This window comes from Parasteatoda tepidariorum, chromosome 3, assembly GCF_982258835.1.
Source record: "Parasteatoda tepidariorum strain Cologne lab strain chromosome 3, Ptep-v5.0, whole genome shotgun sequence".
NCBI lineage: Eukaryota > Metazoa > Arthropoda > Arachnida > Araneae > Theridiidae > Parasteatoda > Parasteatoda tepidariorum.
Genome location: NC_141757.1, coordinates 67,179,360 through 67,251,448, shown reverse-complemented (window position 1 = coordinate 67,251,448; position 72,089 = coordinate 67,179,360). Strand labels below are relative to the sequence as shown.

The following is a 72,089-nucleotide window of genomic DNA, read 5'->3' as shown; positions in this document are numbered from 1 at the left end:
AGAAAAAGTAAAAAATAAAAAATAAAAGCATTACATATTTCACATTCTACAGTCAGATGATGAAATATTTTAGAAATAGGTAAACGACCCAACTTTTTTCCTTAAATATGGTACTTTTTATATTCTAAACAATGGACTTTTTTCCAACTATCAAAGAAAAGAAAAACTAAATAAGATTTGTTCCACAATAGTGCTATCAAAGTTTATTTCCAAAACAAAATTATTCCAGAACATTTCCAAGAAAAATGACTTAAACAGCTCTTCATACACTCCATCGATTCAAATCTGAATTATTGTTATTATTATTATTTTATTTCTTTTTTCGCAACGCGGAAGACAAACGTCACTTCACAACACAGAATAAAGATTTTTCTTAAAACGAGAAGAAAAATATAAGACAATGCCTGCATTCAGACGTCGCGGTCTGAGAACTACGAAATGTCACTTTTCTTCTGATGACTCTAAGAATGGCAACCATTGTCCTAGAATGTCGAACATAAAGACAACATTGACCTTTCAATCATTCGATTGGGTTTAACTGTGACTGTGGTTGTGAATAAACTGTAACACGAGCTTTTATGTTACCCGGACATAGGAAGTCATTCATGCTGTGGATTGGGTTTTGTCTACATTGTGGTAATCAAATCAATTTATGGAAAAAACGAGTTAAATAATTTGTCAACCATGCAAACATATTATGTAATTACTTATTCAATAAGATAATTTACTTACATAACCTCATAAATTTTGTCGTTGTTTTAAATAGTGTTTTGGTCTCCTCTCCACCTACCCTTGAGCCGGCAATTACATGCTTCTTTATGGGGAAAATGTAAGCAACAACAAGGCAAGTTAATTAAGGATAGCAATTATCTCTATCCATGGAAATAACGGGTGAACTTTGTGCTTTACATGATTAAAGCTGAAAATCTGTAAACAAGGCAAAAACATTGCCACATAAATAAACATATGATCTTGACAGTTGAGACTTTTTTCACGTTGTTTTAGCTTCATTCAATTATCACTATGTTTATTTAGTATTAACATTTAGATACGTCTTTTTTTTCTAGAGAGAAGATAGTATTTTTTTACAATAATACAAGATAATAATTTTTTTCGTTTGAAATATAATCCAAAATAGGGAAAAAGTTCTAAATTAAACTTCATTAACAAATATTATTTTTAAGAAAAGACGGATGTAAGATGTTACAGCATTATAAATTAAGCTTATGTCATCGTACAGTTACAAGAATGAAAATGCAATAAAATGTAATACGCAAGTTAAAAACATATTAAATATTTAAGATTTCAATTGGAAAAAAATCATACGAGAGAACTTGAAAAGCGTTATCAGATATTATTTAAAGAAAAAGTAAAATATTTAGAACAGAAATTACTCTAAATCATTCCAACTGTAGTAGTCATCATAAGCATAAGGTGCAGAAGGTTTCTGGACCACTTAAGGGTCATCCTTAATTTTAAATTCCATGTGCAAGCTCTTTTTGTTCTCCTGAATGATTTATTCACATCGTGGTGGAAATGAATGCACTACACAACGTATGAAAATAAAAATTTTCTTAAAGTATGAAGTATAAAATCACCCTTTAAATCAAATAGTTGAGAATTTTTTTTTAAATTTCCTAAACATTTTAAACGTTGCGTGTAATATAGCGTTTAAAAAAGATTAATGTAAAAAATAAAACGCTTTCCGATAGATAATTTTGCATGAATAGGGGAGATAGAATTTGCAGTTGTAAGAAATATAAGACACTACACTTTTAAGTTATTATTCTTTAATTCAATGATATAAATGTTTTAGAAAAGAAATTGCTGAAACAGAAATAACGAACTTAGAAAAACAACTGTTTTGGTATTATTACAAATACCATCATCAATGGCAAGACACAGAATAAAGAAAATGTTTAAAAAGAATCTTACAACATCAAATTGAAGCAAGGACTTGTCGCAGGAAAAATCAGTCAATCCAAAAATTGGACAAAAAAAAAATTTTTCCACTGATATATCTTTTAAATTTTGAATCATAAATAGGGTGACCAGACGTCCCCGATTTCCGGGGATTGTCCCCGGCGAGGACCTCGTGTCCCCGGTCTGTTTCCGTCCCCGGTTTTGTCCCCGGTTATAAAATTGAAAAAATTTTGTGTAAAATATTTGATAAAAATATGTTATATGTAATTTTTATTTTCTCAAAAATTTTCATACAAATTAATGTAAGCATTGAAAATTAAATGTAAACTAGTTTTTAAGAATGCACTATAACTTATACTACAGAAATTTTGGAACACATAACTTTAATATCTAGTTATGTTTACATTTTTACTAGGCTGTACGACATGTTTATATAAGAAAAGAAGTTTAAAACAAGACGTAACATGAATATTAGTTGCTGCTTTTAAAACAATTAATATCTTGGGTTACATAAACTGCCAATATTAGCTAATTTCCACTAAAAACAACAATTACTACATTTCCGTTTTATTTTAGAAAAATAACTAAAACATTTTATAATCAGGTAAACATTTATATCTAACCAATATCTAACCAATAAAGTATAAAACCATTTTTTATGAAATTGTTATTATTATCACTTACGACTAATTAATTTTTATAAATTCTAATTATTCTACATTTTGTTGTTGTTGTTGTTCATTTACGTCGCACTAGATCTGCACAATGGGCTATTGGCGACGGTCTGGGAAACATCCCTGAGGATGATCCGAAGATATGCCATCACAATTTTGATCCTCTGCAGAGGGGATGGCACCCCTCGCTTCGGTAGCCCGACGACCTGCACGCGAAGTCGAATCTACATTTTGAAAACCTCATAATTTGTTATCGTAATAGATATTTAGAAAAATATTTTTATTTCTATTAAAATAGATGTCAATATAGCAACAGAAACAAAAAAAAAAAGAAAATGCCATTATTTGGATGATTGGAAAAACGAGTTTCCATTTATTGAACCGAATCCTGATAATTCTTCCAAAGTAAAATGTACAGTGTGTGGAGCAACGTTTTCAGTTGGAAGTGGAGGACGAACAGCTATAGCAGATCACATTCTTACAATTAAACACAAAGAAGCTTTGGCAGCAAAAACAAAAACGAAATCCGTCAAACAGTTATTTCGTAAGCTGGAACCATCCAAAGAAGAGTTTGACTTAGCAACATATGAAGGAACGCTTGCATTTCACACCATTCGTCACAACCAATCGTTTCGCAGCATGGACTGTACTTCAAATTTACAGAAGAAATTTGTAGACAAGAAATTTTCATGTGCCCGAACAAAATGCGAAGCTATCTCTGTCAATGTTTTTTCTCCTTGGGCATTTCTTGAATTGAGGAAAGATTTACAGTCTGTTCAATTTGTAACAATATCTTACGATACTTCCAATCACAATCATGTAAAATTACTTCCTATTTTAGTGCGGTATTTTCAGTGGGACTGTGCTAAAGATCCAATTAATAATAAACTTGTATCACTAAACGAAATTAAAGGAGAAACTGCAAAGATTTTATCTTCAGAAATATTAAACGCACTATTCGAGTTCCAATTGAAGGATAAAATGGCTGGTTTGTCTGCGGATAATACTAACACTAATTTTGGAGGATTGTTAAGAAGAGGAACAGAAAATGTTCATACTAAACTTCAAACTGAGTTAGGAAGAGATATTTTTGGTTTTGGGTGTAATGCGCATATTATACATAATGGCGCTAAAACTGATTTTGATTGTTTGCCTGTAGATATTGAAGTTATGGTATCTAAACTTTTTAGTTATTTTAAAATTTACACAGTCCGAATTGAAAGACTGAAAGAATTTTGTGAGTATGCTGACCAAGAATATCATCAAATTTTAGGACACATTCATGTTAGGTGGTTAACATTACTTCCTGCTGTAGAAAGAATTCTTAAAATTTATTCATCTCTTAAAGAATTTATGTTGTCTGAAAAAAAGTGCCCAAAAATCTTGAAGAATTATTTTGAGAGTGAAACAACCGAGTTATGGTTGTTTTTTGCGCATTCGCATGCAGCAATTTTTAATCAAAGCATCTTGAAAATTGAAAGCGATGACAAATGTGCTATTGAATCTGGAGCGGTTGTCAAGGATTTGATATTTAAATTGAAAGCACAAAGGAATGCCAAATTTGTTCCACTTGTTGTAAAACCTGAATTGACTAAATTGATTGCTGAGAATATCATTACTGAAGATTCTTATTTAGAAGCTTCGAAAGAATTCTATGAAGCTGCGATTTCATATTTAGAAGCTTGGAACGATAACAACGATGATATGTCTGATTTGAAGTGCCTTCTTTTAGATTGTAAGCCTTCACGGTCTGAATTCGACGAGGCAGTTCTGTCTCTCTCTTCAAAATGTGCAATTTTGAATGTTAATTCCGACGATTTATTTGACGAGTTTACTTATCCTGAAGGTTATTTGGATTCAAAAGACGATAAATGATACCAATCCGTACACATAACAGACAAATGGCGCGAAATAAACAATTATTTTCAAAAAAACAATATACCATTTACAAATATCAAACGAATTGTTGAGCTTGCAATGTGCTGGCCAAGCAGCAATGCGCCTGTAGAACGGGTATTTTCGCGCATAAATAACTATTGAACTAAAGAAAAATCTCGAATGGATGTGAATACAGTGAAAGCGGTTTTATCTGTACTGATTAATTTTGATTTTTCATGTGACATATTTTCTCAATTACTCAAAAAAAATCCTGAAATTTTAAAGAAGATTCATTTTTCAAAAAAATACGGTGTTTAGAAATAGTATAATTTTAAAAGCAATACAATTGTTTTGTTAACAGATTTTAAAATTGTGTAAAAATGTTATGATCACGATTTTAACGATATAATTTATATACTAAATTATAAAAAAAATGTAAACGAAAAAAATAAATATTTTTTAAGATAAATGATCAAATTTTTTTTCCAATTTTTTCTGTCGATAAAATTGGGGGGGAGGGGTAGAGATGAGTGTCCCCGGAATTGCCCGAAAAAATCTGGTCACCCTAATCATAAACATTTCTGTAGCTATAAAAAATTTTAAGACTTTTTAAAGTGTTTTTAACTATAACAAAAGACACAATAAAATTTTTATTAGAAGTACAAAAACTAGAAACTTTTAATAAAAATAAACTTTTGTTATTCAAGAGTCTGAAAAATCATCGAAAAAACGTTGTTTTTCTAAGATTTGGAAAAATTCCAGTGTTTTACATTTGTTCCCCAGCATTAAAATATTTCATATTAAATTCAGGTACTCACTAAAATTAATTAAGAATCATCTGTATCTATCTTTCATAAGGATGTTTTTCGAATCTCTCAACTACAAGAAAAATAAAAAGCCACATTTTGAGATCCTTAAACTCGAAGTAAAGCTATAATTTTAAACTTGGCGATTGTAGTTGGAGTGGCAGATGACGATACGGAAATATCCCCAATAAAATTGCGAAGGAATGACATTGGCGAAACTTCATTGGTTATTATTAATAATAACGGTTAAAGTGATAAATTCGCTTATATTACTCACTTTAATCGGATCATTTGGTTCTTATTAATATTGACCTGTTAGTATTAATATTAAACAACTATTCACATTGACCGTAACAGTATATATGCTATTATTCTGTAAGATGGATGCCAACGAAGCTCTTACTGGGAAGAATATAAAAAAATAAAAGCCACATTTTGTGATCCTTAAACTCAAAGAAAAGCTAAAATTTTAAACCATTCAAAACGGACAGAAATTAGAAATTTCAAGAATTATTACTGTTATTATAATTGCTTACATGGAAAAATTTTCTCCCTCAATAAAAAAAAAAGAAATACATAAATAATTTCCAATATTTGTATATTTCTAGAAGCCCAAACAATGCAGCGTTAGAGTGATTAGCTTAAAAATGCAACGGCAGGCTACAAATATTACAAAATTTGATTCAAAAATAATTGTTACAAAACTGTGGTCTACATTTTGGCATTTTGCACTATATTCATTGATCACAGAAAGAGCGCTGTTTAAAGATGAGTAAAACGTAACCTAACAGTCTTAATAACTGTTGAAAACCATCAATAGATATACTACAAGTAATTCGCTAAAAAGCTGTATCGGATATGACAACTGAGCCTTCGATGAGCAGTCTTAGTAATAGTACTAAAGCTACAAAACCAAAATCAAAGTTATCCTTAATTTAAAAATCCATATAATATTCTTCTAAAGAAAATAATTTTTCAATCTTGGATTAGATATCAAAGAATTTAATTTCATGACACCGAAAAAATATTTACTTATTTTATTTATTTATTAAGAGATTTTAGTGACTACGGTTATAAATTCAGCTGTCAAAGCTAGAGTTAAGTTCGGAGGAAACATCACAGGAAATAATTGATTTGGTGTAGGAAAAAGTTTGAACTTCCGAGTTTTTTTTAAACGTGAACATTATGTTCAGATCCCTGTCAAGTTGAAGGTCAAATGCGAGCAATCAAATAAGATATGATCCTCATTGCATAATGAATCTTTGGATAGGCATGCTTCGGTTTTTCATTGTGTCTGCATCTTTGTCTTAACAAACCTTCAGTATATTTGTATAAAGAGTGTGGGGGCGGACAAGAGCATGCTGGGTTTTAATTTTTGACAAATAGCTACATTGTGCTGCGATTATTTCTGCTGAAATCCGCACAAAAAGATAAATATATTAGAAACTGAAATTAATGGATGATGATTTTCCTATATGTAATCCTATGTTTCCAGTAATAGGTTGCAAACATTAAGGATATAGAATATAAATTTATTAAATGATGTATTTATAAAATAATTAGATAATAGATTTGTCGTTTTTTATTTGATCTCTTTCTTGCCTACCGAACTAATTTATGATCAAAGGGGGGGGGAAAGGAAGAAGGGAAATTTTAAGTTCTATTTTTAACTTTGAGGAATTTAAATCGATGATGATTCATTAATGTTTTCTGTATTTGTCTGAATTGTTGAGGGGGACATATACACCCCCCCCCCCCATCTATGACGCCCGTGCTTTTAAGCAACTTTATTTCATTTTCAAACATAAATTGATGATGAATACTAACTCCATTTATGAGTATCTTTCGGAAAACGTAAAATAGAAAGTCTCCGTTCAATTAAAATAAGAAATAATACTGATGTTTTCCAGTATTTTAACTGGGTTTTTTTTTCTGACAAATTACACCAATACAATTCTGCAATCACCCTGTTTTTGAACTTAGTTCAGTATTAAACATTAACTTATGTTTGGTTTTATGAAAAACCTCCTTTTTTTTTTTTAGTCATTTATGTTACGAGGATTTTTCAACAGAATCCAAATCAGCTTTCATCAGTTTATACAATAATAAGAGTGAATTAAAAGAAAACTAAAAACAGAAAAGTGGTGTCAAGTATTATTTCTTCTAATCTAATAAAGTGACACATTTTTCTCCTTTATTTGAATGTATAGCGCTATTAGATGATACTATATCATCAAAAGTTTGTTTAGAATAAAACGTTGAGAAAATGACAACTAAAACTTTCACCTGGATTCCAACATTGTAAGAGAAAAAGCCTCTTAAAATTTAGAAGTCGTCGAGACTCGAAAACAAGGTTTTTAAAATTGGCGATTGTTATTAATTGTTAAAAAAATGTATGAGATGCTTAATTCATATCAAATTATACCTTCTAGTTTCTAATCCGAAGAAATTTTAATATCTAATTAAGATTTAAAATGCATATTTTAAATTCAAGCGTTTTATTATCATAGGAATATCTATTAAATTAATGGAGGGATATTATTAGTATTATTAGTGTTCGAAAATTCTTAAATTTTTACGCAGGTATAGAATTTGAATGAGATAGATATAAGAAAAATTAATCAAGTTGATTTAATAAACACCTGGAAAAATTATAAATGTTTTTTTATATTGTTATTTTAACTTATTTTACTTATATTGTTATTTTAATTTTGTTTAACTTTTTCATGTAATATATTTTTATATAATATATTTTATATAATTTTTTATATAATAACTAGTTTTTTTGCATTAAAAGTATTGCATAGCCTTTTTAAATGCATAAAATTACCCTTTCCTCAATTTTTTAACTGCCAAGTGTTACTACATTTTTTTATAAGTTTAATTTTTAGGATTTTGTATCAGTGTAAAAAAAAATTACAACTCATTTAAGGTAAAGCTTTAAGATTAAATATGTTGCAACTTAATTTTCTTTTTCTTTTATTCAGCCAGAAGTGTAACTAACAGTACTTTTTTGGTACTCGTAAGTAAATGGATAATTCAATTTAATATGTATTCTGTAGAATAATGAGCAGTGAATAAAAAGTACTTTTATTCACTAAATTTACTAACAGTACTTTTTTGGTTTTCATAAGTAAATAGATCATTAAATTTAATATTTATTCTGTAGAATCATGAGCAGTGAACAAAAAAGTATCTTGATTTTTCTGTGATATTAAAAAGGAAAGATTTAAAATATAAAAACGAAAATGATTCTAAAGCTTCATTTTTTATAAAATCGTTTACTCGAAATAGGGTGTTTTTTTGTTTGCTAATAACATTCCGTTAAGCTTACAATTCTTTTTTTTTATTTCATTTTTATTTTAAAAGATTTAAAGCATTGAATCTTCCAACGACTAAAACACATACCTTTCGTGCATTTTATAGCAATTTTTTTTAGATACCATAATCTTATTTTTTTATTAATATTTTTGAGTAATTTACGATGTTGTACTTAATACTCCGTCATTTTTATTGCAAAATCTCACTAAACTCAACATAATATATTTAAAACCATTTTTAATGCTTTTTTAAGATAAAATTATTTTTTTTTAAAAGTCAGCTCATCAGAAAAAGTATTCAAGTTATTTTTCGAACAACTTGGGCTTCTGAATACTTTTATCTATAAACATCAATTTATATACCGGTTTTCAAATCATTATATAAGCATTTCAAAATACCAATGATAATAACTTATATTTAGTCTATGATTTGATTGCTGACTATTCCATTTTTTTTCAAAAATAAAATGAAATAACCTTGAATAAGGTTTTAAAAAATAAAAAACGATGTGACCTTTTCATTTCCATGCTCAAGATGGTTTTAACCCTATCATTCCAGAATAGTATTTTTTTTTCTTCTTCAAATGTCATATAGAATCATGCAGTTTTTTTCCCCCTTGCAGCAGGGTAGGGTTGTTTTTTTCCCAAAACATCTGGGCAGGGAAGTTCGCCCCTTAGTACATTCTGAAATAGAATAAAGGTCGTATAGAGGGCAAAAAGATGTTTTCACTTTTTCTTGTCTCAAAGAAAAAGCAGGATGCGGGTTTGCAGACAAAACCTTCATCTGATTTTAGGCTTATTTTAAATTATTTTTAAAGAGCTTTAACATAAAATAAAGAACATAAAACAAACTTTAGTTCAGGTTTTGTCGCTATCTTCTGAATTGTTTTAGCGATTTTAAAGTTTTATATTTATATATCAGAAGTTTATCAAAACTATTTGCAAAGAATTTGAATTAAGTTAACTACACTGTAAGAAATTTCGGATCAAATTACGGTACAAAGTACGGACACTTCATCCGTGAAATCCATTTTTACCATAAAATATTACACCGCAGTTCTTATAGAGATATTTACTTTAGTAGAGTGATTCGATTATTTTTTCTGTAATTATGACTGTCAAAGTTACGATGTATCTAATCTTTTGTTCCGTAGTACAGCCATTGATGGGATTCGAACCTGGGTCACCTCAATGGAAGGCGGACGCTCTATCCCCTGAGCCATCACGGTTCCAATCAACTATGTATAAAATTTCAGTAAATCTTCAATTTAATTGTAAGAGCAGAACGATGTGGAACAACATCCTTTAACAAGCCAAGTTTCACTATGGGCTGTAGCGCTATATAAGAATGAAGCAAAATAAATGTTTTAAAACTAAAGACAAGCGGGGTCGTAAACGTGGCTCAATATATTGAATATATAAAGAATTAGAAATACAACATTCCTGTTTAACTAAAAATTTCAACAACAAAAAAATATTAATGAAAATATAACAACTTTTGAACAGCATGCAAATTATATTCGTTTTTAAAGACGCAACCCTTTTACTCCAACTAAGCCTTGTATATGTTATCTTCAGTAGACTATCTTTATTATAGTTGACCCGAAAAGCAGGTGCTTATTTTATTGGAGATTAATCCAGTATGCGTGTAATATACATGTACTCCATTTTGTAATTATTTGAATATGGGATATACAACTACAGCTAGCAATGGTAATATAAATGTTTTTCGATTACTTTAATCTTTTTCTGGTGTTTAATTTTGAAGTCTAATAGTCAGATAGTTTCTTACTTAATTAGTTATTTAGTTAATTTGAAATCTGGATGGGCAAATTTAAAGAGATAATATATTTAATTCACAGTTTGAATTTACTATCATACTATTAATTATTCGAGGTTTTATCATGTTAACGATTATAAATTTTTTTGTCACAAGACTAATGTTGTATAACGTTGTTTTAATAAAAAAAAACTCCAACTCATATATTAAAATATAAAAAAATTAGTTTTATTCATTTATTTTTTCAAGTAAGAGATTTGAAAAAAGAAAACTAAGTGCAGTACAATATAGGATTAATAAGAGTTCAAAACATGGACACAAAATTCACATTTTTAGTTGCTCATCCCATTTAAGAAAAATATTATTTTTACTGCTTTTGAAATTTCATATTCAAAATTATTTTTATATTTAGGCAACAATCGAGATTCTGAAAAACAAATATATAGTGAGGTTATCACGTGTATTTCATCGAATGAAACGAAAATTAATACAAAAACGAAATTGATACAACGAAAATTGATTCAAAAAGGTATATTACAAATAGAATAAATTCTGATGAAATTGAACTTGAAACGCCTTAAACCCCTAAATACTCTAAGGTATTATATGATATTCTGTATGGTAATGATATTTCTTGTAAAAAAAAAAAAAACTGTTAAATAAATCAAAATATACGGTATTTAAACCATTCATTTGACGATTTTTCCGTTCATATGGTAATGGTTCACCGGAAATTCTTGTTTTCAAAATTATATTTCTTAATACTACACATTTAGTAAAAAATACAAAATTGTAAAGCAAATTTCACCGAATAAATTTTTTTTATGCCACGCTCTAAGGTATAATGATAAATTTGAAATTTAATAACTTTCACCAAATTTTTATCACACATTATAAAACCCTATTTTATTGTTAATTTTACCGAAATCATTACAACAAATCAATTCCTCTGGGGGTACTGATCCAGGAGTTTCCTTGTCCTCTGGATTGGTTCAAAAATTACAAGGCTACGGAGTTGAACATTAGTAGTCGTAAACCCAAAAATTGGGTCGACTGTTCAATGACGTATACATATAATAACCACTTTCATGCTTTTATTGATACATGATTGATACTTAACTTTATCAACTCCCAAATCTCAAATCTATTAAGCATTTGTTGGGTGAAATTAGAAATCTAACATGAAATTCTAGTCATCCAGTTCACACTATTGGAAAGTGCTTTTCTTAAAGTATGGTCTCACACATGCCATAAGCGATCTATCATCACATCGAGTTCGTCAAGAGAAATCAAGTCTGTGTTAAAGGCATATGAAATAGCTAAACCAGATATTGAAAAGGATACGTAATAAAGTAAAGGTTCACTATAAGTTCCTGTAAAAGACTGATATATCAGGAGTATGTCGATATTTATTGATGAATGACAGCATTCACAGTCGCTCAGCGTTTGTTTCAATTGCTTGTTAAATATCATTTTTTTTTCTCTCATTTGCATCATCGCCAAATGTCACTCTAAAATCCGCCAACATTCATCATATATTGATGGTGAATGTGAATGAATTTAGTAATCATTAAAGCAAAATACAGCATGAATAAACCATAAATAAAGTATTGAAACGGACATACTATAGCTCTCAAAACAAGTATATTCCTCATTTGGTGTTAAGACACTGAAGAAGGTGCCTGTTTAGAGAAAATGTACATTTCTGTTCTGTATTTGTGCTTTATTTGTATTTGTGCTTTATTATATGTTTTTCGCTTTAGTCTATGTAACACAAAGTGTAGCACAAAGATATCCTCTTTTTTGGGTAAGTAATTGCTGACCGAAGTCTGAACCATATTTTTTTTAAAAATATGTCTCATAATATGTCATGAAAATTTATTTATTAATTTGTTAAAGGTCAGGTGCATTAAGTTTATAAAGATGACATAATTTGCATTATATTTGAAATGAAGGCCACAAAAACATGGTTATGTGATTTGATCAACTCTGTCTCTTAGCAGATTTTATAAATTTTTGTCAAATCATTACAACACGTATTGGATAAAAACTCTCATTTACTTTCCGTAAGTAATTTTTATTTCTCAAAAATGAAACATAGCTTCTGTTTGATTCTAAAAATGTTTCTTTTTTGTAATTTTGTAAAATATAACTTTTTAGTGTGACGAAAACATTTCTGCCATGTTTATTTTAAACTGTTTTAAATTACATATTATTTCTTTTGCTAAAAGATCGCTGCCCAAAAATTTAAAATATATACATACATAATAGCATTTTCTACGTCGTAGAATGGTGTTTTAAAAAATTTCGTTTACAATTAAATTAAATTCTTTTTTGTCTTCAATGCTTTTTATTTTGTTCTTGCTATTTGATAGACTAAATAATTAATTCATAAATAGGCAGAATCATATTGATATTTTGTTAACAATAGTATTTTAAACCATTTCATTAGAAAATATAAACAAAATTTTGCTTCAATAAAGGCATTTTCGACATTGCAGAAGGATAAATGAAAGGTTCTTTCTTAACTTTCATAGATTATAAATGTTTGATAGACATTTAAAAAATATTTATGGTATATTTTTAGTATTATTTTTGTATATTGAAAACATTATTTTTATACTTTTTTTAGAATTATTTTCACTGTGCACTGTAAAACACACCGACACCCTAAATGCCGGTACTTTTTACCGTAAAATTTAACAGAATAAAAAATTTTATATACCGAAACATTTACAGTAATATTTGCTGTACAGTCACTTTTAATAAAATATTACGGTATAAAATTTTACGGTGAAATTACATTTTTTGGTAAAATGGATTTTAAGGATGATACAACCAGGGTGCTAGCATTTTTTACCCAATTTGATCCAGAATTTTTTACCGCAATTAGATTTTGTAAGTTTTTCAAATTCTTCCATTTTATTCTTTCTCTAAAAGCAATTCATTTTTTATAAATGTGTTTAAAATTTTTATGTTCTCCTATACAGTTTTAATACAATGCTTTATAAATCAGAGAAAGCCTAAAGAACTTATGTATGTAAACACACGCAAAACATACAAACGAGAGTAGAGAATATTAAGCATATCTGAAATAAAAAAAGGTAATGTAGTTTCTAGATTTATTTTCAAAAGAGTTACTCCCGTCTGTCAGAAAACTTAAGCGTACAACAAAGATAAACGAAAAAAAATATTGTTTGAGAAAAGAATAGTTATAGTGTTAAAAAAAATTTACGATAATTATTTGCATAAGTATTTCGTGAATCGGTATATAAAAGGCAAAATATTATCACGCTTGGGAAATTTTCGTGATTTTTTTCAACACTTTCCTTTATTTTATTTTGGTGGTAAATTTCTAGGAAATATCATAAATTTCATCATTTCAAGTTACGTCAAATGATGGTTACGTCAAAACCTTACTCCTTGGATATGTTAGGACTGATAACAAGGCCTATGACAAAATAAATAAATAAATATCACAGGTATTGTGATTTGTACACGGAAAAAAATTCTGGTAAAATTACCGTTCTGTATGGTAATGATGTTTCTAATAACAACAATAATAAAAAACACATTATTCTAGTTAACAAAACCAAAATATATGCTATTCAAACTATTCATTTGGTTGATGTGAGTTTCTATTTTCTGATGATTTTGTTTGAGTTTCTTTTCTGAATTGATTCGATGTATTTCATGTTTCTTTTCCTGGACTTCTATGCAAAAGCTTCGGGATACTGAGGGAGTTAATTTAGGCATTTGCCCTCTCTCTCAATAGAGAAGGTTTTGTTTTATGGCTACCGGGCCGGTACGCCTTGAAGACGTCGGATTCGGTGATCATATTTTTATTTTTATTTCCTTCGTTTCCTTTATTGCTACATTTATTCTTTCTTTTTTTGAAATTTCTGCTGCTTTTAAGAGCGTTTTTTTTTTCAAAGAAGTTTTGTTAATTTAGAATTAGAATTTTTTGTATTCTTTTAGTATTGGTAATTTTTTCTTACATATGAAAACGGTGTGCCGTAAACACTGGTTTTCGAAATTATAGTTATTATTATCACACATTTAGTAAAACATGCAAAACTGAAAAGTATAATTCAGCCTAATAAAGGATTTTCGAACCATGCTCTAAGATATCATGATAAAATTACCAGATTTTACCACTTTTACCAAATTTTGACTCATAAAAACATATTTTATTGTTAGTTTTATAAAAATCCTTATCAAAGCGCCTCGATCGAAATTACCGAGTTTTTTGGTCCCTCCCTTAGAGCCAGAAGTACGGTAAATTTTACCATATTCTTATAGTTCTCACCATGCTTTTTTCCTCAGTGTAGGTTTGCAAAAAAATAAAAGTTTTAATCTGGTACTGCATGGTATAACAGTATAGTTTATTATCTTTTTTAAAATGTTCAAATTCATTTTAATTTTAAAACGCATCTATTTTATGAGTGATGTCGAATGCACAGATCTATTAAGAAAGTCGAATGCACATATCTATCAAGAATGATGTCGAATACAAAATCTATTAAGCTACAATAATTATTTTTTTCTAAATAAACTTAATTCGGATTGAAAAACTATAGTAAAATAAGATTCTCTTTTTTCTATTTAAATCTGTATATCAATAACACCTAAAATAAATGAAATAATTTAATTCCTATACTTGCAGAAAATAGTATAATTTAGGCTTAGTTTTTTTTTTTCCTTTAAAAAAAACTTTTTTTAAAAAAACCTTTTTCCTTTTCGAATGAAAAACATTTAAAATGAGCAAACATTGCAATTGAACAACAAAATGGTAACACTTAAAAAATTGTAAGTCATTTAACTGAATTCTGTGCATAAAAATTAGCTTGATCTAGCAAGTAGCGTCCTCTAATTGCCTTCAAAACTTGACAGAACTCATCAAATCCGAGAATTTCAACTGTGTTTCGTCTCTTTACAGGTTTGCAAGTTCATTAAAATAAAAAACATTGTAAGTTCATTGACCGAAGTAGCTGAAATTCGCAAGCAGTTAAACACGCAATCGTATATATTGTACAATTAAGAAATTGAATTTTAAAAGTTATTATTTAAAAGTTACAACGATTATTCATTGCCCTCTTAGTGCTCCATTAGCGTCCCAAGAAGAATTTCGTCCATATAATTTTACTGAATTCTATGCATAAAAATTAACTTGGTTTCGCGAGCGTATTGTGCAACTGCTTCTAACAATTGACTTGACAGAACTCATCAAATCCGAGAATTGCAACTGTGTTTCGTCTCTTTACAGGTTTGTAAAGTTCATTAAAATGAGTAAAAAAGTACATAAAAATGAAGTTGCAAATTTATCACCCGAATGCAGAAATTTGCAAGCAATTAAATTCTCAAGCTTATATATTGTACAACTAAAAAAAATAAATAAATAAATTTAAGACTTTTTGATGCGCAAAAATAAATAAAATCTGTTGGCAAAGCTTACTATCTTCTTTTATTTATGTATTTATGTGCCTCGAAACTAGAAATATAATTCTTATTCGACCCCTGCATAAAAAAAGAAGTATATTTCACTTGAGAAGTTTTCTAGAATGGTGTCAGAAGCTCACGCCCTATTAATAAAAAGAAGTAATTTACATTCAGCAAGTATAACGTTTATGTTTAACAAACAGTGTGTTGCTACTAGAAATTATTTTCATATAAGAAGGCCAACACAGTTATTCATTGTGTAAAACATTTCATTTAACAAATGTTCTTCGATAATCTATTACTTAATTTAATTTCACTATAAATATCTTATTTATTCCTGCGCAGAATATATCTAAGGCGCATGCTAAAATAAATCTGAGCAAGAACCATAAAAACGACGACCCTGGAATGACTGTGGATGGAGCAGCCATGGTTAAAGGTGAATTAATGCGGCAATAAAAATTTATTTATGCTTCTAACCGAAAGGAATAAAAAAAAAAATGTTGCAGCACATAATGAATGAAGATGACTTAAGTTGTTTTCATGCGTTTTATTTATCCAAACGAAACTCAGTTTTTATATATTTAGTTTTAATGAGCTTATTCTATCGCATCTATTTAAAATAGAACAACATTTCTATGTATGAAAGTTATTTATGTATTTGTCTCATTATTCGACAAAATATAGGTTTTCATAAAATATAGCTTGGAACTCAAAGAAATCGGTTTGGCTCATATCGCCGATAATCACGTCGCCAACTGTTCATATCACCGAAACCACTTCGAGAACTAGTTCACTTCACAAATCACAGACTGACTGCCTTTCTACCGTACATTAAATTTGTCGGATCACAAAGTCCTCCATGTCCCATAACAAATTATACCTCTGGGGGTACTAAATTGGAGATTGATCGTTCTCTGGTTTAGGTCATTATAAAAAAAAAACCATTAGATACTTTCTGGTTAACTTATTGTTTAACAGCTACAATTTGTAAGTTATAAAAAATTTTAAAGCAAATTTAATGCCTGAATTTTTATATGCTTTTTGTTTTTAAAAATATTAAAGCTAGAAAACGAGCACAAAATTTTAACATAATGATTTTAAAAATGGAATAGTTCCAGAATCACTTTCTCTGAAACAATCAGTTTTTCTTTTTATCGGTTTCTCAAACAATAATAAAAGTTATAAACTTTTTACTATTGATTAAAGTAGCCGAAATAAGACACTTTTTCGGTTTACATATTGTTTAAGCATTCTTCTATACTTTTGTATTCGGAGACAACAGCTTCGAATTGGAAAAAAAAATATATACATGGTGATAACTTTTTCGTGATTTGAACGACTTAACTTTTTTCTTTCCATCGGATGTGTCATACAGTTATTGATGACTGACGCTTTTTGAAACAGCTGAAACTATGAAATCATAATTATATGGAAATCGTATTCATACTTCATTCACACCTGGCATATGGATGCTTATAGCGACATATCTTTTAGTGTCATTCCGTTTATGCGTAAATGAACAAACAGAAGATACTTGGAAGACAGATTTATTTCATATATCTTGCTGCAATCCGCACTTACATAATCGAGAATATTTAAGAGTTACTCGTGTAAGTGAAATAAAGTAGCAAGAAGCTTATCTGCTCGGCAAAAAACTAAATAAATAAATAAAGTTAAACAAACACACTACTGTTACAAGGCGTTAGTCAATTTTTTTCTAAGAAGGTTTTTTTTTTTTCAATATAAAATGCCCCTTTGAGCTATTTAAAACTTAATCTACACCAATATTTCTGCTTAAGAAAACGTGTTTTGCATAAATTATCTTTCAATAACCTTGTATCAATTATCTTTCAATAACTTTGCATCACTTATCTTTCAATAACTTTGCAACACTTATCTTTCAACAACTTTGCATGAATTATCCTACAATTAATTTACAACAAATTATATTATCAATTACATCCACCATTTATCAAATAATTCATCGAAAGTCAAACATTCGCATCTTCTCAACATAAAATCAGTATAATTATCTCCAGTAGAGATTTGAATTCCGCCCTGCTTCACATCGATAAATAGTAATTTGTCTGGGAAGTAAAAGAGGTTTTAACGGAATGCTGAAGACATTGTTGCAATTATACCGTACGTCATAAAATTGTGGAGACTTAATTTCCACTACTCCCCTAATCCAAAACGGGTTGCTGCAGAAATGCATTTTTTATTAGCATAATAATTCTTATGACCATGCTCTTAAAACAATTAGTTCCAATCAATTGTTATAGTTTATATAATAATTCAATTTTTATTTGCTTAGTGATTTATTCAGCTGTTGTAAGTATTATTCCATTTAAGAGACTGCAGGTGTTTCTTAGAAAAATTCTTAACAAAATACCAAGTACCATCCTAAAATATATGCTAATTCCATCACAAGCAGACACATAAATATAGTCTTAGTAAGAATATTATTTTACACAATGGCAAAATTAATCTCGAAATTTATTTGCTGGTGAAATCATATTCAAAATATATGTTCCATTTTAAACCAAAAATCTCTAATATATTAGCTGCAGACTATTATGGGTTAGTCTAACAATGAGAATTCAGATTTTGATTCCAAAGGAAAATATGCAGAAAATGTCATGAATCTTCATTCTATATACAGATGTGAACTCACAAACAATGGATTGTAAATAAGGACATTGCCTTGAATATGAAATTATTCAAATGGTATTTCACTGTAGAGCATTTGTATTAGATTTCTCTTATCTATTAAATCTGATACTGAAGCAGAAAAAAGAATTTATTTGTATGAATTAAACTTTGTCCTGTTAAAACCAGTGTCATTACTTATATTTTAAAAATTGTTGAAGATCATAGTTTTGCTAATTGTCAAGCAGCTCTTGCTTATAACTTATTTCCTGTGGACAAAAATTGGTTTTTCTCAGAGTCTTTATAATTGGATGACAACGCAAGGACTTTTGTGTAGTTCATTTATAGCAGACTTTTAATTAATTTCGCCCCATAGTTCTCTTTACAATAAATTTTATTATAGGGTCATTTTTAAATTAATAGAAACCTTTAGAAATATTATTTTTGAAGTTAAACTTTTACCTTGAAAACTCATGCTCACCTTACAATCAAAATAAAAAATGAATATCATTAATAAAAGTTGACAAGAAAAATAAAGTCATATACGTTAAATGAGCATTAATTTTCGTCTAAAATTTCAAGATATAAATTGAGGAGCGTAGTAGTTTTTCGCTAATGCGCTTTTTTAGGCATTCAAATAATTAAAATATCAATCGATATCGTATTCTCTTTCTTGATCAGTATTTCAATTGGGTACATGCAAATGACGTCACGCTAGGGTGTCGAACCTGATTGGATCTGATCCGAAAATTTATTAATAGTGCGAACAGACCAAGCTTAATATCTATAAAGATAACACGCTCTCTTGTTTATATACAGCCAACTGATTTCAGCGGTCTTCGCCTTTTTCTCGAATTGTAGGTGCCCAATTAGTTACAACAGTAAGAAAGGAAGCTTAAAAAGCAGGTAAGAGCCGCATAAACCAGCTTTAAAATGGGTTTATGAATATAATGGTTTTAAAACTTAAAGAACAATAATTTTAAAAATTTTATGAGCAATATTTTTTTTAAAAATAGAATAACATTCTTAAATGATATAAATTGGTTTTTAACACGAATAACAATGATCTTAAACATTTATGAACAATAATTTTAAAAATAAAAGAATAATGATATTAAAAATTTCGGAGCAATTGATTTGAAAATAGAAGAACAATGATCTTAAAAGAATCAATGTTCTGAACAATTTCTGGGTAATGCAATGGGCCTTCTTAAGTGAAGGAAAATTATCTTAAAAATTGATGAATAATGAAGTGAAAATAAATGAGCAACGATTTTTAATAATAATGAGCTATGTTTTTAAAGATAAAAGAACAATAATTTTAAAAATTGCTGAATTGGCATTTAAAATAGATTAACAAGGATTTTAAAAATCAATTAATGGTTTTTAAAATAAAAGAACTAAGATTTTTAAAATTGGCGAACAAAAATTTCTAAAAACCTATTATGAAAATTGAAAACCAATGATTATAAAAATAATTAAATAACAATTTTATTTGAAATAATATGTATAGCTATTAATCTGCATTTGAATGCTATAAATTATACAATAAAAGTACTTTTTAACAATGGAATTTCTTTTAAATAAATTAATGAATTTGTTTCAAATAAATAAATACATATTTATAAAATGTATATAAAAAGTTTTAAAAAAAATATCAGTTTGAGCACATAGGTAATTTACTTAACTATATTTAAATTGCATACTTCTTCTGTTTCTGTATTGTAAAAAAATTTTACAGCAAAATCTATTTTTACCGTAATATCCATTTTTTCCGTAAAATATTATAACCGTAATTATGACAGTAACATTTTAGTTTCAGTGAGTCCGTGATTTTATGGTAACTATTACTGTAAAAATTACAGTATATCAGATTTTTTGTTTCGTAATATGTTTCGGGTAAAAATGGATTTTACGGTAAAAAGTCCTTGCACCCAGCACCCTGAGTGCCAGTACTTCTTATAGTAATTTGATTCAGATTACAACGTAGACTGTTTGAAAAATGCATTGTAGATGCCTTGTTATACATCTATTCTCTTGGCTAATAAAATCCAGTTTATTGTTTCATTGCCTCCGGATGTAGAAAAACATCTGAAAAAATAACAAAACAAAAATAACTATAAAATTTAAGAATGAAAATTCTATATATGTCTCTGTTTCAAGAATTGATTTTTTTTTATAAATGCATTTCTTGATGTTTAAAATAAGAAAGGGCTTTGTTTAGTTGTTAGTTAAGTGAAAGTTCTTTGAATGAGTCATCAAATTTTATAGTTTGTTTAAACGATGCTCTAATAATCTGCCCATAAGGAATTGCTCTATTCTTTATTGCATCTATAATTCATAAATCAGTATTTATTTAAAAAGTTATGCGTTGCATGTAAATAACTTTTTTTTAATAACAATTGTTACTTATTTTGTATCGAAAATAAAATAAATGTTAATTAATGTTAATAAAATAAGTGGTAATAAATGGTAATTAATTTTTGTTTTTGAAAATATGAGACAATTTATTGTTTTTTAGCGAGTAGACACAATAAAATTTAAATTATTTTCACAATTTGGAGTTAAACCTTTTTACGATGAGATTTAGGGAAAAAAAATATTTTTAAAATTCTTAAGCAATAGTCTAATGCAAGGGTTTCCAACTTACATGAGGCTGGGGGCCGCAATTAAACATCAGTCAAATGGCGGGCCGCAGTTATCAAGCTGTACAAAACAAACGTATTGAATTACAAATTAAAATAAGAAGTAGATTTTTAGCAACATACTGGATTAATTTTGTATTTGAATAAATATTTTCTTGGATGCAAAGCCTGAGAAATAAATTTTTTTGCTCCATTGGTATGTTAAATTTCACAGAAACGAAGAAATTAGTTTTTTTTTTTTTTTTTTTTTTTTTTTTGTAACGAAATAAAAGTGTTTTAAACCCATATAGATTTTTTAAGAAAATTGTCCGTAAAAAAGGACAACTAATATATTTTAGTTTGCGGGCCACAAAAAAGGCTTCGCGGGCCGCCAGTTGGTAACCACTGGTCTAATGACTCGGTGTAATTTCTATCTCTGAAATTTTTTCATTTCAACATATTGCATCGAAATGGTATCAATTAGTTGTCAGATGCAGAAATTCGTAACAATCTTTGTTTTAAATTTTATTTTACAAGTCAGAAAACTTTATTTAAATGTACAGATTGCGTCGAAATTACAGAATTTATAGTAACTTTATAGCAGACAATAACAATTTTTTTAGGGTCAGAAAACAAATCAAACTTAGTTGTTTAAAACTCGAGAACTTCATATTTAAAAGTAAAAGCAGATTCGAATTTTAGCAGTGGCTGGTTCTGAATTTTGCTCCCGGCTCGCACCGACCACAGTGTTGGTGTAAAATATCCTCATAGTCAGACGGTTCAAGGGCTAGAGACTCATTGCCGTTCGGCTAATCATAGGAAGTTTTCATGATTTTCCTCTTCATGTTACGCAAATGCTGGTTAATTCTATCAAAAAGTTCTCTTCCAAGAGTTTCCTTGTCTTCTGAATTGAGCTCAAAATCACAAGGTTACGGAGTTAAGCATTGATTGTTGTAAATTCAGAATTGGGTCAGCTGTTCAACGCCGGTTATAAAATAAAATAAAATATTAGTTGGTTGTCATCTTCAAACGAATAATAAAAATAAATAAATAAATAAAAAAAATTGGAGCCGGAAACCTTGTTGTTTAAAAGTTGTAAACTTGTTATATAAAAGTAATCCGTTTTAACATGTCACGTCAAAACTATAGTAGCAGTTGTTTATCATCTTGAAAGTAAATAATAATAATTTTTTAGGGGCAAAAAGCGTGTTAGAAACCTTCTTATTTAAAACTTGAAAGCTCGTAATTTAAAAGTACACTGTAAAAAACTCCAGATCACATTACGGTGCTTTTACCTTAAAATCCAATTTTACTACAATGTGTTAGGGCAGTGTTTCCCAAACTTATGACTTTTGTGCACCCTTTCCAAATTTTTCGTAACGCTGTGTACCACTAATAAAAAATGAATGCATTTTTTACTATAAAAAATTGCATAAAAGTTAAGAATCACAACTGGCTGTTGGCCCCACTAATTATTAACTGTTAACTCTGCAAAAAATAGCCAATAGAAAAACACGTAATCGTAAATTTTAATGACTAGCTTTGTTTTTAAATACATTTTTTTGAAATTTTCGTTTGTTGCAAGATATTTCGCATAAGACCGCGTACCCCCACTTAACTGTTCCCGTACCCCTGGGGGTACGCGTACCACACTGTGTTAGGGATCAAAAAATCTGATTAACCGTAATTTTTACTGTAATAATTACAGTAAGATCTGTGCCAACAATACAAAATCACTCTAATTGAATAAGTACTATTGTAAAAATTACGGTATAATATTTTACAGAAAAAACGGATTTTACTGATAAAGCACGCAAAGCGCCGGTACTAATACCGTAATTTTTTGACATTTTATTCTGTTTTACCATACTACATCGAAGCTATCGTATCATGTAGTTATCATCTTTAAAATTATAATCTTGCAATTTTTTCGAGTCAAAAATGAATCGGAATTTTTTTTATTTAAAACGTGATATGTTTTTTTTTTTTTTACTCTATTTGAAGTAGATATTAATAAAAAAAAATTTTAGGACCAGAAAACGAGTTATTTAACTGTCACTTTCCATCTCGAATTTTTAAACAGTTGACAATCAATTTCCTTTAAATTTAAATATTTTTAAAGGATAAAAAAACAAAATTCTAAAATATTTTATCTAAAAACAAGATGGGAAAAAACAACAACAAAAGTTTAACATTGAATCTCCACTGATCAATAATAATACGTATCTCTCCAGACTAATACAATATGAGTATCATCTTATAAGACCATTAACATTCACAAACGACAGGTGCCACTTCTGATTTTCAAGGACTCACGCAATGTATTTAACGTATAATTAATATAATTCGTTTCATAGTTTTTTTAAGCAATGTTATAGAAGGAATGATACTTACTTACCATAGATTTATTATTTTATTTTTCTTATTATAAGGTAATAAAAATTCTCATAGCTAAAATACCATTAACTCTTCTATATTTTTCCCCCTGAGTGATAAAGAAAAATGCTCTTTGAAACCATGAAATTGACTGCAGTCGGGTTTTCATTCAACAAAGAATTAGAGTTAGAACTTTTAAGAATTATTTTTCCTAGTGAAAATCGAATGCATATTTTATAAATATATGTACTTGTATTTTAAACCAACAATGATGTTACTAAATAATGAGATCCTCTTGGTTTTCCTGTTATAAAAAATTTTGGAAACTAGAATTAATTAGATTAAAAATAACGCTTGGTAATATTAATGCTGCTGTGGAATTTTTCTCAAAAATGTAAAGCAAAGAAAAAATACGTGAGGTTATTTTGAAAGAATAATTTGATACTGCAGATTGTTTTTTTTTTTTCTTCTTCTTCTTTTCCTTCAATTTACTTTTATTTCTGTTTATACTGAAGAAAACCAGTTTGGTTGATGCTGAGAAACACTTTAACGCAAACTACATAAAAGCGAATATATTTTTATCAACCTTAAATACAGATAAGTGTATAATACACTTAAAAAGTATGGTAGAAATTGCAGAACATGGTAAAATTTACCGTGTTTCTGTCTCTATGGGAACACCAAAAAGCTCGGTAATTTTTATCGAATCGCTTTGGTAATGATTTTGGTAAGTTTAACAAAAAAATATGGATTTATAATCTGTGATAAAATTGAGTAAAATATGATATTTTATCATGATAACATAGAGCACTGCAGAAAAACCATTTATTCGTTTTAATTTACTTACAGTTCTGCATTTTTTGCTAAAAGTCTGGTAATAGGAACAAAAATTTTCAAAACTAGAATTTCCAGTAAACCCTTATCATATGATCAGAACAGTTACTAAATGAATAGTTTAAATATCGTGTACTTTAATTTTATTTACCAGAATTTTACTTTTTTTTTAACCAGAAATGTTATTATTTTAAAATAAAGAAAAAAAAATTTCTCCGTGTACTTACTATGCTTTCAATAATGCTCAGTGCAGAATTGCATAGATTTTAGATTTGTCAGAAATAACCAATTAACATTTTAGAACAATATCCGTAATATTTTTACTATTATTATTGTGAAACTATTATTATATTGTTTTTATTATTGTGTATTTATCATGTTTCGAAAGATAATGACAATTGGAGTAAATATCAGTTTATTTGCGAAACTTAAACAAAAATGATCAAAAGCATATTTCGAATTTTTTCTTTACGCCTATTCCTCTTGATTCTTATGTTCAGTCGGGAAGAAAAATACCTTTTAAGATTAGAATAACTGCTGAATGTGAGCCAAATTACAAACTTACCACTTTGTTCTATAATTCTAATAATGTTCCTAATACTCCATTTCTGATTGAAGTGAAACTTTTTATAGAATGGTAAGATAGCAAGGTTGTTAAACTTTTCCAGCACCGAAAGTTTTTACTTTATTTTATACCCGGCGTTGAACAGCTGACCAAATTCTGAGCCTAGACTACGACTGTCAATGTTCAACTCCGTTGTCTAGTAATTTTGAACCCTACGCAGAAGGCAAGGGAATTCCTGGATCAAGCAGTGGAACAAACTAGCCTCATGGAACGTCCCCGATGGAACTAACCCGAATTTAAGCTGCATGGAGAGAACCACGAAAACCTTCAAAGGTATGCCCCACTGCAAGGAGATTCTAATCCATGATCCGTCTACCACTGAGAATATTTAACGTCAGCACTGTGGTTGGTGCAAACCTTGAACAGAATTCGTATCAACCAGTCACAGCTAGAATTCGAACCTCACCTCTTTGGGAGGAGAACGCTCCATCCCCTGAGCCACCGCGGCTCAGTACACAAGGTTGCGAGTATAAGTCACCTCAAAGCACCCATATTAACTTTTAATTTACATAAGCCCATTCCATACGTTCCCAACGTAGACGCTATCGCCTTCTAGCAGGCGGTAACAAACTTTTACTTACAAAAATTTATCATGATGCATTTTTAGAACCATTTCTAAAAATTTAATGTGGTACTTTCTAAATGAATGCATTATTGACAACTACCGTGATGAAATACATATATTATCCATTGTAAAAGTGTATTATGTCTTGTCATAAAATGTTATTCTTTTTAAAATTTATGTGATGTTGATCGAATAAAAAAGACATTTTGAATTGAAATATTATTATTTACAAATTAGTTATTTTAAATATTTCATCATATATAAATATATAATTATTTGATGCATAAATATACATTTTATAATATACATTAAAAATAAATATTTCCTCCAATTTTAAAATTACAAATTTGAAAATTTGGTTTAAATTAACGTTAAAATTATAATAATTGTGGAACTTACTTGGCGCAGAATTAACAAAGCAGCATTATGTTTGAAATATGACTAATCACTTTATGAAATAATTTTTATACTTCCTTTTAAAAATTTAATTAAACTTAGTCATAAATATATAATTTAAAACGCAATTAATTTCCTCTCATTTATTGCGTGTAATAATACTTTTAAACTAATTTACTGTCAAATAAAAAATGAATAAACATAAAAGCCTCATGGCGTGGCTGTAACAAAACTGAGAATTTAGTCGCGTTAAATATAAATCTTACTTGACAAGTGTCCTAGTTTAATGTTTTCTTGATTTATTTGCGTATATATTTAACCATTATGTATTATAAATAAATAACCGCCATTAATATCATGACACATAAACGCGTCATTGATTTATTCGCGAGAATATTAAATTTATCCATTTTTAATGCATGGAAGAGTTCTCGCAAGAAGTTGTCACAAGATTTAACTGTCAGATTAACCATTTCACGCTATAAGTTGGGAGAATTCTAAATTTTATCGGTAATTTGTATTGTTTACAAAATTAATGTATATGAGAAATGTATTTAATGTATTGTATATGAGAAATATATTAGTAACGTTTTGGATCCCAAACCCAGTTTTTTTTTCCCCACTGACGATCAGGTTTATGTTAGATCATATTATTTTAGATCTGATGAGTTGTTATAAATACTTCATTATCAGCAAAATATATCTCAAAACGAAAATTTAATTCGAAAAATTCTGTGCGTATGCACCTTAATTATTATCTTTATAATTATTAGAACTTAAAAATTAATTTTGTATTTTTATATGTGCTGAAATGAACTATATTAAATATTATATATGAACTATATAAAATATTATGTATTAAATTTCAATAAAATAGATTTTTGAAAATGAAATTGACAATAGAGGTTAATTTTCCATCTTTTTGTTTTAATAATGGTAAGGAAAAAAATGTTATAAGTTTTAAAATTAAAACAAAACAAAAAATTCTTGTCCTATAAAGTAATTTTTTTTTCTTAAAGAAAGGATTTGTTTTGTTTATTTAATGTACACTGAATACTCTTAACAAATTTTTATTTTCTCGATTATAAATAAAGAGTATACATTGAGCATATTTATCGACATCATTATAAATAAGTTTTCTAAATACGATTTCTTAACAACCTGTTTCAGTTTTTTACACAATAACGTATAATTTACTTTCTCTATTGTTTAATTCCAGAATAATGGCTGTTTTTATAATAATTCATTCTATTTATAGGGAATGATTCCTTCTGAAAATAAATATTATAATGCTGTACAAAATAAATAAACGTTGTTTTCAATACAATAAATAATTCTAAAGAAATGCTGTTCTCTTTTAAACTCACCGAATTAGTTTTCAAAAGAGATTTTAGTTTTTCCATTAAATTTGCGTTTTTCCAACTTAGTCAAAAAAATCTCGTTCAACTCAAATAGGCTTCTTTTGAATTCTTTTTTTAATTTTTTTTTTACTAAATTAAAGTAATAATAATGTTCAAAATTCTGTTATTATAATTTTACAAGAAAAATTTCCTATTTTCCTTTTTTGGAATAGCAAGATTCGAAAGAAATATATAATTTGAATAGAAGATTTGTTGTTGTTAGAGACCGCAAATATATTTCGAATTATTATTTCAATTTATTTCAGAAAGTTCTTACTTAAAACAGGTTTTTTAAGAATAGAGTAAATGTTTTTATTCTAATAGAGGTTAAAATTTAGAACAAGAAAAAAGAAAGAATGAAATAATCCCTCAACCCAAATTCACAAGAGCTTCTATTATAGCCTTACATTTCCGAAGTTACAGAAATTTTCCGTAGCAGCGAAGAGGAATTTTCGTCGTATATTAAAATGCAAAATTCATTAATATTTTATGATAGGTATTTATGTAAACAATTAAATAAACTTCAATGTGTGTTCAAGGAACCGCGATGGCTCAGGGGATAGAGCGTTCGCCTTCCAATCAGGTGAACCGGGGTTCGATCCCGGCGATGGCTGTCTGATACGAATTCCGCATCCGGCTTGCACTGACCACAGTACTGACGTGAAATATCTTCAGTGGTAGACGGATCATGGGTTAGAGTCCCCTTGCCGCCAGACTAACCGTGGGAGGTTCTCGTGGTCTTCCCCTCCATGTAACGCAAATGCGGGTTAGATCCAACAAAAAGTCTCCTAATGTTCCAAATGTCTCCCATTACTTGATCTAGGAGTTCCCTTGTCTTCTGGATTGGGTTCAAAATTACAAGGCTACAGAGTTGAACATTAGTAGTCGTAAACCCAAAAATTGGGTCGGCTGTTCAACGACGGTTATAAAATAAAATAAAATGTGTGTTCAATACATATGAAGATTAACAATCAGAATTTATAAAGGTGGCTAAGTTTCAATTTCCGGACAACTAAATAAGTTACTAATGAACGATAAAAAGAAATGTCCTCTAATTATATAAATTTGTAAAGTTAAAAGAGACCTTCACAAATTTTAAAAAACTTCCAGAAAAGACTTAATTTAAAAAAAGAAATGAAAATAGGGAAGTTTTAATTTTCCATAGTTCTCAAAAACTTTCCTCTGTAGAGTTTAAGTTTGCAAAAATTATCAAAAAACCATAACATTAGGCACTAGACAGGCGTGTTATCTACAATACGCATGTAACTTTCAAGTCTCAAAATTTTATAATAACTTTAGATACCAAATTAACTGTACTTTTAACTTCTACAGAAAGTTATTAACTTCAAAGATGCGTTTTAATTAGAATAGAGACTGGTCTTTACATTTTCATTGAAAAATGAGGCGATGCACAGTAAAAATTCAAGATCAAATTACGGTAAAAATTACCGGCACTCTGGGTGCCGGTATTTCTTACCGTAAAATCCATCTTTACTGGCACATGTTACGGAACAAAAATCTTATACACCATAGTTTTTACAGTAGTAATTACAGTAAAATCACTGAATCACGCTAATTATATAAATATTACTGTAAAAATTACGGTATAATATTTTACGGATGATATACCCAAAGTGCCTATTCATTATTTACCGTAATTTGATCCGGAATTTTTTACAGTGTAGTAAAAAATAAACACACAAATTCAGAGGCACTTGGTTTGCGAATTTTGTCAGAAATTTTAAAAGCTGCTGCATTTACACATATAAGAGTATGAGTAACTATTTTAAATAATGACTTTCTTTAATTTCAAAATTATAGGACGGTTAAAACAAGATAGTAATTTACTTATTTCCATAAATATTTTTTAACAGAAATCTAATTAATTGAAAAATTCTGGCAACTTCGCTAGTTCTTTTAATGTAGTATCATTCAATTTAAGACATTTAAACGTCGTTCTGCTTAAATTAATTCATAAAAAAAGAAGAGATTGTCTCCGTATGTTTAAACTTGAAGAGCAAAAAATAAAACTATTTTTTTTATGTCTGCTTCATTTTAATAATACTCAATTATGTAGTTTATCATGAATATTATTAAGCATGAATTTGACCATGACTTTTGACACGTCAATTGTAACCAGCAAAGGAAGTTTTCTTTTTTTATTTGAAAACATATTTAATAGACTTCTTTTTCAGGCATTAGTATAAAGTTAGTATTAGAGAAAGCATATTACTCTTAAAGAAGAAAATGACATGGGGCGAACATTTAACACCAAAGCAAAGACGTGTATTTAAAGACACATTTTCAAAACGGAATTCATAATTTGAGCCACTAACATATCCAGTAAATGTCAAAATTTTCGGTCAGTCATCATTCGATCTTTGGTTGACTAAATAAAAAAATTCTTTCTCTAGTCTCCTATGTAATAATATTCAAAAACAATGAAAAACAAAGTTTTTTTAAAGCAATTTAAAAACCAATCTAAACGTAAACAAGGAAACCCTAACGTGTTTGCGCCTGTATCGAGTCCAGGTTCTGCGGGCTGAGCTCAAGGGTTATGACTGAGCCTATCCTAACTCTAATCTACCCTCGTGATTCGAGATAAGAAAGGTAAACTTTTCTGATCAAACTGTCGTGAGGAAAGAACGTTCTCAATCGCTTATACAAATACTATTAGCTACTCATAAAACCTCCAATTACGAAAAAAAAACGAGATTAAATATTAATTTAATCATGTTGCTTGTTTTATGAAACAACATATTAAATTGATTTGAACTCTATCTTAATTTGAATGCATGATATTTGTTTTATGAAATATCAAATATTCTTTCATATCATCACACCGCGATTAAGTTGAAACAGTATGGAAGTATTTTTAATTTAAATGAGCTTCCATGCAGTATTGCGCAATTTGTCTACAAAAACTGAAAGCTATCTCCAAACATTTTCCTTTGCTAAGCTTTATACACTCCCTTATTGTAAAACAATAATCAAATAAACTATAAGTCAACAACTTACCGTGATTTAATGAACGGCGTTAATTTTAATAGTTCTTCCTCACACTGTGGCTGCATCAGGAAAAATGTGTGAAAATATATTCATAATTAAAATGACTTTTGAAAATCGTAAAAGCAATGTAAAAATTTGCTAAGTAATTCCAATTTTTTTTATTAATCTATATTATAATGTGCACCAATAAAAAAAACATTATTTACTTAGTTGCTTTTAATATCCTAACTACACCGAAAATTCGTGTAATCTTTATTCATTTAGTCAAACTCAATTCACAATGAAAGCAAAATTATATATTATTGATAGAACCAAAAGACAATATTTCTTTTTTAAAGAAAAGAAATAAAAATGAGTATTAATCCTTAGTCTTATAATAATTTTAATTCAATTAAGCTGTAATTTTAGCATTAATTATGAAAGGTTTCTTGTTTACAAACTACATACAAAATGTAATTATCATAAACAATTATGGATTAGACTTTATCATGAAAAAACTAATAAAAATTATTAATAAATGCGATTAAATATTTATTAATAATTTTTATCAGTTTAGATTTATAAAATAACTTAGAAGAAAAAAAACACAGGAAACTTAATTTAAAAAAACATTTTTCATTTTAAATAAGGTTAGTGTACACCTGAAAAAACTTAAAAAGTGATATAAATTTTATTATTAAGAAATTGAACGTATCTTAGTATTAGCTTTCTCTTTAGAATTAAAAATTCATTTCCAATTTTAAGATTAATATAAACTTGTTTAGATTTATAATTAATTTCTAGAAGTTATAAATGTAATAATAATAATAATACAATTATAATAAATATAACAATAATAATACAATTATAATAAATGTAATAATAATAATAATACAATTATAATAAATATAACAATAATAATACAATTATAATAAATATAACAATAATAATACAATTATAATAAATATAATAATTATTCAATTATAATTCATATAATAATACGATTATGAAGAAAAAAAATTCATCTTGATAACTACTACCACTTATGAGCCCTGTTAATTGCATATTTATCGAAAATTGGACAAAGGATCTTAGAAATTTATGTTTCATATAATTTTGTTTTTCTTATTGCTATTTCTATGCAATTTTCTCATTTGCTACTTGGTATGAATTCCTACTTGTGCACCCTTTTCCAATTTCCAAACTTAACAATAGTATTTTAATTAAAATAATTTACTAATTCCAATGCATAGAACTTTCTTAAATTAAACTATGTATTTTGTACGAGAAAAATAGAAATAATTCAAAATAAAGTGTAATTAACTTAACAAAAATTAACTTTTTAAGTTCCCTAGAGCAGCTATTGATTCGTTAGCTGGCCACATTTTGACTGCCAGTCTCGTGTAACATGCCTGATTTGCTGCACTTTGAAAAAGTTAATCTTATATACAATAATAAAAAACTAAACGCATGAATAAAAAGAAGGAAAGGATCCATTTTGGTTAATCCATAAAGCAAAAACCAAAGACTACCAGACTTTAATTTTAATATAAATAACCTTTTATTCACGTTTACGTCTGTCTGGTCCGAAACTAATTCGAATTCGGAACAGTTTTGCCGACAACAGAGACGACCGAAAAACTTAACAAAGAAATACTATGCCATCACAGAGGATTTCTATGAATGCAAAAAGGTTCATTGGAAGAGAGAAAAAAATGGATAAATTATCTTAGAGCAACTATTCTTGCATAATGAATTTAATTCATCCAGATGTATTACTCATTGTTTTAAGGGGAAAAAAAAGAAAGGTTTTCATTAAAACACATACTAATAAGAGGCGGTTTGCTTTTGTGACCGCTTTCGCAAGGCCAGGAAAAGCATCTAAATACTATCGGTATCCTGGTGCAAAAGCTTGTTTATTTATTTTTTTAAATCTTATGGAGCGATAAACAATAATTAAATAACAATAACTCCCTAAATTCAAGAATTTGTAATATCCGGTTTTGGAACATAATACCCATAATTAAAGGCCGGGAACGTAATTTCAAGTTTCGAGATACCATTGTACGTATAATTTAAAACTTGAAATTTAAATTCATAAAAAATACTAAAGGCGTGTTAAAAGATTAGAAATTGGTGTCCTTGATATACGTTAGAGATACCAATTTCTCCACTTGTCTCTCCAGATTTCTATTGCTTTACAGATCTCATCACCAGCTGTAATAACCAGAACAAAATAAAAATAATTAACTTCAAAATTTTTATCTATTCGTGTTTTTTTCTTTCTTTCTTTTCTAAACATTTCAGGAAAGTTATTTTCAATGGGAAAAAAAATTCTGTAAACAGGTTTCTCCTCATGTCCCTATATATTCTAAAATCAAAATTCGCAAAAATGTCTATTAACGCGTTCTTTTACTATCTCATCCATTCTTTCTGTAAGCAGTTGTAAGTTTATAATGTATGGGTTTTGAATAAATAATTCAGCTATTTTATAAATAATTAAAAAATTCAGTTATTTAATAATTAATTAAAAAGTTCCGCTATTCAAAACTACTCCTATGTAATAATTAAATAAAAAATTCAGCTTTCAAAACTACAGTTATTTCATAATTAATTAAAAAATTCAGCTATTCAAAACTACAGTTATTTCATAATTAATTAAAAAATTCAGTTATTCAAAACTACAGTTATTTAATAATTAATTAAAAAATTCAGTCATTTAAAACTACAGATATTTAATAATTAATTAAAAAATTCAGTTATTCAAAACTACAGTTATTTAATAATTTATTAGAAATTAATTAAATATTCAATTATTCAGAAATACTAATTAATTACATTACTTATTTGATTTAATTCTGAACAAAATCATATATAAAAAAAGTTGTATCATGATAAATTCCCTTATTAATTTTGATAGAAAAGTCTTTTTTTTTTTTAAATTTTGCTTCAGTTAATTTTGTGAAAATGCGTTTCAGTCAAAATTTCGCAGTTGAAATAAATTACACCATGGTATTTATAAATTTCAATTAAAGGTAAAAGTATTTTAAAAATAAATGATATATTATGATAATTTTCTTAATTGTGTTCTAAATTTTTATATACTAAGTATAACAGTTTAATTAGGTGATTGAATTACTATATTATTAAATTTTAGCAAAATACCAGGGTATTTTTTTAATGTATAGTTAATGTAACTTGCAAGGCAATGTTCACAACGTTCATCCACCGTTCAAAAATTCCTTTGTTATTGCTTTAATTACCTTAGTAACAGCAACTTATGTTTAAAAATAAAAATATGTTAAGTTCCTTAACGTCCTCCATTTTTAAATTCCAATTTCTGGCTCGTAATAAATAATACAAAACAAGGGAATAAAGAATAATTCAGTAACTTTCAATAAGGTAATGATTCAGTAACTTTCTTAATTCCCCGATCTTGAACTATCAGAAGAGTTTTTGAACATTGCAGAACCTATTGTTCATACACCTTATATGAGCCACTATTTTTGAAAGTGAAAAAGTCCATTTGGAGCGAAACGAACATCTTATTCATTTTTACTATTTTATTAAATCATTTCAAGTTTAATCAAATTATACTGTTGAAAACAAACTCCCAAACTGATTAAATTTTACCAAAATTTTTAAATTCATTCAAACGCTAATCATAAAATAACTTGGTAAAAAAAATTTGGACTTATAGGAACTACTTCGAAGAAGAACGACTTATTTCTGTTAAAATGAAATACCTTAATCATTGTGTCGTCATCAATACTTACGATCACACCGTGTTTATTTTTCAAATCTACTTTTCTTTCTTATTTAGAAATTTTTGCAAGAAAAAAAAAAGAAACTTTTGTAAAAAAAATTTATGAAAACAGATGTCAATTTACAAGTATAATGAATTGAAAAATTTATGAGGAACTTTTCATAAGCAGCAAACTTTTTAAACGACAATGTATTAAGTGATAGTGTCTGTTCGTAAATAATAAGATAAATCAACTCTTTAAAAGGACAAATGTAAAAGGCCAAAATAACAAGCATAAATCTCGTCACTTGTCCCATTACAGGTCTTTCCCAACTTATTTAATGCTTATTCATGCAACGTCTATTATTTATGCAACGTCTTTGCAATTTCTTTTTTAAATCCTTCTCACGCTAATGACGAATACAGCTGCTCGCATTTAAAATTATTGCGAGCTTGACCATCAAGGAGGCTAAGAAAAGAAAAATACTGGTGAGCCACTGACAGTGTGATAAGTTGAGTGACGACAAAACTTTTGGTCGTGGGAGACAAAATTTATCTTTGACATTGTCTGGTCCGTCTTAATATCTCAGAGGAAATATAAGAGAAATGGTTCTTAAAATGTGAGAATTAGATTTGATGAAGTCGTAATTTTTTTCTTTGTATTGTTTCACTCAAATAAATTTTCTAAAACATAATTTATAAATTTTTTTATAAATTTAAATAAAAATTAATTTATTGCATTTAGTAAAAAAAAAGTGTACGCAAATGAAATATTCAATTTTGCGTATGATTTTAAAGTTTCAATGAATCCGCGAAACATATGACGCAATTGAACCTTTGAGGTTTTGAGTCAATAAGATTCAGATTGATTGATATGATGCGAGAATTATATAAAAGATTATGTATAATACGCAGTTTAAAAAAAGTTACAGTTATTGTGCTTTATGAAATAAAAGTCAAACGTTTTTAAAAAAAATAAGCTTATCAAAAACTACTAAGTTTCATGAAAACTTCTGCATATTTTAAATAATTTACAACAGATTTACAAATATTGATTTATTACACTATTACAGGTTATTTTCACTGGCCATGATGTGAGGCAGACGAAATTTTTTACATTTCATTAGAACAGTATGTATAAATGTACTTTTTTTTGCACATTTTATTTTTAAACAACAATCTGATTGGTGATACAACATTAGGGTATGATTATGCTTTGTATCATATTAATTCAGTGGTGTGCAAAAAGTAAAGGGAAGAAACGGTCCTACACTAAGCACACTAAAACTATAAATCTGCTACTATTTGACTTAAATGAAATATTTTCTGAAAAATAAATCATGACTGGATTCTCTAACAATTTTAATAATGAAGGTAAGTTTCGGATTAAATTTTAATTATGAAGGTAAATTTTAATAAGGAATGTGAATCTTTAGGTAAATTTTTAATAAAGTATGTAAATTTTTAGTCAAATTTCAAATATAAATTTAAATTTTTAGGAAAATTTTAGTTATGAAGATTAATCTTTAGGTAAATTTTAATAAGAAAGTTAAATTTTAATTATGAAGGTAAATCTTTAGATAAATTTTAAAAAGGAAGGTAAAATTTTAGTTAAACTTTAATAATGTAGTTACATTTTCAGCTGAATTTTAAATATGAAGGTAAATTTTTAGTTAAATGTCAAATATGAAGATAAATTTTAATTATGAAAATAAATTCCTAGGTAAGTTTTTAATTAAACTTTAATTATGAAGGTAAATTTTTAGAGGAATTTTGATAAGAAAGGCAAATTATTTTTAAATATTTTTACAAAAAAGAATATTTTGTTGGAAATTGCAAAAAACATTTAAGATTTTTTGTTGGATCTTTACAAAAAAATAAATTTTGCATACATTAACATAAAATTGAATTTAAAATATGAATTTAAATTTTTCTGTATATATGTCGTTCTAATGTTTTTTTTTCTTTTGATTTTTTTGCCCCTGATTTTAGAGTTTGTATTAATACACTCCTCTTTTCCGGGGCATATAATCCAGAAATTTGCCCAGGACATCCACTCCTTGCCACTGTATTAATAATACAGGGTGTTTATAAAGTCCCGGACCCATTTTGATGTTTAATAACTCGTAAAATAATAAATATAGATTAAAATTAATAACATAAATGGTTAGATAGACTCAAAGAGTTTCATAACCCTTGTCAATGAACTTCCACGTGTGCCCCCTTCGTCGCACGGAGAATATCAAGTCGATAGTCAATTTCACGCCAGGTAGCGGCAAGCATGTCAGCATCCACAGAGGCTATTGCGGTTGTAATTCTGGTTTTTAGGTCATCAATGTTCGACGCGATCCTCCTGTAAACATTGTCCTTTATAAATCCCCAAAGAAAAAAGTCCAGCGGTGTTATATCAGGTGATCTGGGTGGCCAAGGAATTGGACCTCCTTGCCCAATCCATCTTCCTGGAAAATGGTCATTCAAAGAACTACGAACGATGATACCTCAATGAGGTGGTGCACCATCTTGTTGCAAAAAGACATGTGGCTGAAGCTGTTCTAGTTGTGGAAATACGAAGTTTTCCAACATGTCTAAGTATACGACTGATGAGACCGTCTTTTCTGTAAAAAAGAAAGGCCCAATGACTCGGTCGTGCATTAGTCCACACCATACATTAACCTTTGGGGAATCCCTTTGTGTCTCACGGTATTCATGGGGGTTTTCAGATCTCCATATGCGCACATTATGGCGATTAATAATGCCAGAAACATGAAAGGAAGCGCATAATGTTCTCGTCGGAGAACATAATGCGCTTCAGAAAATCAGCAGCATCTTCTATCCTTCCTACCATATCTGTTTTAAACCTCTGAAAAAGAAGAGGGCACACGTGGAAGTTCATTGACAAGGGTCATGAAACTTTTTGAGTCTATCTAACCATTTATGTTATTAATTTTAATCCATTTTTATTATTTTATGAGTTATTAAACATCAAAATGAATCCGGGACTTTATAAATACCCTGTATAATAAAACACCGAATTAGCTTAAATGAAGAAGAACCCATTGCCCAGGAATATATTTTCCTTCTTGAAGAACATTATATAATTCACGCAACGTGTTCTCTTTAGTTTCTTCGAGATGCTTCTATCAAATCAATGAAATAGCTTGAGTCGTTGAGATCTTCCGCTTCCGCTGATATTACAAAAGCCCGCTTCCTTTACATTTATAAAAATAAACGTTACGGTCCTTACACTTAAGATCTAATGTTTCTGAGGAGGCAGAAGATATTGAAGGACACGCAATATCTATTTACTAAGTATAAGAAATGTGCGAGACTATTCTAATTTGGAGAAGCATTACACGTGTGTTATAATAAAAACTAAAACTTTATAAACAAAACGTTTATTAAATATTTTTGAAATCTTTATTACCCATGAAGTAAAAGAAAAATATGCACTTAAGCGATCGCAAATGATTATTTAAGAGAGGAAAAAACAAAATGGTTATAATAATTTGACGAATTATAACGTTTGTTTGCCGGATAAGCTTTAAATGTGTTCATAAGGATGAACATACCATACACCTATTCTCAAATTCCTCAGGTAATGTTGCAGACATAGGGGCTTGGAGGATTAAAATCCCTCATAGAAATCAACTTTAAGAATTAAATCAATTGTCAATCAGAAAATAGATCTGATTTCTTTATTAAAAAAAAGCAATTATACGTTGTAAATAAAAGAATTAAAATGACAATATTTTTCTTAGGAGCTGCAAGACTATGATTAAAAAAAAAAATTCTAATTATCCGAAAGCACAACGAGCTTTCGCAAGAAAAGAAAAAAAAGGAAGGATAGAACCCATTCTAGAAATCATAAATTCAATACAAAAAAATTCAAAATATATATCATCCAAACGTTAATTTTAAAAATATATATGCCTGACAATTACACAAAAATATATTAGATAAATTTATAAATATTGTAAACACTAGCTCCCTCGTTCTTACTTATTAACTTACAGATATTATTCAGGAATTACACTAATCAACGATCTTAGATATCAAATATTGTGTTTACCTTTTCTAATGCAGTTTGTTGTGTTGATTTTAGGCGTAGCGTGAGGGAGGAACTCTTTTTATTTTTAGAAAACTGCTCGCTTATTTTAAATTTTATAAATATATGGATATTTATTTTTTCTATGTATGTTTATTTATATATAAAAGAATGTATAAAAGTTAAACTAAAAGAATAGTTTCTTAAAAACAAATACCGTATAGCACGGTAATTTTACCAGAATTATTTTCGTCGTGCGTGGACGTGAAGCAAATGTGGGCCACTAGAATAATTCTATTATTAGCGAAGAAAATTTCTGTATAAATTTAGACATAGTGGAAAAATCATTTTACTCTTTCAAATGCAGATGTATCACAAAAGACTTCATTGTTTAAAGACAAATCATAAAGAAATGTTTTCAAAGTGGAGAAGCTAAATTCCTAATTTGCTTCTTAATTGTGACTAGACACAGACTATTAATATTCGTTTCAAAATTATAAAAGATTTTTTGTTGTAAAATAATATATTTATTAAATATTTTAATTTTTCCCTTCATAGTTTGTATTTTTTTGAACTATATAATAATAGGCTTAAACCTACAAATAATTCCACGGGAGATGTTCAAATATTACGTTAGCACATAACGGTGGAAAGGACGATGCTAACGTCAGACATTAAAATCAAATTTTAAGTTGAATTTTTTTAATTGCAAAAATAAATAAATAAATAAATAATTAAATTAAAATAAAATAAAAAATTCCCTTTTAAAAATTTTATATTTGAAATAAAAGTTAAGTTTGGAGAAGGAGAAAATTAGTTTAAAGAGTTGTTTAAACAGAGTTTAAAAAAGAATTTCGACTCATTTCGAAATTTGAAGAAGATATTAATTTAAAGAGTCGAATTTAAGAAGAAAAGAATTCAAAATTTAAAAAAGAATTTCGAAAATTAGTTTGAGGAGTTGAAAGAGTTTAAAAAAGAATTTCGACTCAATTCGAAATTTAAAGAAGATATTAATTTAAAGAATCGAATTTAAAGAGAAAAGAATTCGAAATTTAAAGAAGAATTTAAAAAAGAATTTTGAAATTTAGTTAAAAGAGTCGAAAAAGGAATTCGAAAAAGAATTTGAGTTTAAAGAGTTAAAAAAAGAATTTCTTCTAGGAGTTGGAGTTTCAGAGGTCAAGATTCTCCTCATTGATTACAAAAGATGCCTGAGGGATATTTTACTCAAAATTTTCTAAAATGAACGTGAGTATAAATTTTGTTTTACGCAAAGTTACATCGTTTATTTTACTAATAAAATTAAATTACGTCAGTAAAAGTTAAGGTAGAAACCTTGGGGGTTTCAAAACCAACTAATTTTCTTGCGTTAAGCATTGGATGATGTTTGCGATTTTCTTAGTTTTGCTGACAAGGCCCAAAATTGACCAAAACGTGTTTACGTAATATTTGAAGAACCTCATGGCGCTCGCTAGAGTGGAAAGATAGTTCTATAAATACTATGAGCACATGACTCCACTTACTAAATTATTAGTATTTAGTAAACAGTATTTTCCCAAATCAAAAAATCTCTTAAAGGATTCATTTTTTATTATTTTTACTTGATTGAAGTTCTGAAGTAAACACTAAGACACTTTGGATTTCTTATAAGAATTGCTAACTAATTATATCAGCAAGTTCTTAAACATCATTGAAAGCTTTAAAAAAAAAACTTAAGAGACTGCCTCGTGTACTTTCATTGTTCTCAGTTAAAACTTGATTGACATATCCTCCTTAAGGAGTTGGGGAAAAAAAAAGTTTTTTTAATGAAGAATATGAGCTGTAAAAAGAGTTAGTTGTTGTAGGCTATAAAAACATCATTGATGTGCAACACCTCCTTTATTCTGTTTTCCATTTGAGAAATCATTTTTAAGCGTGTTCTGTTTCTCCCTATAGATGTAAATATTATTGCAATATTCTGCACACTTCTTCTCTTAGACTGACTGTTCCATCCGTATAAAGACTCAGTCGTTGTCGTAAATCAAATAGTATAGAAATAGCAATAATGTTGTATTTTACATAATAAAAAGTTTAAAAAATGAACAAACAACAAAACAATGAAAGAAACAATATAAAACAATAGAAATAGCAAAAAGCGATTGAAAAAAAGTACTGATAAAAATAATTATGACAAAAGAAGAAAAAAAGACCAACTGTTTTCTATTTGTAATTTCACCGGATTTCCAATTGGAAATGCCTTCTGAATATATTTTAGAAGGGAAGAATGAAAAATATGCAGAAAAACATAAGGAAGAGAGTGCAAAAATGGTAATAATAATAATAATTTTAAAATACTAAACAAAAATTGAAATACATAACTTTATACGTAATTTATTTTATTTTATTTTTTGCATTAACAATATTTTAACAATTCTAAGCTGCTTTTGGAAGTTTCAAATAAAAATTCTCAAAATCATAGCTGAAAAACATAAATGATGAGTATAAAATAATTAAGTTTCTTGGTTGTTTTCTGTTTCAATGTTTCTTTATTCCTCGTTTGCCTTTAATTAGCAGCTGATTGTACCATATAAAAAAATTTCATACAAATTTATTTCTTTTCGTATTACGAAATTTTTTCAGATAAAAAAATACTATGCATTAAAGAACACACTAATGTTCTTTAGATTCACAAAAAAAAATTAGAGTTATTGGAATAAAAATAAGGAAGTTATGATTATCTGATGATTCGTTTGTTATTTATTTCCTGAACTTAAATTAAAAACAACAATAGATTGGAACTCAACTACTTAACTATAAATTGCAATTTAGGATGCATTTTTATTCCTGATAAATTATTAGCTAGATCCAAATAATTTTCAAAGCATGCCCACGTATCACACATTCAGACATTTAAGAAAATTATCTAATAAGAACAAAAAGTTATCAAATAAGCAGAACAAAGTATAAAACGAATCATAGAAAAAAAAAGCACCGGAAATAAAGCACAGAAAAAAAATACCTGGGGAAAAAAAGCACTAGAAAAAAAAACGCACTGGAAAAAACGCACCGGAAAGAAAAGCTCTCGAAAATAACCTACTGGGGGTAAAAAATTTCAATTCATAAATTTAGTGTGCGATTCGATTATGTCAGTTAAACCTAAACTTAACATAAATAAAATATTATTCGAAGGTACTTAGATATTTTTTAAATAATTAATTAAAATTCGCAGATTAATTTGATGTTAGCTGTTGTCTAAAAGAAACTTTCAATACTTTATATATTTTTAATGCAATTCATTATTACATAATATTATTATATAATAGCATTATTGTATAATAATATTATTATAAATAAGGTATCAATTAAGTCTATTATAAATAGTCTCTGACGATTTTAACGTTTGAATATAAGTTAAAAATATAAACAAAAATGATAAATTATGTCAATTTAATACAGTTTTTTTTAGAAAAATAAATAGTTGAAAAAGTATCATTTGTATATTATCATTATATAGCAATACAATATATGTACTTATTGACATTTGGAACTGATTATGAGTCCTAAACATTTTGTTAAATGGCACACTGTAAAAATTGTGGTGTAATATCTCTCCGAATATATATCATAATATATTCGGATATATATATACAGAATATATATAATATAATATATATATATTCGGATGTTGAACAACTCTAAAAATTGTACGAAGGAGTGCTTTATTTCAGGTTTACACCAAATAAAGCGTTTATACGCAATTTAAAGGGTGCAATTTAAATATAAACACTTAGAATTGAATAAGTTTGCACCAATCTTTCACGCTTTCACACAATGCGAAAATTATTTCCGATTCCGGAAACACCAATGTTGGAGCGCTTTGAATATCGCCAGAAGTTTGTTTGCAATCCAGAATAAGCTAGCGAGAATTTGTTGATGTCTTCTACTCTGGTATTCATCCACAGAAACAAAAGTTCGTTAAAACATGTATGTATGCTTTTAGTTGTGTAATAAAGATAATTATATTTTAATTTTTAAATCTCTGTAAACTGTATTAAATGATTTCATGATGTATAATTTCTATCCATTTCTATTCTGTTAAGCGTCGCTCAATTTCGTCTAAATATTCTCTCCGTACCACGCCTATGTTTGATTCATAAATTAATTTTATTTTAAAAATTAGTGTATAGATGCATTCCAAATCAATGTTTCTTATCTTATATTATATTGTGAAAATAGTTTTACTATCTCTTGGGTGAAATATATCTTACTGTAATTATACAGTTTTGTTTTGCTTAATAACAAAAATAGTGGCGGCTCCTTTACACTAAGAACGTGTGTAGAACGAAGTAGTGTAAAAGAACATGCGTAGAACTAAGTAGTGTAAAAGAACATGTACGGCGTTTCACTACGCCATTTTGGTGTTAAGTAGTTGTTGTCCCCAGTTTTAGTGTTGAATGACTCTAAAAAATTTTACAGCGTATGAAGTGGAAAAAGTTCTTTTTCGTAAACTGTTAATTAATTCTTCTATATTATTTTTTTTTAAATATTCTCTATTAAATCGTAAATTGGTCTCACTCGAATAACCCCTAAACAACTCTTAATAAAAAAAAACCTGCACCCGAATGTTCTCATTGTGGGGAAAAATTCACTATTAGAATATTTTAACCAAGTGTAACAAAACCCAGAGACAACGCCATTTTGGTAGCTTTAATCTAATATTAGGGTGACCAGATTTTTTCGGGCAATTCCGGGGACACTCATCTCTACCCCTCCCCCCCAATTTTATCGACAGAAAAAATTGGAAAAAAAATTTGATCATTTATCTTAAAAAATATTTATTTTTTTCGTTTACATTTTTTTTATAATTTAGTATATAAATTATATCGTTAAAATCGTGATCATAACATTTTTACACAATTTTAAAATCTGTTAACAAAACAATTGTATTGCTTTTAAAATTATACTATTTCTAAACACCGTATTTTTTTGAAAAATGAATCTTCTTTAAAATTTCAGGATTTTTTTTGAGTAATTGAGAAAATATGTCACATGAAAAATCAAAATTAATCAGTACAGATAAAACCGCTTTCACTGTATTCACATCCATTCGAGATTTTTCTTTAGTTCAATAGTTATTTATGCGCGAAAATACCCGTTCTACAGGCGCATTGCTGCTTGGCCAGCACATTGCAAGCTCAACAATTCGTTTGATATTTGTAAATGGTATATTGTTTTTTTGAAAATAATTGTTTATTTCGCGCCATTTGTCTGTTATGTGTACGGATTGGTATCATTTATCGTCTTTTGAATCCAAATAACCTTCAGGATAAGTAAACTCGTCAAATAAATCGTCGGAATTAACATTCAAAATTGCACATTTTGAAGAGAGAGACAGAACTGCCTCGTCGAATTCAGACCGTGAAGGCTTACAATCTAAAAGAAGGCACTTCAAATCAGACATATCATCGTTGTTATCGTTCCAAGCTTCTAAATATGAAATCGCAGCTTCATAGAATTCTTTCGAAGCTTCTAAATAAGAATCTTCAGTAATGATATTCTCAGCAATCAATTTAGTCAATTCAGGTTTTACAACAAGTGGAACAAATTTGGCATTCCTTTGTGCTTTCAATTTAAATATCAAATCCTTGACAACCGCTCCAGATTCAATAGCACATTTGTCATCGCTTTCAATTTTCAAGATGCTTTGATTAAAAATTGCTGCATGCGAATGCGCAAAAAACAACCATAACTCGGTTGTTTCACTCTCAAAATAATTCTTCAAGATTTTTGGGCACTTTTTTTCAGACAACATAAATTCTTTAAGAGATGAATAAATTTTAAGAATTCTTTCTACAGCAGGAAGTAATGTTAACCACCTAACATGAATGTGTCCTAAAATTTGATGATATTCTTGGTCAGCATACTCACAAAATTCTTTCAGTCTTTCAATTCGGACTGTGTAAATTTTAAAATAACTAAAAAGTTTAGATACCATAACTTCAATATCTACAGGCAAACAATCAAAATCAGTTTTAGCGCCATTATGTATAATATGCGCATTACACCCAAAACCAAAAATATCTCTTCCTAACTCAGTTTGAAGTTTAGTATGAACATTTTCTGTTCCTCTTCTTAACAATCCTCCAAAATTAGTGTTAGTATTATCCGCAGACAAACCAGCCATTTTATCCTTCAATTGGAACTCGAATAGTGCGTTTAATATTTCTGAAGATAAAATCTTTGCAGTTTCTCCTTTAATTTCGTTTAGTGATACAAGTTTATTATTAATTGGATCTTTAGCACAGTCCCACTGAAAATACCGCACTAAAATAGGAAGTAATTTTACATGATTGTGATTGGAAGTATCGTAAGATATTGTTACAAATTGAACAGACTGTAAATCTTTCCTCAATTCAAGAAATGCCCAAGGAGAAAAAACATTGACAGAGATAGCTTCGCATTTTGTTCGGGCACAAGAAAATTTCTTGTCTACAAATTTCTTCTGTAAATTTGAAGTACAGTCCATGCTGCGAAACGATTGGTTGTGACGAATGGTGTGAAATGCAAGCGTTCCTTCATATGTTGCTAAGTCAAACTCTTCTTTGGATGGTTCCAGCTTACGAAATAACTGTTTGACGGATTTCGTTTTTGTTTTTGCTGCCAAAGCTTCTTTGTGTTTAATTGTAAGAATGTGATCTGCTATAGCTGTTCGTCCTCCACTTCCAACTGAAAACGTTGCTCCACACACTGTACATTTTACTTTGGAAGAATTATCAGGATTCGGTTCAATAAATGGAAACTCGTTTTTCCAATCATCCAAATAATGGCATTTTCTTTTTTTTTTGTTTCTGTTGCTATATTGACATCTATTTTAATAGAAATAAAAATATTTTTCTAAATATCTATTACGATAACAAATTATGAGGTTTTCAAAATGTAGATTCGACTTCGCGTGCAGGTCGTCGGGCTACCGAAGCGAGGGGTGCCATCCCCTCTGCAGAGGATCAAAATTGTGATGGCATATCTTCGGATCATCCTCAGGGATGTTTCCCAGACCGTCGCCAATAGCCCATTGTGCAGATCTAGTGCGACGTAAATGAACAACAACAACAACAAAATGTAGAATAATTAGAATTTATAAAAATTAATTAGTCGTAAGTGATAATAATAACAATTTCATAAAAAATGGTTTTATACTTTATTGGTTAGATATTGGTTAGATATAAATGTTTACCTGATTATAAAATGTTTTAGTTATTTTTCTAAAATAAAACGGAAATGTAGTAATTGTTGTTTTTAGTGGAAATTAGCTAATATTGGCAGTTTATGTAACCCAAGATATTAATTGTTTTAAAAGCAGCAACTAATATTCATGTTACGTCTTGTTTTAAACTTCTTTTCTTATATAAACATGTCGTACAGCCTAGTAAAAATGTAAACATAACTAGATATTAAAGTTATGTGTTCCAAAATTTCTGTAGTATAAGTTATAGTGCATTCTTAAAAACTAGTTTACATTTAATTTTCAATGCTTACATTAATTTGTATGAAAATTTTTGAGAAAATAAAAATTACATATAACATATTTTTATCAAATATTTTACACAAAATTTTTTCAATTTTATAACCGGGGACAAAACCGGGGACGGAAACAGACCGGGGACACGAGGTCCTCGCCGGGAACAATCCCCGGAAATCGGGGACGTCTGGTCACCCTATCTAATATGGACTTTATTAATTGTCTTCTGGATCGGGTATAAAATTACAAGGCTACAGTGTTGAACATTGGTAATCGTAAACCCAAAATTGGGTCGGCTGTTCAACGACTGTTGTATATAAAAAATAATAATGATAAAAAAAAAAATCTGGCTTAAAGTCCTGAATTTCAATCAGTTATTAAATTCTTTTAATTACTAATGATGGGCTTTTAATACAGTGCTTTTTTTTACGCTTAACGTATAAAACAACAAGAGTTGCCTTAACCTATTTAAATAAGCACTTGCCTTTATTTCAATTTTTTTAATTAAATCCTTTTTTAACAAGAAAAAAAAGTTAGTGACCCCAATTTTTAGTAAAATTGGGCTACGGCAAAAGAAAAAGTAATAAATAACAAAACATTTTGGGGGAAATTAATATATTATGTTTGAATGTATTGAAGCGATTGTCTTTTCTAAAATGGTTATAATATTTCAGCTTTTAAATAAAAAGATTTTATGATAGTTAACGTTAAAACTTTTTTCGAATTGTTTTCAAATAATGAGTAAACGGAAAAATGAACAGTTGTTCATTTTTTCCATTTACTCATTATTTGAAAAGAGTGTCGCAACACAGTGTTAACCGCAATGCATAAAACACTGATCAAATTGCGGAATAAAGTACCAGCCCTTTGGATGAATCATCCATAAAATCCATTTTTACTGTAAAATATTATACCGTAATTTTTACGGCATTCATTTAATTATAGTAATTCAGTGATTTTAAAGTAATTATTTCAGTAAAAATTACGGAATATCAAATTTTTTGTTCCGTGGATTTTACGATAAAAAGTACCGGCATCCGGTTCTTTTAATCGTAATTTCATCCGGAATTTTTTACAGTGCAGAGCTGTTTACGTGGTAGTTGAAATGTCCAACTCCGACTTATATTCAATTCAAATTTTCACCGAATCCCTAGAAAGTGATAATATTATTATTAAATGAATGCTAATATCAAATCATAATTTTCTATTTTATTTATGAAGTATTAAAGTAAAATATATTTATATATTTTTGTACCACCATGCTTAAGAGTCTTAATCATTTTGTTAAATAGTATGCCGTAGTTAAAATTTCTGTCCATAAACTTTGAATTAATCCTGATAATATCAATTAATTAAAAAATAAATCTCATTTCATTCGAATAAATGTTTAATTACGTTAATTTCTGGTTCCCGAATTTAATAGATTGTTAAATTCAATTTATTACTAATGGGGATATTTTCAGATCAAAGATTACATGGTGATTTTTTCCTATCATTTTTTTTCGGATGCTTTACCTCCGGTGCGAGGCTTGCGATTTGGGAATTCCTGATCTAATAATGAGAATTCAATGAATATTTTTAAAAACAAAATAAGTTCCACATTAAACTATAATATCAGTGTTTTAACTTTTAACCATAATTATCTACAAATTCGATGTAACCTTTTAAATTGAACAGTTTTTCCGTTCAATTTCACCCATAATCTGTTCAATTTCAACCATCGAGTAATTAAATTCAAGATATACCATTATAGGGTCCAACTTAGCACCGTATTAAGGGTGCAGCAATTTCACGCGATTTTAAAAATTCAACGCATTCAGAAATTTAGAACAAAAGAGCTCAAATAAGTACTAAACCTAAAATATTTAATCAGCAGCATGATGTTTTCTCATCAGCCGTGCTAGACAGAAGAAAAATAAGAAATTTATCTGTTTTCCAGTTATCAAATTTCCAGGAACGAGAAGTGAAAAATTGTGGGGGGATTTCGAGGGATCTTATATCCCTGATTGATTATGTCCAAGAAAGCTTTGACATTTTGACCTTGAAAAATAAATGATCTATGAGGAATGAGGGAAAAACAAGTGTGGGGCAAATTTGTGAGGGATAATATGATAGACGGATTTGTTTTTGTTTATGCAGCTGATGGATTCTAAGAACCGTGGAAGGGCAACAGAAACTGGATACTTCCACGAAATCACTTCGTTTTTTTTCTTTCCCGTTTAACTCGTGATGAAAATCAGTCATTTGTATCATAAACATTTTTTACGCAAATAAAATATTGTATGAATGATTTTTCTTTTATCAAACGTAATTATAAAAACAAAATTTGTCTATCAAACTTAAATTTTTATTAAAAAAAAAGGGGGTGAAAGTGTCTCAATAAAAGCTTTGTAACACATTTGTGTTGAAATTAAATGGGTATTTTTTCTGTCAATTTTATTTTTAAAGCTTATTAACTGCCTGCAATTTTGATTCTCTCATACATCACTGTAGTTTGGTTGATGCAAATTTTTTGCACACCCAATAAATGCGAATTTGCATTAACAATAAATTGATATAGTTACCAGTTTTAAATAATTGAGTTACCAAACACCGACTGCACAAGGGGTATATACACATGCTATAAGGGATTATGACAAACCTCAAATAAATTATTTATAAAATAAAATAAAGTTGAAAATTATCTAAGACATTTATGGTCCCGCAGTGGACTAGTCGTTAAGACACGGTTCCCAACAAATCACCGAAGTCAAGCATCACTGGCTGAGGTCAGTGTGCGGGTGGGTGACCATTTGGATTAGTCTGCGTAGGGATCGAGGGTGTGCGGTACTGGTCCTCGTTAAACTGTCTACCATAATGTGCTCGACTTCGCGCGCAGGTCGTCGGGCTACCGAAGCGGGGGTGCCATCCCCTCTGCAGAGTGCAGAGGATCAAAATTGCGATGGCATGTCTTCGGATCATCCTCAGGGCAGGGATGTATCCCAGACGGTCGCCAATAGCCCATTGTGCAGCTCTAGTGCGACGTAAATGAACAACAACAACTAAGATATTTATGTAATTGAGTCACAATGGCTCTGAGGTTAAGGCACTGAATTGTCAATGTGAAGAACTGAGGTTCGATCCCCAGTGGCGGCTTGAAGCCCATCCAGCTTCAGATCAATGGGTGCCAGCTTGCCTGAGAAGTAAAGACAGCTTGTGCGCAATGCTTGCCACAACCACGCCTTTGGTCACTGTTGCAGGAACGTCTTTTGCTATTAATGTAAATACATCAAAGAACTAACGAAAACTTAAAAACGAATGCAAATGAAAAGAAAAATATATCTACCCTATCTGTTTACTCTAATACCTTATCTTTTCTATACATGAATATTTTTTTAGCTAATAAGCAAAAAACTGCTCAATCCTATGTTGATTCTGTTGATCAGATATTTACTAGTAATGTATTACTAGTAATGTATTACATGTATTTTCTGTTCATTCAGAAAAGTAATTACTTTTGCTGCAAGTTCTTGCCTGTACCATTTACCATTAATATATTCATAAACTAAGTTGAGTTCTTTATGCAATTAGATTAATAGTCTTAGAAACGGAAGGCCTTATACTTACTTTTTTTTCTATACGCTATAATGTGTATACATAAAGGCCGGTTGGGGAGGTTTGACCCATGATTCAAAATCAGGGATGTTAATAGATACCCCTCTCAAAGATGAAGTCGAGAAATGTATTTATGTATTTATTTAATTTCATTTGTTTATTTATGTCTGCTTATTATTTATTTACATTTCATTGATTTATACCTGTATTTATTTATCAAAATTTTCCTTATTTATTTATAAACATCTGTAATCTCGATTTTTTCTAGAAATTCCCTCACCTTTTTTTAACTTATAATTCCAAAACCAAAATTATTATTTTTCTCAAAAAATAATGAACAAAGTAAATTTTTCTCTTAACATTAATCTAATATACTTTTTTTTTTTTAACTATCATACATAATAGTAGTTTTTAACTATCATACATAATAGTAGTTTTTAGCTATCATACATAATAGTAGAAAACAAATGTATTTTTTTTGTTTTAATACTTTCAAAATAAAAATTAAAATTAAAATAAGGATAAATTGAAAATTATTCTCTTTCAGAAAACAATAGATGGAGAAAAAAATAAGAACAAAAATAAACAAATCACGATTTAGCAAGAAATGTTTCATATATTTAAAATAAAATACATCATTTCCGTTTAAATATGTTTATTTTCTATACTTCGTTCATCCAAATTTGTATGAAAGCATTATAATGCTATTGTTTTATCTTCGTGAACAACAACAAAAGAGTAAATTGTGAATTCAATTTCATAATTATATTGCAAAATGAACAGTTTATTTAAGAACAATGAACCATACGCTTTCCTTTAGAATTTTATTCATTTTAATTTTGCGAACTGCAGGTATGGAATGAATTTTAAAGTATCGATTTTATTTACTTTGAATGTATTAGAAACAAAAAGTAATTAATTTTTCAAACAATACGTTCAAGTTTTTTATTATTAAAATAGCTTTATTAATGTTTTATCTTTTATAATTTATGTTAATTATTTCTCTTTTTATAATTCTTCTATCTAAATTCTACCTTAACTAATTTACTCAGTTCTTAAAAAAAAGTAATGCTGATTACTTTTATTTTATTTTATAAGAGTCAAACAGTCGTCCCAATTCTGAATTTACGACTATTTATGTTCAACTCCGTAGCCTTGTAATTTTGAACCTAACCCCAGAAGACAAGCGTACTCTTGGGCCAAGCGTCAGGACAAACTACCCTTCGATGATTTTTCGATCAAACTAATCCCTAGTTGCGTTACATAGAGAAGAAAACCACCGAAACATCCCTCGGTTAGCCCGATCGCAAGGGGACTCTAACTCATGATCCATCTACCACTGAGGATATTTTTCCGTCCTCAGTGTAGTCGGAGTGGGCCGGGAGCAGAATTCGTAATAACCAGCCACCGTTGGAATTCAAACCTGGGTTACCTCATTGAGAGCCGAACGCTTAATTCCCTGAGCCACTGCGGTTTATGCTTATTAATTATAGACTCGGGAGTACGAACCTTCCCAAGCGCGACGACTTTTAATATGAACCCGACTGAGCCAGTTATTGTTTACAATTTTTTGAATATAAGCCCACGCGAGATAATCGCATTTCTTAAACTTGATTACTGTTAGAATTTTCATCCTCAAAATTACTGTAAAATAAACGACCGCAGAACATCCAAACAATTAACTGTAATTTTTCAAGGTTAGGAATATTTTTCTTACCTTTATGGGTTTGAAACCGTTTATGATTGGTATGGTTAGAAAATCGTGAATGCAAAATAACCAGTATGATTTTAAATACGTAAAAATGAAATTTAACTGGACTTTGACCTTAGGTCAGGATAGGCTTTTCGTTAGGTAACGGGCATTAGTACTAGGCTGTGATTGAGTTGTGTTTTGTCAAGTGAACGGATAAATGTTTCTTTTATAGTTCATCTGCTGTTATCATCGATCGTGAGAGATATGAAATACTAAATTCTTTTGTATAGCAGCTCTGAGGCATCCCATCTATGCGTGATTGAGAATGTCGTATTCCAGTAGTCCAGGGTCACAAATTGAGGAGTGCAAGTCACTAAAATTTCTTGTTGTGGTGAAGGAATAGCGCAAATATTGCCGTGTCAACCCTGGGATTCGGATCCCAGTTCAGCCGGTCATAAACTCTCGTCTTCCTCGTTTAAAGTCTGTATCCAGCAGCGAGGATCAGAGTGACTTCCTTAGTGATGATTACCACACACTTATGACTATAAGATTATTAAGCAGCCGCTTTAAAAATCCGATGATAGAAAATAAAATATGAATTAAAAATTGTTTCCGTCTTTTGAAGAACATAAACACAATTTGCATCGGCTGTGGGCCTAGTTGTAGCTGATTTTGATTGAAGTAAAATTCTGTTTCTCAGAATTAGTTAAAAGTTAGAATACCATCTGTTTTTTTATTTATTTTTTTTCTATTGTTTTGGTTAAATATTAAAAGAAAAACATCCACTAAATAAATTGTTATTTAAACATTTAGGAATTTCTAACAGTGAGATACAGTAACTCAAATTGAGTGAAAATATAGCTCGATATAATACCTAAATAATTTTGCACGTATTATTAGTTCAAAATTGTGATATCATGTTTCAGCTATGCACCGCTTTTCCTGAAAGTTCGTTTTTATTCTTATAGCTTATAGAGCTTATTATAGCTGTTCTGAGTAATACAAATTTTAACTTATACTTCGTCGTTTTTTTATTTTTTTAATTAAAAATTTTTTAAAAAAATCTAATTAAATGCATGAACTTTCATTCCCACTAATAAGTCATCATATTTTTTTAATCAATACGCCACAATATAAATAAATAAATAATAAATGTAGCACAATTTGAAACCGTATTCAACCGTCAAACCTCAGGGAAGCGCAAAAGTATGGTCCCACGAAAACTCAGGGAAAAATTATCTAAACAATGGTTAAAAAATGAACAATGTTTTGCCTCGAACAATATTTCATTCATTTTCCGTTGAGCAAACTCCTTTTTACTGTACACCGAAGAGCCATTACATTATGACCACCCTGCTAATAACATGTAGGACCTCCTTTAGCCCTCAAAACTGCTAGCACCCGCAGTGGCATTGAATACACAAGGTGCTAATAGGTAGTCTGAGGTATCTGGTACCAAGCCCTCACCAACTGGTCCTGCAATTCCCTCACATTGCGCGGGGGTAGCGTGGCAGCAGGAATTTGGTTTTTCAAGTAGGACCACAAATGCTCTATTGGATTAAGGTCAGGTGAATTTGGGGGCCAAGAAAAACTTGAAAGTCACTGGAATGCTCCTCAAACCAATCCATGACGATTCGACCCTTATGACATGGTGCATTATCCTGAAGGTAAACACCATCCCCCGCAGGAAAAACTGTTGCCATGAATAGGTGAACCTGGTCTGCAACTATGTTCAATTAGCTTGCAGACGTCAGCGATTGTTCTATGACGATTATGGGTCCTAATGTGCCCCATGAAAACATTGTTCCTGGGCGAGAAACCATGAAAACCTGGGCGAGCCCATTGTTATAGATGGAGGGTGGTCATAATGTAATGGCCTTTCGGTGTAGATTTCTATAATACGTCTAAATATTTAAGCTGATACAATTGAAAAATTTATTGAATATTTTTTAATTTTGATTCATTTCGGCATCAATTTGCAAAATCATTCAGATAATGCATTACTGCATGTTTGCACGAGCGAATAGATTCTGCAAGGCCTTGAATCTAGGGTCTTCTTCCTGCGTGGAATCGTTCCTTTCGATCTTAAGAAAAATTTACCTTTCGTTTGAGAAAAACAGCGTGTTCTTTTTAGTAAAACATGTAAAAATGGATTAAATAAATTTCATCTCCCTCGTATGACGTTCGGTCCATCTGTCAGGAAAGTTAAATTATTGCCACCCATGATTTTCTAACTTGAAATATCAATGTCATATCTCAAAACAGATAAAGAAACTAGACGTAACATTTCCAAGAGAAGTTAAGCGGTGTGTTTTGTTGAGAAACAATTTGATATTATTCGTATCCACCCAAATCTTGAAGTCATTCAAAGGTCAAAGATCAATCTGGACCACACAGCTAGTTTTCCGAGATTGTTACAATTTTGCATTCTGTTAAGTCATCGTGAAAAGAAAATTTGACAAGAAGAGCTCATAAAATTCAAGTGTGTGCAAAATGAAATCTGCCCCATCAAATGATTTATAGCTTTATCAAAGATTTATTGAGTTGATAAGAAGTACTTCAGATTTGGAAGACCAATGTTATGTTTAAAACCTTGTGTACAGTGAGGAAAAAAAAGGTATATCATCGTGTATAACTTACTTTCTAATGATCAGTTTTTTACGTACTAATAAGTGCTTTTAATAAAACTGAAAAATTAATTTCGAATCAACTATGCTTAGCTACGTTTCAATATTTTAATTAAGTATTTTAAGTAACGAAATCACACACAAACATACTTTCTTTGAATTCATACGCTTTTTTTTCCCGACATATTTGGATTGTAGACTATCTAAATATGGGGATGGGTAGTTACTATCTGTCGTCATGGTAGATAGCAATCCTATAGTAATAGATAGTTTTGATAGATAGTAATAAATAGCTTTGCAGCCTTAATAATAATGTCATTTTTTTTTCCTATTTCGCCATACCTTAGAAATTTTTTAAGCGAATCAAAACATTTTTGGCATTACCATTAAAACTCGTTTTTCTAAAATAAATTCCTTACAATTTTTTTTAAATTTTGAATCTTTTTAATTATTTTACTTAATAATAGTCGAAAATTTTTCGAATTGTATGATTATCAAATTTTTACACCACTTAAAACTAAGCAACTTTTAATAGTAAGATTTAAAAATTAAACAAAATAAGTTAAATAATTTTTAGGAAATAAAAGTTTAAAAATGCCTCTTTTTTGAAATTCTTAAATTATTCAGCCTATTTCAGTTAAATATTGAATCTTTCCCATAAAATGAGTATCAAATTTAAACGTATTGCTTCAAATATGCTTACTTATCCTGTTGGGAAAGTTGACCTAAATTGTCAACTTTTTAAACGTATTTCATTTTTCAAAAGAAAAAGGCATATTACCCCCACCAATATACTATTATTAAAATTGTTATGGGCTTCAGTATAAATAAAAAAATGAAGATAAGAATGATAAGGCATGTGAATTTTTTATACAAGATTTATAAAATTATGAATAATATTATAAATATATTTAACATTATAAATAAAATTATATTTAATATCATAAATAAATAATTTTGTATATATTAAAGGATCGAATAAAAGGGTATTATACTTTACCTTAAAAAAAATGAAGAACTATTTTCTGGCAAAATTAATCATTATGTCAATATTGCTTCTTTATTTGCGTTGTTCAGATAGATTCATGCTAATATTATTTTACTTAATAACCGGCAAAATAAACAGCCAACCCGATTCTGAGTTTATGACTATCAAAATTCAACTCCGTAATAGCCTTATAATTTTGAACCCGATTCAGAAGACAAGGGAACTCCTGAATCAAGCATGGGAACAAACTAGGAATCGTGGTGACCCTTTTGATTAAACTAACCCGCCTTTGCGTTATATGAAGAGGAAAACCACGAAAATCTCTCACGGTTTGCTCGATGGCAAGGTGATTTCAACACACGATCCGTCTACCCCTAAGAATGTTTCAAGTCAGCACTGTGGTTTTTGTGTGCCGGGAGTAGAATTTATATCGACCAGCTAAAGCTAGGATTCGAATCTGGGTCACTTTCTTAGGAGGCGAATGTTCTATTCCCCGATCTTCCTCGGGTTCATGGTATTATTATTTTATTTTATAACCTTCGTTGAACAGCCGACCCAATTTTATGGATTTACGACTACTGATGTTCAACTCCGTAGCCTTTTAATTTTGAACCCAATCCAAAAGACAAGAAACTCGCGGATCAAGTATTGGGAAAGATCTGCCTTTGTGGAGGACTTTTTGATGGAGCTAACCAGCATTTGCGTTACATGGAGAGGAAGACCACGAGAACCTCCCACGGTTATCCTGACGGCTAACCCATGATCCGTCTCCCACTGAGGATATTTCACGTCAGCACTGTGGTCGGTGCAAGCGGGATGCGGAATTCATATCTACTGGGATTCGAACCCGGTTCGCCTCATTGGAAGGCAAACGCTCTATCCCCTGAGCCATCGCGGCTTATGCTATTATTATGGCAACGTCAGGAATTTTATCAATAATAATCATTATATAAGCAGCTCTATTCCATTTGTTCCTCCCTGTAAGCTTTTAGCAAAAGGCCCACTGAAAACTCTGAGCACTAAAAACAGAGCATTATGTTAAAGAAAAAAAAAGGAGCATATCTGATGTAGTTTTCCTTGAACATTTGAGTTCGGTGTTTTTATTCTTTTATCTCTTCTTGTAAGACTAATAAAAATATTTAATGGTAATAATTTCAACGCGTGCAATGATATAAATCTTTGCGTTTTTAGTTCTCACAGTTGAACATCCATTACCCGTTTCATCGCTAGATTGTAAGAAAAGTTTTATCAACTGTTGCAGGAACTTTGAACGGCATGTCTCTCATCTAGAGTTCAGGCGTGCCGTCCTGGTTTACGCATTATCTCCGAAGGTCATAAAAACATAACTGAGATGAAGAAGCCCAGAGATTTACTGCGTCATCTAAAAACTGACCTAAACGAGAAATCATCGTTCATATCAAATGTTCTCAATTCCCCCAGCCCACACCATTTGAGGCGAAAGTTGGGGTCGCCAAAAAAAAAGGACGTCGCGTTAATTTAGTTCAATTCAGCTATTTACTATCCATTTGTTGTGATAATCTATATTCCTTTTAAGGTTAGACATAAGTTTCATGCTGTTGAATTTAATGAGCGGGGGTGGGGGAGGGTGTAACGGAAAAAGTCCCTGAAAAAAAAAAGTTCGCCATGAAAAAACTGAGTTCGAATTAATCGAATATTTATTTGAGTGTAAATAAACAGTAGTTTGAAAATTTACAAATTTGAAAGTTCTTTTAAGTATACAAAAATTAGTTTGCAGATCAGGATAAAGAACTTTTCCCATTTTTCATTAAGACCTAATAAGATGCTTTCAGATTCCAGTAATTGCACTACACTTACCGTTTTGTGACACAATATTCGTATACAAATAACAATTTTTTCGACTACAGTTAAAGCGTTTTCCTTGAATACGAATATTTTGTATTAAAATGTATCACTAAATCAATGTGTTTAATTTTTTTTTAAATTTATGATAAGCTTAACATCAGCTCAGAGACGATTGTTAATTCGTATATCATACTATATATACTATTTACTATCGCAATAAAAGATATGTAACTTGAAAAATATAAATAGCTATATTTTGTAAAATTAATCTTTGCTTATTAGTTAATTTTTAAAAATATATAGTAACATTCGAATAAATATTTAATTACAATAAATTCAGGCTCAACGTTCTGAATCAAATCAATTATTGAATTCATGTAGTTTTTAGTAGTAGTAGTTTATTTACGTCGCACTGGAGTTGCACAATGGGCTATTGGCGGCTGTCTGGGAAACATCCCTGATGATGATCCGAAGTCATGCCATCACAATTTTGATCCTCTGCAGAGAGGTGGCACTCCTGCTTCTGTAGCCCGACGATCTGAGTGCAAAGTCGAGCCCTTTACGGTAGAACATTACAAGGAGGACCAATACAGCACACCCTCCGTCCCTTCACAGGCTGATCATAGAGGACACCCACCCTCACATTGACCGCAGCCAGTAATGCTTGACTTCGGTGATCTGCTTGGAACCGTGTCTCAACGATTAGTCTACTGCGGGACAAACTAGTTTTTAAAGCGAATCACTTTGTGCATCAATTATGCATTGTATTACTAAGGTGATTTTTTTTTCTTCTGATGATTATTTATTTAATTATTTTTGGTACTTTTTTCCAGCGATTAATTGTATTCTAATGCTTTCGAAACTATAATAAAAGAATTTTTAAAAAAAGAAGAAAAAAAAACATGTTCTTTTTTTCTTTTAAAAAGTTGATTAAAAATTAAATAATTTAACAACGAAATGATATAATCCCGTCAGAATCTCATCAATATTATACGTTAAAGTTCATTGAACGCAAAAGTTTAAAGGCGTGTGAAACAGGTACTTTCTGCCGAAAAGTATTTAAAACATAAATTACTTTTATTTTAATTTTTTTATTAAATAATCTTCCTTTACTCTCAATGACACCTGTCTGCCAGATCTAAAATGAATAACTACTAAATTTGGTCGCGTTACTGCTTATTAATTACCTTCTTATTTTCTTTTCTTCTTTCGTATTTAATTATTCTTTGCTGTATTTTAAACTCAATGAGCGACTATTTAAACTTCATTTGCCCGAAAAACATGAATAATTAATAAATTTCTAGTCTTAAAACTTGTTTTTAAAGAAATAAACCTACTTTCTGTGACATTTTTAGTTTTCCAGTTTTGCAAATCCATTTTCTTACTTTTTAGTTGAACTTTTAAACACAGACAAATGTTTATCCAAGTTTCCTGCTGAACGCATTAAAACAAGTCACGATACATCGTTGAATGTTATAAAGAAAACTACTTTACCGTTAAGAATAGTAATGCAGTTTTTGTTTATTTTCGATTTAGATAACGGAAGACTAGACTTAGATAAATTATCATTTTAAGAGATATCATCTCCCTAACTACAGTTTGAAGTAAATCGATATATGCTTCCAGTTTTATGCTTCCGTCTTTAAGCTATGGTCGAATATAATTATTATAATTATATTACTAAATAATGTGTAAATGTAGGAAAATTACATTAAAATTTCTATGCAATAATTAATTTCATAAATATAAGAATTATAATAAATATGAGAATTAAGAATGGTATAAATGAATTAGCTTTATTTTAAATTAGTACGTTTAACATATTTTCAACCGCAAAATTAATTAGAATTGTTGACAGTTATTGTGAAATCAATTGGATTGGATGGTAAAAATATTGAAATAAATCTATTTTATTTTTATTTTTTCAGAGCAGATTTGTTATGAATATATAATTAATAAATTTTCATGCAAACTTAAAACAATCATTTTCAAACGAAAATAAATGATAATTGTTTTCAAATATGGTGGATTATGCTTGATTGGATGGTTGAAAAAATAGAAATAGAAATAAATCAACAAGTCTTATTTTCAGAATAAATTTAACTATTTCTTAAAAACATGGAAAAACTAGCTGCGCATTTTGACTCGAGTCCATTCTTTTGTTTATTTGTTAAACACGTCATAAAATAAGTTTTTCTAGAAAATTATACTAAAGATAAAAAGATTTTAAAACGTATGATTTCGAAATCGTTCTCAGTAACTATTGGGTTAATTTTTAAAAACAATAAGGAGTCCGGTTGCATATTTTAAAATAAAGCAGGAGATAATATTTGAGAAATAAAACTTATACACTACATACGAGATGATCAGATAGTTTTGAATTCTTCATTGATTTTTTTTAAAAAAATATAAGTTTTCTAATATGCTGTATTTTGGCAAATAAATCAAAAATACAATCTTTCGTAGTGAGATAGTATGTCTTCAATGTTTTATTTTAAACAAAATTAAACTTATCCTTCATAAAACAATACAAAAAATTTTTATTTATATTTTAATGTGTACGTAAAAATAAAAGCTAGGGTAAACTGGATGAGCAATACGTAACGTTCAGACATAAAAGTTAATTCTAACCATTTTTAAACGTATAAAAAAAAGATTATTTGTATTTTTAATGAATTACATACAAGTAATACTCTTCAATGCAAAATCTAAAAAATTGCAGTTAAGATATCAAAATGTTATTTATATTAAGCTATCCAAAAAATTTGTGCTGGTTATTGGTAGGGGACTTGCAGATAGTTTGCTACCTACCGAAACATAACATTTAAACGGATCATGGGTTAGATTCCTCTTGTCGTCAGGCTAACCGCATGAGGTTTTCGTTGTTTTCCTCTCTATGTAACGCAAATGCGTGTTAGTTTCATCAAAAAAGTCTTCCAAGAAGGCATATTTCTTCCAATACTTGATTCAGGAATTCCCTTGTCTTCTGGATTGGGTTCAAAATTACAAAGCTACGGAATTGAACATTGGTAGACATTAACTAAGAATTGGGTAGAATGTACAACGTGGGGTATAAAATAAAATAAAATTTTGGAAATAAAAAAGCGAATTACATTTTCTTCCATCATTGGGTTTTAGAGACCCTTATTTCTCAAGGATATAAATAAAGTTAATAAACATAATTTAGAAGATCATTCCATATTTCACTCGAGCATATGTAAGAAGGTAGTTAGAATTTAAGGCGTCAGCAAATATATTTGTCACCATAGATGATTATATTTATCTGGCATTGTGTCTCCTATAAATTGGGCGCCATTGTTCATTGAAATTGATTGCACACGATCTATAGTTAATTCCTTCGTAATATTGTGCATCTTTTCGGTGGGAGAGTCACGCAAGACCAAGGAGCAATGAAACAAAACTGAATAATTTAAGAATTTAGCTTCTAAATTGAGTTTCCTAATCCCCCTTATATGCAGCTCATAAACCTCATTGTTAAAATAGAATAACGGTGCTAAATACGAGGTGAGGTTTATTTAGAGTGATATAAAATCATTGTTCTTTGTTCACACTATTGTTGTCATAATTTCACAGATTATTCTGAGCTAAAATGAGTAATTTTTCAATGAAAAATTTCTGGTGCTCATATCCATAAAGTTCTAGTATTTCCACCAATCCAGGGGTTAAAGAATTTTTAAAATAAGTTATTATAATTGGATATTTTTCACATAATGAAAAGGGCGAATATGGCCTTATTGTAACTAAGTTTAAGTCAAAAAAAATTATTTTGTAGACTGAAGTTAAAAAAGGCAAGTATAATTGAGAATCAATAATGAGAGCGCATGTGCATTAAATAATCTTTTTTGTTTTAAAAAATATTTGAGAGATTTTTTTCTTTCTAAATATAGGCACATCAAGATAATACTGCGTGAGAGGGCAATCGACTAGCATTAAGTTTTTGCATTGATGCGAATTAATTAGTAAACTTGTAGGTATTGGTGCAAGATTGATTCATGGTTTAAAAAATGATTATGATATGAATTAAGAGCTAAATTCATGTATATAATCTAATGTCTCTAAGATATGAGAATAAGTTATCGTGACGTTTATTTCTGATTTCTAAAAGCGATGGTTGAATGAAGTTACCTAAATGACAATGCCTCTGAATTTTAAATTTTTCGTACTTGGTCAAAATATTGGGTCGTTGAGAAGAAAGGCAGAGTGAAAATCAAGAAATTGTCCCTTTTCTTCATTATAAAAATGCCACAAAATGTCAATATGAAGAGCGTTTTTTTTTTAATCTAGTTAATTGTAATTTAATTAATAGTAATTTAATTAACAATAAATGACAATGTGATATTTAATATTAAAAAAGTTTCATCAACACTATACTGTTTGAGTTCATAAAAATATGCAAAAAGTGAGAATTATTTATTGGTTGTTAATCATTTTCATCAACTGGTAAAGTTTCAAAACACTAAAGTTTTTGTTTTATTACTGTCAAATATTTTGCTTATTTAAAAATTCAGTCTATCGAGTACCCACAACTGACGTCATCGTAAATAAACCGTGACATTAGTCGATTCAGAATCCAATCAGATTCGTCACACACGCGTGACGTCGCTTACCAATTAAATCTGATATAAATCGCATGGTTAGGCATAATCATTTCACTTGTCGAGTTGCAAATACCCAATTCTTTCCAGCGTAACAGAATATACTCGTATACAGTTCAAAATTATAGCACTAGTTTGAGAGTTTGATACACTCAAACTATGTCATTTAGTTGGGTCTCATTTACTACATGTTAAGATAGAGAAGGAAAAAAAAGTCTTAAATCACGTGATTTCACATATAACGTTCGATTTTTTGTCTATCTGCAGAGAGCTTACATTCATGATCACTCCAGTCCTATTCTTTCTCCAAGCTTTGCCCGCATGTCTTCTTTTTTTTTATACAAACGAGTAAACGTTTCCATTAAGTCATTTGATATGAAGTTAGAATAAAGGAAGAATAATAATAAGAAAAAAAACCTATATACTTCTACACTTCCCGCAGAGAAACACATGCCCCTGTAAAAGAAAGAAAGCACTCGACTTTCAAAGCGACATTTGTTTACAATCGTCGAGTGTCTTCTACCCCTATTGTATGGAATATATGCATAAGAAGAAGAAAAAAAAGTTGAAATTTTACTCTGAAATGAAATTGAGTAAAACAGGGCATGAAATACAGAACCGGGTACCCAGAAAGAATCAGTTCAGTAATAAAAGAAACAGGATATGAGCTAGTAATCTAAAGATTCTAATATTTCCAATTGGGAAGTGAAGTGGAATATAAGGGAAAATTTGTCTCGACATTTGATGCGCACTTCAACGAGTTAAAAGGACAATCAATTCTCTTTTCATACTGTTCCCTGACGCGCACTTTAAAAGAGTAAATTTAACTGTGTGCAGTCAAAAATATGTAATGGATAAGATATTTGATGTAGATAAGATATTTTTGTCATTAGATGGTAAAGAGTTCGATTTTTGAAAGCAAAGTCGAACCTGTCTATTAAGTTCGCTGATTTAACGAGATCCCGGGTTTAACAAAAAAATACTTAATAGAAGGTTTATTTAATGTTAAAAAGCTTACGAAGAAAAAAAAAGCATGTATTACGAGTATTACTCTGATGTAACGAAGACTTTTACAAAAAGTTCTTGAAAATTGTTTTATGAAAGTTGAGAGGTAAAAAAAATATTCAACTCTTCATAGGAATTTTATTACTTACGAAGAGGTTTAAAATCACTAGTAGATTTATATTTTTTTAAACATTGTAAATAAATAAGTAATAAGGAAAAACAATGTAACGTTTGTCTCATGGTTTTCACTCGATCGTTCATACCTTGAATCACACAAACAGTTGAAGCTGCAGAGTTGCAACACGGCAACGGTTGCAATAAACGAAAGATTGCAGCAATAAGCCATTCAAAAAGTTGTATACCAACTGTTGCTCACGTGTCTGTAAACACGTTCATGGCTTAATATTTATAAAACGGGGGATCAAATGTTTAGAAATTTTAATGAATTCACTACTATTGACACCAATAAGGAGCTAGCAATTAAAAATCCACCAATCTCATCTAAAAATATGAGTTAGCGAAAAATTTAAAACTTTTTCTAGTATAAAAAAATATTTGAACCACTTGTATTAAACGTTGCACGATTGCCGAGATGCAAACACAAAAATCTCAAATGTTGTTCGAATCAGTGAAAAAAAAAATGCAACTATTAAATATTTTCCAGTTTATTTTTTTTATATATTTTTGCTTTAATTTTATAGTAGCTAGCTAGTATCGAACGAATGCCTCAGGCCTTAACTCGCTATAAACTAGTTCGATTAGTCAAAGTTTAAATAATTAACTTATTAACAGGGAATTTAATTATTTAATCAAAATAATAATTAAAAGTTTATTACATTCCGATACGACAGCTATAGTACGAGGATACAAATACCTTTTAGTCACAATTGGAAGTAATAAAATTACATAAAATGTGGGGAAAATCAAAGTTATATAACTTTATTTCGATATTTTCCAGCTTATTAACATACAGACCGCCGAAGTTTCTTAAATGTTATTATTTCTACGCTGGTTTCTGGTACATTACCATTAATTATGGGTTGAGATTTACACCACACGACTTGGACATGCATTACGCGTGTGAGCATTGTAGATGTGCCAGTTTTAGAATTAAAAACGTGATCATGTACGAACAGGAAAATAATATATATTGAGCTGTCTTAAGAAATAGTGAGATTTTCATCTGGTGTCAAATAGCTAAAACACTTGAACTTTTCAATGCATGGTCTCTGCATTACAGACGTTCTCGGCTTGGTTTTGAGTTCCATCGGCTATGCAATGACATTTGTATAGAATCTAAAATAAACACATCATATTGAATCAAATTTTTTTTAAAGGAAACAGTACGTTTAACTATTAACAAAGAACTCCTATTAGTTTCACTGCATCTACTTATTCAATAACTAAAATTTCGTTAAAAATTTTCGAAATTTATAAAAAAAAAATATAGTTTTAGGCAATACTAAGAGAAACTACTATATCACTTTTGAAGTCTTTGTATAGAAAGTGATTGAATTAAGTATTCTAAAAATTAATTGAAAGTTGTTTTGGATTAGTTTAGATGCGTCATACTATAAAGAAGAAAAAGTTAGTTAATAATTTAACTATAGCATAACAGTGATGACGACAGTAACTGCAGATGACGGGAGTAATAAGCGCGTTGAATGCGTGGAAAATATTTGCTTAATTAAAAAATATTGCTTCCTAATTATTAAGAGATAAAAACATAAATGTCAGGGGAAATATTAAATACTTCTCTTTTTTTTGTGGAGTGTTAAGATAAGCATTATAAGGTCAAGATTATTTTTTAATGTTTTCCGAATTAAATTTTAAATTACTTTAAGGTATTCACTGTCTTTTTTTTAATTTTTAAGTAGAATTCAAAAGTAATTTTATTATTGAAGTCGAATTTCTTTCTAACTCAAGTAAAAAAAAAAGTTATTCAACCATTTATTTAATAACTATTGTACTTAAATTTAACTAATATTTCAGTACATGCAATAATAATACTTTGCTATTTGGAAAAGGGTACTTTATTATAATTTAAGATTTTGACAGGCTTATGACACTTCTCTGCTTTACGTTCCTAACAGCAAGGGTAAAAATTTAGTCGCTGGTCTGAAGGACCAATAACTAAAAGATACTACTAGTTTGAACGCATTTTCACATACACCTGTCATTATCATTTTTTTTTAAGTTAAAGTAAATTTATAGGAAAAAGTTTATTACTTAGTTTGTGTAATTTCACAATTATGATGAAATGTGTTATTTTGTGACAAAAATATCGACCAAAACATGAAACTGAAAATTCCATTAATTTACATTGATTGCCACTGATCTGGAAGACCACTGGTAATTATTTTATGGTGGTCAGTCTCATTTTAGTATCTTGGACCAACACACCACCATTAATATCGAGCCCTACTAATAGAGACATGAACACAAAGAGGAGCATCAAAATTTCACATATGGATGATGTTTTCTACACTAGGGAACGCTGCAAGCTCGGGACTGCCTAAATTTCCGGGTTACTGTTTCAGTTGTATTTTAAAGCCATTTGGCATCATTGTGTTTTGAGATTCTTGCAAATAATGTATTTGATTACATATTACTTATGTTTACAATGCTAACAATACTTGTGTTTACAATACTAAAAGTGTTAACACTAACGTAAGATGGTGCACAGCTTGCAACACGAAGAAACAGTAATAAACAAAAGGAAAGAGGCCAAATCAAGACTGCCAAAAAAGCGAGTTATTCAAAATCTAGCTACCATGTCACCTTTTTTAATAATAAATACCAAAATAACTAAAACAAATTTTCACTCCAAACTCCCCAGAATTACATAATAACATTAATATCTTATGAAATACGACAGATTTGAGCTCTGAAATTATCTAATTTATTTCTTTTATTGAAAACAAAATTATTCGTTTGAAAACATCGCCTATCAGAATAACATGTACTAAGCAGCTGCAAACTTTTTAACCGGAACTAAAGTAGGTGCCGAGCTCGAGATGTTTACATTTCTATTGAAAACACCATGCATAATGAATACCTAATATATTTGTTTTTTATTCTGATTTCACCCAAATATTCGGCAGCCGTATTTCTGGTAGAAAAAAAATCACGCCTTGCGACTTTTACTGTGTCAAAGAAGTATTTTCCTAGTCGCAGTGAGATATCAATTATAGTGATAATTTAAGCTAGCATTCAGTTCATAACAACACTTACAATAAATAACCAGCATGCCTGCTACAAGCATGCTTAAAAAAAAGTAATTAAATTTAGTGAAACCAGAATCGAGTATTAAATGTAGAAAAATTTTGTTACCACTTTAAATATAAAATTTTCCTTAAAATTTGAAAGAATTGGCAGACATGAATAATCCAAACAATTTTTCTCATAAACTCGAATTCTTACTGACAGCCACGTTTAAATAATACAGTCCAAAAACTTATGAAAACTTCATAAATACGAGTGTTTTCATCAAATTAGTATTGACCCTTTGTGGTGGTACGTCTACCCTCATCTGCCATCAAAGCAAAGAACCATACTGATTTTAGCACTATATTGCATAGCAGTGATGATATGCCTCCGGCTCCACTCCCAGTTAAGCTTAACTCATGGCTATGCCAATTTTAATATACATTTCTAAGCACTTTTAAATATCAGATTTTAGTCAGAAATTTTTATTAAAAAGGAAACATTAAAAAAATAGCATAATCATCAGCTCACACAGAAAATACTACCAAGTATTGCATTATCAATTACTGTTTATTTAAAACGAAAATATTCCTTGGATTCACGCGCAATAATACATTGTCTTTTATTATATTTCTGCTTTTTATTCGTCACTATTTTTTCAGTTTTTATGTATACGTATCATCTCTTTAATAGGTATCGGAGTTCTTCTGAATTGTGGCTTTGAATAATGTCAGAAAATCCAATTTTTACTTAGAAATTTGTAGCGTAGATGAAAGCAAACAGTAATGCAATAAAATATTTTGTTAAAAAAAACTCAAATTTTTTAAAGTTATTTTCAATTATTACGAATATATATAAATTCGTAGCAATTGAAAATAAATATTTCAATTACTATTACGAATTATTATAAATTTCAATTTCAGCTTTTTCTACATATTGTAAGATAATACATCTCATAACATTTTGGTAATGAAACAGAATCTACTAGACTTATATATGCCATAAAACTGTCCAAAAAATTACTTGAATAGACATGTTTTGTTTTCTTATAATTTTTCTTCATAATTAAACACTCTGTCCAACAAAGTCAACTTTAATTATATTTCTGCACTGAGAATCGCTTTGAAAAAGACATAAAAAAAAAACTCAAAATATTGTTTGTTTTTTTTAGTTAAACAATTGTGCCAAATGTTGTCCTATTTTTTAATATATCACAAGAGGATAAAGTACAATAATATAATTACTTATTAATTTTGATGCATAGGATCATCGAGCTGGTAAACGGATAAAAGCTATCAAACGGTTTGTTCTTAAAATGTTTGAATTATCTGCAGTCAAACGAAACATCTTTAATAGCTATGTTGACTCGAATGCTGAGAACTAATAAAACATGTTATCTGTCGAATCACTACAGTGGAAGGCGTTATAAAAAATTTTAAAACCTGTTCAATAACCCAATGCAAGTTGTCTTTCTTAAGGAGAATTGAACAGTTTTGGATGTTTTAGTTCAGCCTTCCTCTGTGGTGATTTGCTAGAATTCGATATCGCTACCAACCCTAGATTATTACTTTTGGGACTCCCAATGTCAACATTTTTACAAGGATTCTAAAAATATATTAAGTTTCGTAAAGGAACACTCTTCATAATAGTAAAAATTTAAGACTCATAGATTGTTAGAAAAAACTAATTATGGTATGCTATAATTCGAATTCATGGTTAAGATCATTTGTCAACGACACAATAAAATTTAAGCAATGTCAATCAATCAGCTGCAGATTTATGCCATAATATTGTTCAAGTTCCGATAAGCTCTGATCTGCCATAGCAAAAAACCAGTGTCGTATCCCTAGTAGCAACTTGAAACCGATTGCCCACTGTCTAAAAAGTGGAGACGGTCGGTGCACAAAGATAACTGTATTGCCACCAACATTCATAATCCCTTAGGACTGTCAAAGGTGTTGCAGGAGAGTTTTGCTTTTTCAATAACATAAATTAAACTTAGCTTGTAAGCAGCATCGGAGTAAGTTATAAAATATTAAAAAACTAGACCACAAACGCTTTACATTTTCACAAAACTGTGGCTTTTCTCCATATTGACATGCGACATTTTCAAAATAAGAGTGTGCAGAGCTGTCTCTAGATAGGCTTAACTTGACCTAACAGTTATTAGTAACAGTTGCAAACTCAGAGCAGCTATAAAAATAGAATATTATTCGCAAGAAACCATAATTTCATATAACGTTGGAGCTTTCGGAAAACAGAGCTAAAACTATTTTACCATAACTACCTACCATTTTTTTCTTCTTCTTTTTCACTAACTCAATTACTCTAGGTTGAAATCGTCAATTAAAACAGACAGGTATGGTTAATGGGAAAAAAACAGTTTATCAACAAGGTTTCTTTTAATTTTCTTTGAAATATAATTAAATAAGAAAATAATTAAATGCAAACAAACTTTTAATAGATTATCCGTAAAAAAGCATAATTTCATATTAAGAAGTAGTGCTCGAACGAAATCAACTCTCGAAGAGGTGGAGGCAGGGAGGAAAGCCTAAATATGCTTTTAATCTTTTTTATTTAATTTTTACTAAGAAACTGAGAATGGATATTTACTCCATTCCACAGTATCTTTCAGGTCGCCAACCAATCAAAATTTGAGATATAAAGCAAGCAGTATTTTAGTTAATTAATTTATGTCAATATAATTAATAGTTTTTAATAGTTATATAGTATACAGTTGCTTGTTTTTACATAAGTATCTTCGTATTAAGTTCACGTAAAACGAATTTTTTGGCGTCTATTTCAAACTGTAATAAATTTAGATTTTAAAAAATCTAAAAACTGGGAAACATGTAGTTTTAAATTATTTCCTCAAACCGCATCTCTTTATTGTCTTAAAGTTTTGAGTAAAAAAATCAAAGAAGTTCTAAAAATTACCTAGTAGCAACCTCTTTATTTTCTACCTTTTTTAAAACGTATTGTGCTGTATAATATGTTTTAGCATAGAAAATATCAAGAAAACGCTAAGCAAAAATTTAACATTAACTCTATGATGGCAAGGATAGACCTCTTAACCATGGATCTCACTAATATCCAGGCACAATAAATAGTTCATGATCTTTTTTTATTTTTATCAAGCTTAATTTAATGCTATTTAAATTCTTTGCAATGTTCTTAAATTGGCAGTTAGAGGCAATAAATATCCAAATTGTTTTGCTTCTCAATGCAACCTATAAATAAAATGGTCTAAATTTTTCTATGTTGTCAGCACATTCTTGAGCCAGAAAAATTGTATGCTACTTGAAGAAGACGCTATACAATAGGAAAAACTTCCCATAGCAAATTCTATTTCAGCTCCATCAGTAATAAAAAAATTTAAGTATGGAAAAAGTGAGTTCAAGCAAACCTAGAGTGAGCCATGAAGTTTCGAATACTGAGAAACAAATTTTCCTAATATCAAAATGAAACTTAGGATTATGCTCTACTAACGATGTATTTGGATGATATTTTTACATTTTTTTGAAACTTGATGGCTTACTCAAAATTTGCAATAAAAAATTTCTCTTGTAGTATAACGTTCTCTAAATAAACAAAAACCTATTAATTCGAAATAGCTGTATTCTTTTATGTATTATAAAGTAATCCTATAATATTACCTTATGTAACATTTTACGAAAAACACATTGAAAATTATGTAGTTTCATAGTCAATTATTAGGCAGTAAATAAGTTAAATTTATTTATGTAATAAGCCAGTTTCCAATAAAAAAATATGCAGTTAAAATCATAAATACAAAACTGTTATTAAGAATTAACTTTACACAATATTACTAATTGATCAGTCAAACAATATTTAACTAATTTTATACTAACACAAGTTGAATGAGCCTATTAAGTTTAAATTTCCTTCCAGTATACTCTGAAACTTAACCTGTGTTAAAGTAATAAAAATTTTAAGGATATTTTAATTGAGAAAATTTAATTTCTATTTTATTTAACAAGCTGCTTTTTAGTAAGAAATTGTAATTAATAATAGTATAGCAATCTAAAAACTCCTAAAATAGCTACACTGCAACGAAACAAGTCATAAAACCAAATATTTAACCTTCATATTAAAAGCAAATCCAGCAATCTTAATAAGGAATAGGGAAATTAAAATACTTCTGAAAAAAGAATTCTGGGTTTTTCATCAAAAACCCAATAAAAAATGTTTTTTTTTATTTATATATATTTTTTTTAAAGCTTGCTTGTGAGATTCCGTCCATATTCCTTTGAAAAATATAACAAAAAAAAAAAAAAAAAAAAAACATTGTCACAGAAATATAATAAATACCAATTTACAATCTAATAAACTTTATTCAAGTTTAATTATCCAAATAACAATGACATTACAAATAGTCTTCAAATTTGAAGTATATCAAAAACACAATACACAAAATTATAAGATGAGAATTTTTTAAAATAAAATTAAGTCTAAAAAATGAGATCTCTATTCAAAGAGTTTCTTTTGAGCAGTATCCACAGAACTAGAATTGTAGAACAGAGTTAGGAACTCAAATTATTAAGTCATTAAAAATCTTTGGATAATAATAGGAATGATAATGACAATCACATTATTTTGAAAAAGACATTTTTTAACTAATACTTCTGGTATCAAAATAAGCATTTCTATGATATATTGTTAAGTAACTCTTCATCCTTATCAACATACACAATAAATTACACATGATTAGCTAAATACAGTCTTGCAATTTTTCCGTAATATAGAAATTATGCCATTAAGGCACAATAAATTGTAAAAAAGTCGATACTTGGCCAAATTAAATTAATAAATTACAATATTAAGTACTATACTAAAAGAGCAGAGTTTAAAAAGAAAATTCTTACCATATCTTAGAATCATGTCCAGGAAAAAAAAAAAAAAAAAACAACCTGCCATTTTGTGCTACACAGATCAGTTAACAGTAATGCTAATATTTCAGTTCATAATCACATTTTTTTTATTTATTATTATTGAGACGTTTTAAAAATTTAATCAATCTTTTACTGTAATTGATTTTTAATTCTGCCACATTTAAACTTAGAACAGCAAAGTATAGCAATTATCAGAAAGATAAATATTATACTCTAGCTTTAAGTATACAAAAAATGTTGCTTGTGTTATGAAATTTTCATTGAATATTGAAGCATTTATAAATCATAAGGCAAATTATTTTTCTTGGTGCAACATTTTATAGTTTTTGAAGTACCCCATAAAATTTAAAATTCTAGTTACCAGTTTAACAATGTTAACATCCAACATGTTGGATGTTAAAATTGTTAAACTGCTTGGAGAAAAAAATAACTAAAGCACAAACAGATTAAAAACATGATTCAGAACAGAAATGCATTCAGTTACATAATTTTGATAGTCAGAAATAAATTTGTAAATGCCTGGCACTTGGCACATAATAAATGCAAGAAATATATTGTTATATGCATAGCTGCCAATATATATTTATTTTTATTCTTGAGAGCTAAAATATTTGTTTTCTTGTGAATATGCTACCTCACATAATATTAAATAATAACCTTATATAATCTCTTAAAATTTTCTCTGTCCTTGCATATAAAAGAATTGTCATTTAATCTGCAAGCCTTTCATGATCTGTTGCATCAACTACAATTGCCAAGGTGCCAAATAGATTTTAAACTTGCATACAAAAAATCCAAACAGTAAATGCATAAAAATTTAATAATCAGGCAGTAGTATGCGGAAAAAAAATAAAAATGCAGAAAGGAGCGAACTATAATTATAAAATTTATAGAAATAATTTTAAGCAAAGGCCAAAGTACTAGAACTAGGCAGTGGCATCCTGGCAATTGTTATCAGCACTTGTGATAAGCTATATTATTTGAAAATCTATGAATCGGCCACATGTTTAAATGCTAAAAAAAAAAAAAAAAAAAAGGTTAATAGAGAAAAATATTCTCACTAACTTTGCCACCTACAGAGCACCAGAGGTAAAGAACATTGACAGCTATGGCAATGAAATAATGGTTTCAACGCCTGAAATATATTGTCCAGATATTATTTATAATTTACATTTATAAATAAAAACGACCAATTTTTACTAAGTGAAGTTATAAGAGCTTACGAAATTAATGATAACATTAAATGGTAATTTCAATAGCAATTCTTCAGTTGCTAACATAATTAATATAAAATCAATAATATACAGATTAACATAATTTACTAAAAAGAAATAGGTATTTAAGAGTCAAAAATGCAAAAATATACATAAAAAAATTTAAACCTAAGTGTTAAAACAATCTTTTTATTGAAGTTATTTTATGTACACTCTTAAACTGAATTTCTCTTCACATTCAATATTTAGTGGCCTCAGATGAAATTTGCAAAGTGTTTGAAATACTACTTTACGATTATGATTTTTTTAAACTAATTATTAAAAATTTATTAACTAAAAAATTAAGGTTCCGCAGTGGACTGATCGTTAAGACACGGTTCTCAGCAGATCACCGAAGTCAAGCATCACTGGCTACGGTCAGTGTGCAGGTGGGTGACCACTTGGATCAGTCTGCGTAGGGACCGAGGGTGTGCGGTATTGGTCCTCGTTAAACTGTGCTACCGTAAAGTGCTCGACTTCGCGCGCAGGTCGTCGGGCTACCGAAGCAGGGGTGCCATCCCCTCCGCAGAGGATCAGAATTGTGATGGCATGTCTTCGGATCATCCTCCGGGATGTTTCCCAGACCGTCGCCAATAGCCCATTGTGCAGCTCTAGTGCGACGTAAATTAACCACAACCACAACAAAAATTAAGTTTAATATAGCAAATCAGGGTTGGAGTTTTTGCCGTCAAAAAGGGGTTTTTGCCAGGACAGTGGCAAAAACCTGGTAAAAACCGGCAAAAACCGGCAAAAACCAAATTATCTAAATTACTGATTAAATATTATTACAAAATACTTGAAACA

At 29.1% G+C, this 72,089-nt stretch overlaps 1 protein-coding gene and 1 long non-coding RNA gene across 2 annotated transcripts in view; one reads left to right on the top strand and one right to left on the bottom strand.

The window, feature by feature from the left end:
* Positions 1 to 11,868: 11,868 nt before the first annotated feature.
* LOC139425554 (uncharacterized) lies at positions 11,869 to 65,918 on the top strand. The gene is made up of 4 exons (XR_011636763.2): positions 11,869 to 12,188; positions 35,099 to 35,156; positions 39,229 to 39,315; positions 65,813 to 65,918. It is a non-coding gene; the product is annotated as an uncharacterized LOC139425554 (long non-coding RNA).
* Positions 65,919 to 69,454: 3,536 nt separating this feature from the next.
* LOC107449304 (innexin inx2) overlaps positions 69,455 to 72,089 on the bottom strand; it is a 7,456-nt gene continuing 4,821 nt past the window's right edge. Inside the window, exon 1 of the mRNA XM_016064802.5 lies at positions 69,455 to 72,089. This exon is cut by the window's right edge and continues 4,821 nt beyond it. The gene's annotated coding sequence lies outside the window, so the exon portion shown is untranslated.